This window comes from Syzygium oleosum, unplaced genomic scaffold (genome assembly GCF_021117445.2).
Source record: "Syzygium oleosum isolate NSW1041296 unplaced genomic scaffold, Sole_v2.1 Sole_v2.03, whole genome shotgun sequence".
NCBI lineage: Eukaryota > Viridiplantae > Streptophyta > Magnoliopsida > Myrtales > Myrtaceae > Syzygium > Syzygium oleosum.
The window spans coordinates 1,245,747-1,308,074 of NW_026607487.1; the positions used below are offsets into that span (position 1 = coordinate 1,245,747).

Below are 62,328 nucleotides of genomic sequence, written 5' to 3' on the forward strand. Positions count from 1 at the left end.
TATCCCGCCGGACAAGCCGTGCATTTTTCTTCAAGGAAAGAGCCGTCATTCGACGATAATTACTTTCGATTCTCATGAAGAAACAGATACAAGTGCTACTTTCACTTCCCACCCAGACAACATAGTCGTTCAAGGCATTACTTTTAAGGTCAGTGCTGTGTTCGTGTTCCAAATCGGTATACGACTGGCATTGTTCCTCGCAAACAATTCAGCAGACAGTAGATTGTTTCCTTGTTTCGTGTTCGCAGAATTCGTACAACTGGTACTGGAGCGAAGCCAACGAGCCACCCCTAGTTCAAGCGTTAGCGGCGAGGATATATGGAGATAAGTGCGTGTTCTACGATTGCGGCTTCCTGGGGGTGCAAGATACGTTGTGGGATGCGCTGGGCCGGCATTATTTCTACTCGTGCTACATCGAGGGCGTGGTCGACTTCATCTTCGGCAGCGGCCAATCCTTTTTCGAGGTACGACGCGGTGGTATAGCGTGGTCTTTCAATCGAAAGCCGTCTAGATTAATCAATTTGCCCTCAAATTGATCAAAATATCAGGGATGGTTGGTTATGTTCGATATGCAGATCCAATGTCTAAACAGACGGTTGAAATTTCCACTCATGTAGGACTGTACCATGAACGTTACGGCTGGTTTGCCGCCCTACCGTCTTCAGTACGGTTGGGTCACGGCTCAGGGTCGAGCGTCGCCGGGCGACCCGAGCGGGTTCGTGTTCGAACGGGGCACCGTCGTCGGGGGTGGCCAGTTCCTCCTAGGGAGGGCATATGGTCCTTATTCCAGGGTCATATTCCATAAGACATTGCTGTCGGCCGGTGTGGCTCCTCAAGGTTGGGATCCCTGGAACTTCCGGGGACACGAGTAAGTTCGCTCGACCGGCGATCCCGGTGTTTCGTCCTATTTCTTTGTGCTCCTTCGCCCGATTAATCATGCCGTTTATCGTTTCTTCGGGTGAATTCTAGGGACAACATCATGTATGCCGAGGTGGATTGCGAAGGAGGTGGCTCGGACACTTCCCAGAGAGTTCGGTGGGAGAAGCAGCTCAACAAGACACAGCTTGTATATTTCTCAAGATCGTACTTCCTTGATCGAGAAGGATGGCTTGCCAACACTCCCGTGGGGAAAGAACTTAAGCCCTGATGAAAGTAAATGGGATTTCTTTCATTTTTCCGTTTCTATTACAGCAAGTGATTTGAAATTTTACCTATTTAAGGTGTGCTTTCTCGACACGAAAAGAAATTATATGAAATCATCTTCTTCTTCGTCACATGGATTATCTTTCCCTATATGCCTGTATTGGTACGAAATAGACCTGTCAAAATGGGTCATAAACTCATTTCTTAACCCATATATTAATAAATTGACCATAAATGTGTTAATTATATTTAGTAAATGTGTTATAAATGGGTAGAAGTCTAATATTAATATTAAATGAGTCATAAATGGGTCGTAAATGGATCATAAATGAGTTTATAACTGATTTAAACTCAACTTATCTCTATCGCCCTTACTCAACCTACGCTCACTCACTTCGCGCTCTCATCTCAGTATGGGTATGAATTTTCCTAGATTTAATTAAATATGGAAGTGTTTTAGCAATATGGGTTTGATCGGGTATGGATTGGGTATGGGTCAAGAAAATTGCATTACGCATAAATGGGTTAATGGGTCAATTTGGATCGGACCATTTATGACCCGACCCGACCCACCCATTGACAGGTCTAGTATGAAACGTGTCTTCTCATTATTTGGATTTTCTTACTTCAAATTAGTGTGTATATGCCAATTAATTGCAGGATATATAGGGTAAATAACGTTACTTCTTCCATTTCAGGGAAAATTTCAATTAAGAACCCCAAGTGGGGTCAAACTCTCAAAAGATGGCCCAAAGTGAACATAGTGTCAAATAAGGGTATGAAGTGCCCAAAAAGTCTCAAATAAGGGCCTGGGTCGCCGGCCGGCCAAAATGCCCACCGACCGGCTAGAATTTCACTATTCCGACGGCGGAACAGTAACTTTTTAATTTTTTTATTATTTTTTCCTTTCTGTTTTTTTTTCTTTTCCTTTTCCTTTTCTTTTTTTTTTCTTCTCTTCCTCCGCTAGCCATAGCCGGGCCGGCGGAGGTCGCCGGCCTCAAGCGAGGCCGCCCTCGTCGGCGTTGGGTGAGGGCCGCCCTCGCCTGGGCTGGGCGAGGTCGGCCTCGCCAGTTGCCGGCAAGGTCGAGCCTCGCCAGATCTGGCGAGGGCTCGGCCCCGCCGGCCACCGGGCGAGGCTCGACCTCGCCGGCGTCGGGCGAGGCGGTCTCACCGCAACCGCAAGGCCGGCTCGCGGGACGCCGGCGAGGTCGAGCCTCGCCGGTTCGCGAGGGCTCGACCTCGCCCGACGCCGGCGAGGTCGAGCCTCGCCCGGCCCGGCGAGGCATCGACCTCGCCGGCCGCCGGGCGAGGTCGAGCCCTCGCCGGCGTCGGGCGAGGCCTCTGGCCTCGCCCGCAACGGCAAGGCTAGCCTCGCCCAACACCGGCGAGGGCGAGCCCTCGCCGGCAACTGGAGAGGCCGACCTCGCCCGACGCCGGTGAGGGCGGCCTCGCCTGAGGCCGGCAACCTCCACCGGCCCCGGCTATGGCCGGCGGAGGAAGAGAAGAAAAAAAAAGAAAAGGAAAAACAGAAAGGCAAAAATAATAAAAAAATTAAAAAAGTTACTATTCCGGTGCCTGAACAGTAACATTCTTGCCGGCCGGCAGGCATTTTGGCCGCCCGCCGACCCAGGCCCTTATTTGAAACTTTTTGGGCACTTCGGGTCCTTATTTGCGACTGATTGGGCACTTCAGGCCCTTATTTGACATTATATTTACTTTGAGCCCTCTTTTAAGAATTTGACCCCACTTGGGGTTCTTAATTGAAATTTTCCCTCCATTTCAAATAAGATTATAATCGAACAAACTAAAATTTTAACTTGGTCTCACTATTTTCACTTAATAGAGGAATTCTCTTTAGAGTATATTCTGATTTATCGGAACAAAGCTAATATTTATATTAAGGAATTCTAAATGACCCTAAAAAGGGTAAAATATTGAATCGTTCAAAATGGCTAGCAAATTAAAAGTTTCTGTTTATAAATATACATACCCTATATCTTAAACTAATGAAAGAAAACATCCAAGCCACATTTAAGTTCTAACTCGAAAATCTTTTCAGATCTTTGATATATTCTTCAAGAACTATGTCATGCATCGCGCGAATTCTTACCCTGGCTCGCCTATTCAATTTCTGTTTATCCGAACGCTTCACAAACTTGAACTCAAGCCCACGAGATTGTAGAGCCAGAGCAGAGATTGTAGAGCCAGAGCAAACTTTGTTGGATATCGGCGGCGATGGAGGGGTCGCCAAGCTCGATGGCAGGTAGAATAGAGGGAGGGAGATGACAGGCATCACAGGCGCGGCCGTGAATGGCAAGCGGCGGCTCGATTTCGGGTTGGTGGGTGTTTTGGATAAGTGGATGGAGTTGAAATGGAGGGAGGGGCAAAATTGGACGTCTAATCACAATTTCATGACAGAACCCAATGGGAGCTAAGCCTAGATTTTCAAAATTGATCATGGCAAATGGGTGTCCCCTCCCCCCTCACGAAGCCATCTCAATTTTAAATAAGAATCTGTAATGCGATCAGAGAATCCAAATGTCAACTTATCTTAGATAAGGGTTCGAGCTCATTGGTCTATCTAATCTTCACCAACCCAGCAAGTTGAACCGGGTCAAAGAGCAAGATTTTTTCGGACCGGATTGCCCCCGATTAGGCCGGCCAAAATCAGATCCACACCGGATCCTTATTTAAAATAAGATCCACCGTCACTTTTCTTTTAAGATAACAACGCCGTATATGGATTTTCTTTTCATTTATTGAAGCAAAAAACCCCAATTGCGTTTCATCTTCTTGCCTTTTCCTGGCCAAAGAGAAAAATCCCATTTTTCCCCGACCGATCTGATCCGGTCGGCTTCTCTTTCTGTCTCCTCACCATCTTTTACTTTCGCGGAACATCAGCATGCAAAATGGTCAATTTATCTGGTCACACGAAATTAAAATAAATAAAAATCATTCTCCCTCTACGCTTATTTCGCCCCATAATTAAAAACCCCAAAAAAAAATAAATTGAAAAGAACAAAACAACAAAAAACAAAACATTTCGAGCTTCGTGGACTCGCCATCCACCAAGACTCAGCCACCCTCTCCCCCTCTCTCTCTCTCCACGGCCATTGAAGCGTCCGCCGCTACGCCAAGGCTCGATTTTTCTCCGGCGGTTTCCGTCGAATTCTCGCCGGCGATCCGACCCATTTCCTCCCGCCCTCTCTTCCTCCCTCCCATGAGCCTGATTGTGGCCGCGGCAATCCGTCGTTCGCCAGCGCAGCCTGCATGAGTTTGTGGGTGGGAGGCTCCAGCAGCGGTTGGCCCTTCGAGCTCAGGCACTTGAGGAAGCTGCTGCGGATCGGCGGCCCGCCATGCCCGTCGCCGTCGCCGCCGCCGCCGTCTCCGCCGCGAGCCCGCTCTCGCTCCCCGGGGCCGCCCGTCCTCCGCCGCGGCATTCCCCTCGCCTTCGCCGTCGCCTCGCTTCTTGCCGATGGCTGAACTTCAGCAGCCACCCGCTCGATTCCGGAAGGTATGGTTTTTTTTTTTGCTTGAGGGCTCTCTATGCGGGGGTTTGGTTCTCTTTTTGCAGTGTAGCCGTTTGTCGTTTTTATGATTTGGATAGGATTTCATTTTATGGGCTGTACGAGAGAGCAGGAAAGCCTGGGTTTTTTCTGTGAGTTAATGTCAATTCGAAGTGATTGTGCTTGAAGGGGGGCAGTCACTGCAATCTGCTACGGGGTATTGAGAAATAATGACATGTTTTTGAGGACTGAAAGACGAAGATGAAGTTGTGCTTTCTTGCTTCTCTGTGGTGTTTTGCCCCAGAGACTTTTTAGAGGTTGTTATTTTTTTGAGGGGGGGGGGGGTGGTGTGGGGAGGAATCGTGAGATTAGATTAAGGCTCCATTTTTGGCGGACATTTTCCTTACCAAAATGAATGGATGATAAATATTTTCATCGTTTTTGAAAATATTTAGACGTAAATTATTGTTGATAATGAAAACATTTTTCATTGAGTAATTTTTCAAGCGATCATTTTTAGGAAAATATTTTCTGAATCATTCATTTTCCGCGAAACAAACGGAGCCTAAGAACCCACACTTTGTTATGATTTTCTCTCGTACTGCTAGTTCATCAAGAGAATTTGTATATATTTCTTCTATGTAAAGTACTGTTGTATTTAGGAAATGTAACTCCATTGTAGTTCATCCTTCACCATTATCGTATAGGAAAAGGAAGCGGGTCCAATGACAGTCATTACTTTGCTTCAGTCAAAGGGTCCTGGTTGCGGTGGCATGTTAACGATCATCCATATTCAGATTATTAAAAGGCTGACGTGTGACATAAGTAATCTTTATCCACTCTGTGTTTTTGTTTGCAGGTTTGAGCATTTGAGTTCCAGGTGTTCGATAACGAATACAGATGTACAGTATGATCATGTTGCTACAGATGATGAGGTTTTGAGTGAAAAATCAGTCATAGAAGCCGAATGTCCAGTCCCTATTGTTCACCTTAAACCTGATATCCTTGAGTCCGACTCTTCAAGTTTACTAACTGAAAGAGCTTTTGTGGATAGTCTCTTGACAGCGCTGCCCGTACGTTTCCCATGAATCAGTAGATTCTTTCTTCAAGTGCAGTCTCAAATTGACGTTTTCTTCTATTGTGGACTTACTTTCCTTTTCCCATCACTGTCTGTATTTGAAGGTTTTGTCAGTGGAGGAGCAGAATGCCCTCGCAGCTATTCCAGCCCACCCAGCAGGCTTATATGGTAAGAAAAGAAAAATATAAATCGTATTAGACTCCCTTGCTTCCCTTTTGGTAGTCTGTTATTGTGTCTCTTGTTTGATGCAATATATGGAGCCGAACTGAATAACGGTGTGAACGGCCACTGTCCAACCGTAATGGTAGCCACTACGCCTATTGCATGCCTCTATTCTGATTCTTTTGAAAATGTTACCTGTTACATCTGTCTATTGGCTGTACATTCTCTTCTCTTTTTGTTGAAAAGAATAAGGAAAGATCTGAGTTCTGGTTGAAAAGAATCTGGGTTTTGATTAGGGAAGATGGTTGAAGAAAGTTGTACAAAAGTCTATGGGCTCAAAGATGAAAGATCTGAGTCTGATATCCACCTTTCCCCATGTCTACATCTCTGATAGGTTGCAAGTTATGCTAGGTTTCAAGAATTGAGTTAGCACTCAACGGAGAACCAGAAAACCGTTTCTTTGTTTTTCCTTTTCCTAGTTATTTCTAGGAAGTGTGCATCAGAGAAATGAGCTGGCATGGTCCTTAGTAACTCTCCTCTTTTTGGCTGGAAGTAGAATGAGTTTATTGAATAAAACAATGGACTAAGTATTTTATTGTATCCTTTACGGGTATTATATTTCTTACTTTATGAGTATATGTGAAAATCTCATTTGGCCGCATAAAAGCACGAATTCTACTGAAAGAATTGACAATTTACTAAAAAATATGACATGGAAGGAGTCAATGTTCATTAATATTTATTGGAAAAGATCTATTAGGTTGAGTTCTTGATCAACTATGCTAGAAAATAGTCACAATTAACATTTAATGAGGGAGAACTGCATATTTTATTCCTTTCTATCCATAATTTGCAAGATCTAAAGTTGACATCCGCAGCACCTGTGACCAACGTAATACCCAATGTACTCCATTTCCATGACAACTGCACTATGAGCCTGACGCAACTTGCAAATTCCTTGGTGTTAATAGATGGAGTTGTAGATAGGTTCTCTAATGCAAACTTTAAATAGTTAAATTATTCAATTGACATTGCAATATGCTACCATTGTTCTAATTTGGAGAACCTATGTCTCAGCCTTGTATGCCAGTTGCTTAGCTGGAAATCTGGTGGAACAGTTATGGAATTTTGCCTGGCCATCAGCTATAGCACTGCTTCACCCAAGCCTTCTTCCCGTGGCAGTCATGGGGTTTATTGCAAAGGTATGCTCTAAGACATGTCCTAAGGGTTTGGCACACAACAAGAATCTTCCTAACACTTTTTAAGAACAGCTTGCAATAATTGCTGGAGGCCCTTTAGTTGGAAAGCTTATGGATTCTTTTCCCAGATTGCCGGCATATAACTTTTTAAATACTCTTCAGGTAAAGTATGCTACTATGGCCATACATTCTTGCGAAAGATTATGAGAACTGAAGTTTTCAACATTTTTGTAAATTGACTTTGCTGTTTCTCTCAGGCAGCAGCTCAGTTGTTATCTGCGGCAATGATAATTCGAGCTCATTCAATTCCATCTACTTCTGCATCGGCTGTGATTCTTCGTCCTTGGTTCATCGTGCTTGTATTAGCTGGTGCCGTTGAGCGGCTGTGTGGCATAGCCCTTGGGGTTGCTATGGAGAGGGATTGGGTTGTGCTGGTATCTCCTCTCTCTTAGCTTTTCATGTTCCCGTAAAATGAGCATATGGCTTCTCTTTTTTCTCCTTCTTGAAGCTTAAGGCTTTCTCACCTTGTAGCCTAACTTTATGCAGTTAGCGGGAGTGAATAGGCCGATTGCACTCGCTCAAGCCAATGCTATTCTTAATCGGATTGATCTTCTCTGTGAGGTATTGTCAAGTCTCCTTTACAATAAGTACTTACAATAATCGGGGTGCACTCCTGTATGTCTGGTCTGGTGATCATGTCATTGCAAATTGTTGTGCATGTAGCCCAATTACATGTTTGGAGTCACTTTTTTAGAGAAGTAAAGAAATCATGCTAGCATAAACACGAGAAGAGGTTTGTCAATGTTGGACTTCTCTTCTGAGAATTGTGATCTTAATTAAGTACAGATTGCTGGAGCCTCTCTGTTTGGCATTCTTCTTACCAAATACGATCCGGTGACCTGCTTAAAGTCGGCTGCTGGTTTAATGATATGCTCGTTACCTGTGACGGTAGTTGCTCCAAAACCTCTGCCAAATCATTTTGGATCAAAAAGTGTGAACATGTTTAAGCCTGAACTTCTGAATCAATTTTCAGGTTCTTCTCACATGGTTAACAAACAAGCTTTCAGCTGGTGTTTTGGATCGCCCTAAATCCTTGCATAATTGTTGCAAATCATGCAACAGTGGAACTGTAAATGAGAATGATAGTATAGGTAATCTTTTGAGACGTCACTCATCATAAGGTAATGTTTTGATATCTGATTTGACCTCTTGAATGTCTGGCAGGTGCAGGTGTAGAAGCTATCAAGCTGGGTTGGAAGGAATACATACAGCAACCTGTTTTACCTGCAAGCCTTGCTTATGTGCTTTTGTACTTTAATGTTGTTCTGGCTCCTGGAAGTCTGATGACAGCATTCTTGACACAGCGTGGTACTTATCCATATTTGCTTATATAATCCTTAGTGAAAATCCCAGTTCTGCATAATGTACATATCTTCGATAGACCAGTATTGGCTGACCAGAATTTAAAAGTATGATCTATTTTCAAAAGTGGCTTTTATTGTCATTCATGGTCCATTATTGTGTGTTTTCTTTGCATATCTATTGCCGTCATTATTATCACTCAAGGAGTGAATATACGTTAATCAAAAACCTTGTCTTTTTGGCACAAAATGGGCATTAATGTTCGTGGAATAAGCATAAAGTAAAGTTTCTCGCAACTAAAAGAACTAAGTGCATGGACATCGTCCTGATTTCTGGCTTTCCTAAATCTCTCTGTTAGAACGAGAGAAATCGGTTATTCCTTATATGGGACATCTGTTACTCAACTATATGTTGCACAGAAGCTTTCTCAAGTAAACCTTTCCCCATCTTCTTAGCATGTTTCATGCTACTTTAATAATATTTGGAGGAAATTGATGCAGGTTTGAATCCATCCATAATTGGAGGGTTTAGTGGGTTATGTGCCTTTATGGGTGTTGCAGCGACTTTTGTGTCTGCAAACCTAGTCAAGCACCTTGGAATATTGAAGGTTGGATTTGGATGTTCTTAAATCTGCCACCACTTTCTGATTCCTTTCTCCTCTGAGTATGGTTTTTATTGGAAACACTGTTGCAGGCTGGAGCAGCAGGTTTAATCTTTCAGGCTTCACTTCTTAGCATCGCTGTAGCTGTGTACTGGAGTGGATCTCTTTCTCAGCAGTGCCCTCTTCTCTTTTTCCTCTCGTTGATCGTAAGGATCCTACTTCTCTTCAAATATTTACGCAATGAAATTGAGAGACTATTGTGTCAACTTAAGTCAGGATCTATTAGAGGATGGTGAAAACCTTGGCTTCATCAGTAACTTACTTTTTGAGGTCTATCAAACAGATATCACGATGTGAACCTAAAGGCCTAAATATCCACATGAGAATCATGAATTTAATCAAGCAGTGTAATAAGGTTTGCAATAAAAGCTTCAGATCAATTTCAAAAACGCAACATCTATTAGTCCCCACATTCTCTACATTCACAAGGCTAAAACTTAACATCTATTCTTTTTGTCCCTTCTATTTTCTTTTCCCTGTGAAAGGAATCTCCAAACCTTCGAACTATGAGAAGTAAACAGGTTGAAATGATATCTCAATGCAATGCTCACTGCAGGGGAGCAATAAAGTGTGCATGCATGCATGTGGCTAAACTCATTGTAGTAGAATTATCTATGTTTCCATGTTATTGATGTGGGCTGTTTGTAGGTATTGTCAAGGTTGGGTCACATGTCCTACGACGTGGTTGGGGCACAGATTCTTCAAACCGGGATCCCATCTTCCAAAGCTAATCTTATCGGGACGACGGAGGTATCTGTAGCGAGCTTGGCAGAATCTGTGATGTTAGGAGTAGCAATAGTTGCCAACGATTCTTCGCATTTCGGAGTTTTAGCGATGTTGTCACTTACATCTGTGGTTGGGGCGGCTTGGATGTTCTGTAGGTGGTTGTTGAACCCAACGGACGAGCAAAGGAGTCTTTTTGCTTTTGATTTCCGCTAAGAGCTTGTAAATGTCCGTACACAAGTTGAGTAGCTCTAGAAATTCATTTTTCATTTCATAGTTGTACATTGCTGTTCAGAACCAATTTTTTATAGGATGTAATCCAGGGACTGTTGACATCACATGGACATTGATCTCATCATTTATACCAGAGGCAAACAGGCAATACTCTTCCTGATTGAGTTTACTGAACTATCAAAACTTTCTTAAGAGCTTGATTGAAGCTGAGAAGGAATTGGTATTGGCCATGAATGAGATCAATGAAGCCATTTTATTCATTGACTAGAAATCAATGAGCAGAGGAGGGAAACATTTGGTGGACTAATGAGCATTGAAGGTCCTACTGTACTTGGTGAATATGCGGGTGCCCCCAGCACAGGCTCGGGCCTCGGACCGCTCGGACTCCAGCGCCTGTACCACCACATTTCACTCCTTAATTACGACAAATCGTCCTATATGACGTTTTAAATCAATCTTACGACGTGTTTTAATACGCAAGTACGGTACACTTGGTGTAACCTAGGATTGTTTGCCTGGATATTATTTTTGGATTAGTTGTTATAGTACTTCTTGACCGACAACTTGAACACGTGACTAAAATGACGGGAACAAACTCACTTACCATATTTATTCAACTTTTCACACAAGCATATCGCGCATGACAAAAAGTGTACGTTATGGAAAAAAGACTCTTGTTACAATTATAGATTTATCCAATCTCGAAAATGCATTTTTTAGCACCGTTATATTTTCAAATAATATTGATTTTTTTATTGAAATTGTAATCATTTGGTTCTTGATGTAAATAACATCAAATCTTAAAGAACGTAACAATTCTAACATAAATAACTATTTACCTATCGAAAACATCAATAATCACCTTAACAATAATTAATTATAACATTTGGTAACTTATTAACAATACTTGTAAGAAGTTATATTGGTTACAAACCTCACTAAATATATATTGACATATAAAAAAACTGCTCATCAATAACCAATTAAACATTAGGAGATTCATTATAACATTGTAATTGTTTTGAACGTTGGCAAACTGATCATGGTAAATTGCAAACCATGCTCTTAGAATTTGAAATAAGTTACTAAATTATTTGTTTGGGGGAAAATTACAGCATATTTCATGGTTAATCTCAAAGGGACAAAATTTATTGTAATTCACTTATCACACATAAATTTCAGAAAAGTCAGTGATTAACTAATTCATATGAATGTCGGTAATTTTTTATAGTGCTGATAATTTACTTAGAACAGCCGTAAAATTTCGAATAAATTAGTGGGTGAGTTTGAGAAACTGGTCTAATCGTTCGCACTCTTTATAAGACCGATGCTTTTATTTAGCCTGTAGCTTCTTGATCAAACGGCGAGAGACCAGATCAAGATGAAGATTTCCTCACTGTCAACTACGGTATAACATAATTAGGACAGAATCAGATGAACAGAAGATTCGGTTGCGCTCATATTCATTCCGGTTCCGTGCTATGTCAAGGCGTGCGCACGACCCTTGCTCGAGGCTTGTCATATGCAAACTCTCGGCACACAGATGATCGGAAAAATCCGATATTAACATGGAAACTCGAACGAATCTCTTACAAGAGATAAGGAAAACCCGCATTGGAGAGGATTCTAGTGACTACGCGGTTGGCGCTGTTATAGTAGCACTTATAACGGTAAGTTTAGGCATATTAGCTTAAGGCAGGAGTACGCGAGACAATTGATTCAGAATGGTACCACCGTAACAATTGTCTACGTGAGGTCAAGTAAGAATTTAGCTGGCCCTTTTACAAAGGCACTACCAAGAGAGGTAGTAAAAATGAGCTCAAAAGAAATGGGGCTAAAACCCTTTAACTAAAATCACCAGTAATGGTAACCCGACCAAATACTAGCACATCACTAGTTATATGATTTAATGGGTAAGAACAAATTACTGAAAGTGATTGTATGATACTGACATAGCCCTTGCATGAGAATCAGCATCATCTGTTACGTTTTAGAGGTTGAATTATATTCTTAATGAAGTATAATATATTAATGTATCATGTTCATTAGTAATAGAAACACGTGATAGATACTTCACCTATATGAGCTTAGAAGCGGTGTCGCTTATTACGAAAGTTAGAGTTGTTTCTAGAGAACTCATGAAAAGGTACAAGCACAAGGTCATAACAGTACTAAGTAAATTATAAACTTCTCGTTGAAACAAGAGATTAATATATGTGCAGTATGTTCGGTTTTTTTACTAAAAGTACCAAGTTTAAAGCTAGCAGCTACCTGTGACTTTGATAGGGCTTTGAGATACTTGTACTAAATGAAGGTTTAACTTGAAAGAGACCTTCATGTATGTATATTGATCTCATGGAAATTTGGTTGTATCTTTTTTTTTTATTTTTTTTAAATTATTTGTTTTATAAATAAAGTGGGGGATTGTTGGTGTTTGTTTGTAAAACAAACAAAAAAGGCTTCTTCCTTGTCTCACGTAGGAAAGAAACGAAAGTTTTGGTCTATTTAGAAGTTAAAATATTATCCTTTATTGAAAATGGAGAAAATGGGTAAATGAGTTAGACCTTACAATACCTGCGTGCGAGTGCGCAATTATTACGCGCACTTAATCAACAATTTATTTATTTATTTATTTTTGACTTGTGACTGTTCGGACAAAACTATTCGTTTTAGGACATGACAGTTTTCATGTTTGAAGAGTTGTGTCATGAAGGGTTGTGTCTGAATGGCGATTTTCACACATGAAGGGTTACATTCGAATTGCAATTTTTCAAGCATGAATGTGTGTATCTGTATTGGCAGTTTAGACACCAAGAGGTGTGTTCTATTTGTGTTATATACATTGGACAATTTTGTTCAATTTTACAGATGAACAGAACTCCCTTCATTTTCGTTTTCCTTAAGAAAAAAAAAACGAGACAGCTATTTTCTCAATTGTTTCGCAGAGAGTTTTAGGAGATTTACTGGAATTAGGGGTGAGTATGGTTTGGGTGGGCGGTTCCCACCCCGGAACCGTGGATTGCCCGCTAAGGACCAGTTCCAAAAAATTGGAACCGAGAACCGTCCAACGGTTCAATGGACCCACCCGAGAATCGGACCGCCGGTCCGGTCCGGTTCCCGGGTGGGTCCATGGAACCAGTCCCACTAAGTTTTCCTGGACAAATTAAAAAATGGACCGGTCTAATTCTTGCCCGTTGGTGGGTTGTGTTCATCACATGCTACTTTGACTTATCTTAATGCACATGTGTGACGTATCTTCAGTGTACACAAAATACCCATACTTTGGCATTTGATGTCACTAGTCTGATGCAGAAGTCATGCACTTTCATCTAAAATGGCCTGATGCAGAATTGCCCTCTACAACTTTCCAAGCTTTTATACAACTTGCTCAAGCCTCAAGAGTCAAGAGGCTCTAATTTAAGCTAACAAATTGAATGAGCCTAAAACCCTCAGAAATAATAACAACAAGATTTGCCACAAAGTTCAATTACACATCACAATAAGATTCGTCACAAAGTTTATAATTTCACAAGCTTCACATCAAATACATCCGTAGCCTATATTATATATCACACGTGGGAGTTTGCCACAAGTTCACAATAGTCAGCAAGCAAACAAAACAACAACTCTCCTATTTTCTTTTTTTTTTTTTTAATTTTTTTGGTCAGATTTTTAAATTAAAAATTAAAAAATAAATATATTATTATTATATTACCGGTCCGAGTCCTGGTGGGCGGGTGGGCGGTTCACACCGTGAATCGGGACGGAACAGGACCGTACCCACCGGTTCCAAAAAATTGAACCGGGAACAGGCCGGTTCGGGCTAATCTGAGTGGTGCAGGCGGTTCGGTTCTTTTGCACATCCTAACTAGAATTGTTATCCAAGTAATCTCATTGTGACTTTATTGTATCCCGAAGGGAATTTGCCAGTAACCTATAGCAACTTCATGGGCCAAATTGATCCTAAAAAAGAGTAATTACACGCATCAAAGTCCAACTACATTCCAATTCCATTTCATCCAAATTTTTCCAACAGGCGCCACTTTCGCATTTGATGGAATAACTTATCAGTAATGGGTGTGGTTGTCTGAATCTCTTATGTATCAAGAAGGTTGTGCCTCGATCCAGCCTTCCTTGTTCACAAAGCTGTTCGAGAGAAGGTGCTCCAGTTCTTGCGGCGAAAGGTGCTTCATCCATTTCACGCGCCGGGAATCCCCGGCGCCCTCCCCCTTGCATCCGACTTCGGCGAAAGTGATATCGTCCCTGTATCGAAATTAGAGTTTGAAACAGTACTAGACCGACTTGTAGTTTCTTTGTTTCTCTGTATCCACAGTGGTTAAGCACAAGGGTCTTTTTCTCTGTAACCAAAGTACATTTAGCAAAGAAGACGCAGATCTTAATTCTTACTCATGGCCTTGGAATGTCCAGGAGGACCAACCCTCGGGCACGACGACATTGCTCATGCTCGTCTCGTGAAATAGGACTCTCGAGTACCGCCGCCACGCTCTCCCGAGATACGTGCGGCCTTCTCCGATCACCCGGCCAGATTTGAACACAAACCCGCTCGGCTGGTTCGCTCCTTCTCGGCCTTGCGCCGTGACATAACCGTCCCAGCCAATGTAGTTGGCTATGGTCATCACCAGGCAATCCTGTTGTCCGAACAGCAGGAGGGTCGCGGCTCTCAGAAGAGAAGAAAATTAACATCTGGATGAAATCTCCAATTTAATTTCGATTGGTATGTTGTTCTTCTTTACCTCATACACCGACTGGCCGTGGCCCCAGATGAAATCTATGGCTCCTGAGATGAAGCATTGTTCGAAGTAATGTCGGCCTTTCATGTCGGCGAGAGTGTCCTGAATGCCGTGGAAGGCGCACCTGCGGAACGACACCTTGTCACCCTCGATCAGAGCAGCCGGGGCCCATGTGATGCGAGTCGTGTTTATTTCCCCTTTCTTGATACTGTAGCTGTTCTGCACGTGAATTTCGTATGAACTACTCTAGCTCAGGGACTATAGTAAATCTCAGTACTTATCGTCAAGCGAAACACAAGAGATCGAGAGAGAGATAGAGATCTTATCGAGTCTGTTAACCTGAAAGGTAATGTCGGACGCAGCGAAATTATCTGCGTAAAGCTGGAAAGTGGCGGCCGTGCTGGCATTTCCCGCATCCCAGTGCCGGATGGTGGTCGTTTTGTGACTCTCGCCTTGGAGGAAGATGTACTGTTTTGCGAGAGGAATGTTCACCTTTTCACTGAACCAGCCAGACAATCAATCATTACTGAAGCTATCACTAAACATATGCTTCCATGGAAACAAAAAAAGAGTGATTTCAGCCTGAACTTACTCGTAGGTGCCCGGTTTGACGACGATGCGTATCCACTGATCGTTATTGTCCGGGACGGAGTTGATAGCTTCTTGGACCGAGGAATAGTTTCCCGAACCGGATTTGTCCACATATATGGTGGTCTTTGGAGATTCACGAGCGTCCGATGCATTGGAAATGAACATGAGACCTATCGTCAAGTGAAGGACGAGTTGAAAAGAAGACATCCTGAGAGAAAGAAGACAGATGATGATACAGAAGAAGAATAATGCCCGGACTGCATTGGACAACCTCACTCCCCAACTTCACTTATAGCAGACGAGCAAAAGTTCTGAATGGCGACTTATAGAAAGAATGTTCCTTTGAGGAGAAAGAAAAGACAATATCTGAAGTTGCCATTACAAACAAAATAAGCGTGGACGAGGTAATTGTAATCGAAGATGCTATTCCAGGGCGAGAAGAAGAGAAGGTCACAGTAAGTACACAGATGATGGTGATGATGAAGGGTACAAAAATTCAGTTGATCTGATAATATGCCATCATGTTTCGACGTATAATTGCATACGGAAATTTGACAATGTTACTAAGAGAAACAAATGACATGATTCGACATGACGTGAATATGATTAATTTAAAACTAATACTACTACACGATACGTTTTAGATTCTCTAGGAAAATCTATCCAGTTACGGAAATGTTCGAACATGTCTTTATACGGACGAGTCGTGATTCATAATTTTGTCAATGATATCGAAAGTTACAAAAAGTAAGAAATTTATCAGGTCAAAAGTAGCATTTCTTATCATCATGTGTCTAGCACATGTTTTCATTGTTTTGTGTAGTTCTCCTGTCAAGGAGGCAATTATCACTTTAGTCTTTTACGTATAAACCGAGATTATTTCATCCGGAAATGCGAACAGCTCGTTCGGTCACATAGCCTGCAACCATCAGCTTCCTATTCGTCGTGCAGAGAAGGGATCGGTCAAGTTAGCTACAGTTAGTCGAGAGAAGCTTTCGAAAAAGAAAAAAGAAAAGAACTTGTCGACGAATACAGATCAGTTTTAGTAGCTTCTTCATCGATAGCAGGTGAACTGGTCTGCAGTTTTGAGCTCTCTTAACAACTTAAGAACCATGCTTACTTCAAACCGTTTGCAAAGCCCAACATCTTTGTGCATACGCCGAGGACATCTTTCATAAAAAAAAAAAAATTTTGCCACTTAAAAAAAAATTCATGACCTTAATTAGGAAATCTCTTGAAGTTATTATGCAAATAAGTTGAGACCCGCAACAGTTACGAAATTTTAAAAAATGGAAGACAAAAATAAATGATGTTTCCTCCTCCTCAAATTAGGGTGGACGGTCTTGAGCAAGGCTTCTCATCTTCCTTATAATGTGCCGGGATGTTCGGATCTGGCTTCAACAAACCGTAAAATCTGCACACTAAAAGACATCAAAATGTTCCAGCCCTTCTCTACAATTGACATATGCATGAAACTAATGACCTAAAAGAAGCCCAGATATACATAAGCATTCGCGTTTTAAGGGACTCGAAGAACGGTTGCTCTCTTATCCTCCTTTCGCCGTCAATAAAAACCGGGCCAAGAAGCTTATACAATTCAAGGGTCGTTGAGTTTTTCATCCATCTTACTCGGCCAGATTCATGGCGCCCTTTCTGTTGCACTTCAACTCGGCATAAACGGTCCGGAAAAATCAAGGTCCAACATCAGCACACTAAACTTCGGCCTTTGATTTTAGTTCTTGCCCATTTGGAGTTATCTAAGTCGGAAAAAGTAGATCATACTCATGGCCGCTATAGTCCCACTCATCCCAACATTCGAAGGCACGGCAACATCACTTGCGAACATCTCGTAAAACAGGACTCTTGAGGATGCCCGATACGCCCTCCTGAGGTATGTCTGGCCATTTCCCACCTCCTCTCAAAATTTAAGCACAAAGCCGCTCGTGTCTGGCGTCTCCCTCTCGGCCTGAGCCGTGATATAGCCACAGACATCGCTGCCGAGGACCGCAGATGTGCTGTTCAATATGCAATCCTGCATGACAATAGTGGATCTCAATAATCATATTCAGTACTAACATTAGTTATCTTAGGAGGTTGGTTTGACATTTGATCGGATAATTTTACCTTGTGCACTGACCAGCCAGATGAAATCTGCAGCTCCTGAAGTAATGGCGGCCATGTCAGTCCAAGAGAGTGTCTTGCATGCTATGAAATCCGCACGCATAAAAGGAGGCCTTGTCCCCTGAGATCAGAGCAGTCGGGTCTACCATGATGTGTACGCTGCTGGCGTCTGCTAACAAGTTGTTGTAATTGTTCTATAATAACAAATGCGTATCCAATTTAGTTACTCTGGCTCTACTGTTTCCTGGTAAAAATATGTGCGTAATTTCTCTGAGTCACGGAAATAGAGCTCCTTGTTAACCTTGAAGGTTATGTTCGATGCCGCGAAATTATCTGCAAACAGCTTGAAAGTGGGGCTGTTGCTAGTGCTTCCAGCGTCCATGCCGGATCGCCTTCAAGGTAAACGTATTGATTCACAGACGGGATTAGGACTTTCTCGCTGCACAAGCAATCGAGGCAACCATGTTAGTCAATATATCAGATGCAGAAGCATTGTCTCTGCATCGCGAATCAAAATGGCTCGTGCAGGCTATATATACTTGTAGACGCGACGCCAGGCCTAACATGGATACAAATTCACCATTCGTTATGATCCGGAACAGTGTCAGATCGCTTCTTGAACCTTGGTATGATTCACCGGACCGGACTGGTCGACACGTGGAGTGGTTTTAGGAATCGCGATCTTTGTGCGAAACTTGAGTGCATCTGATGATGAACTAAGAGTCTGTACTGCAACCGAAGGGGTCTAAGCGGCAACTTAAATTGGTCAAGAACTAGACAGTGTTGAAGTTTTCTTGGCATGCCTGATAAGCGTAGAGTCCCCCGTGAAACTTCTTCCGTCTTCCGTCATTCACCGGCAATTCTATACTCGGGAGTATTCAAAAGATGCCTTATACAACGCATGCGCCTTATTCAATGTCATGATGAATTGACAATAAGATTGGTACCTTCGTTTGGACGACGCAATAAAATTTTGGACATTATTTTTTTTGTCACTATGTACGGATTCTTTACCAGAGAACAGATTTTGGTAGATTATTTTCCTATTCTTTCAGAAACTAAAAAAAAATATTTATCCGAAACGGGTCTCGTTAACTAGTGCTCTAGGGCACTCAGTAATCAATACTTAATAAAGAAATTGTTTGATTTTCAACGCATGATTACGCATAACGTGAGAAATATAGTGTATTGGAAATCAAAATCTTTCTTTCTATGAGTATTTAGCAAGTGCGGGGCACTTTTTGGTAAAATTCATTCGAAAATTAGAAAAAGAAAGAACGAAGGATAGAGTTAATTATTACACTACAAGGACAAATAAGGATTTGTGCAAATGTATTTGGAAAATTTCAAATAAGGGTATGATATGGGACCGTTTTTTCAAAAAAGAGCTCAAAATAGACCTTGTCTCAAATCGCCTAGACTAGCGAGGGACGTGCTCGCTTGGGCCGGCATGGGCTGCCATCACCAAATCCGAAGAAAGGAAAACAAAGAAATTTCAAAAATTAAAAAAATTATCCACGCCAGCTACTTCCAGTCAAAACTGACCAGAATAACTAAATTAGCAAATTATTAAAAAGTTTAAAACTAAATTGGCAAATCATCAAAAGTTTTGGAACTAATAGCACAATTAAAAAGTTTATGACTAAATTGGCAAATTGTCCAAAAGTTTAGGACTAAATCGATACAATCGAAAGATTTATGATTGAATTGGCTGCCATACAATAGACTTAGGGTAATTTTTCCTAAAACTCCCATAAACTTTGGAATTAGTATACATTGGCTCTTAAACTCTGAATTGTTACACATTATTTCTCATGATCTTTTATTTTGTTATCACCGTTAAGGGCCCGTTTGGCAACGTGCCAAACAGTGAAAATTTCTGTTCTTTTGTTTAGAAATAGTTTGGGAATAGAAATGCGTTTGGTAAATTTTTTGTTCCCGGCACATTTTTGCAAAAATTTGTGCCGAGAAACAGTTTTGGAAGAGAAACAAGAAGTAAAAAAGTTGCTTCTTGTTTTCAAGACAATTTTGAGAATCAGCTTTTTTTCTTCTTTTTCTTTTCTTATTTTTGTGTTGTTCTTCCCTGGGCCGGCCGCAGCGGCCACTGCCCAGGCCAGCGAGGCGTCACGGCACTCGCCGCGAGGGCGAGGGCCGGACTCGCTCGCCCGGGCGAGGCCGAGCCTCGCCGTCTGGCCGCGACGGCGAGGTCGGCCTCGCCCAGACGGCGAGGCTCGGCCTCGCCCGGATCCGACGAGGCCGAGCCTCGCCGTCGCGACCCACGGCGAAGATCTAGTGAGGCCGAGCCTCGCCGTCGCGACCCACGGCGAGGTCGGCTTCGCCGTGGGTTGCGACGACGAGGCTCGGCCTCGCCAGATCCTGGGCGAGGCCGAGCCTCGCCGTCTCCTGGGAGAGGGCGACCTCGCCGTCGCGACCGAGACGGCGAGCTCGGCTCGCCCGCGGCGAGGGTCCGCCCGCCTCGCCTCGCCTGCTCGCCCTGGCGTGGCGGTTGTCGACCGCGACGCCATGGCCAAAGAAGAAAATGGGTAGAAAGAAAAAAATTAAACAATTCAAAATATTATTAAAATATTATTTGGGAACGAATTTTGTGTAGTTACTAAATTTCTGTTCTTTTCTACTCTAGGAATAGAAATTTTGGACAGTTTATCAAACGCCTTCAAATACTCGAAATTGTTTCCGCATACGAATCAAAAATCTTTTTGTTAAAATATCCTTTGGCGAATGGTATTCTATGCACCTAAGCCTCCATCAAATATTCCGTTAGCATGTGTAATACAAATAACTTCAAGGGGTAAGTAAGTATTTCATCTCATTTTTTTAAGGAGATCTGTTATTTACCACTGATATTTGTAAAAATGAAGAAAGAATATGGAGGAAAATAAATTAAGTAGAATAGATCACAAAAATAGGTTAGTCATTATGCACTTTGAAACGGTTAATTAATGCAAAAAAGATTGATCGATAAAAAATATTTTAGAAAATTGTCTTAAATTTCGGTTGATCATTTTCTTTTATCAGTTGAGGACATCATTTCCTTTTATAATCTTTTTAAATATTGTCATCAATCAACCATTATTAAACAATTTTTTGTCATTTGATCTTTTCATTTTTAGGGACTTTTACTTTTTATCTAATTTGTGTATTTTTTTCTTGAATTAATACCACGAAAAATTCCAAACTGGTACACCTATGATAAATTTATCCCAAAATAATTTCTTTTTTTTTACGTGCAATGCAAGTGTTAACAGAAAAAGTAATGAACTTTTGAGCTGTAATAAAAGGAAAGTTCATGATTACATTGTATAATTAGTTCGAAGAAACTGTGTATGTAAAGATACGAAAATTCATGATGTATATATAGTATAACGGTTCGGGAATAAACGTGTACTACACTTATTTGTCCAATTTCCCCAACAAGATTAATTGTCCCCCACCCTAAAATAAATATAGAAAAGAGATAAGTGCATTAAAAGTTCTAAAACTTCCTAACACTTTCAAAAAGTGCAATTAAGTCCTAAAACTTGTCACCAAAATACAATTAAGTCCTAAAAATTTCAAAAAAATATAATTAAGTCTTAAAATTTGTTAAATTGATCCAATTAACTCCTTTCGTTGATTGCACTTTTGAAAGTTATAGGACTCGATTATACTTTCGTGATAAATTTTAAAATTAATACCACGAAAAATCTCAAACTGGTACACCTATGATAAATTTACCTCAAACTAATTTTTTTGACCACAAAAAACACCAAACTAGTACATCAGTGACAAATTTACCCTCAGTTAGTTTACGTTAAATTGTACCATCAAATTGCTGAGTTAGATGACGCGTGGGCGTTGACAAGTGTACCAGTTTCGGATTTTACTATTCTATTTGTCACAAGTTTACCAATTTGTGATTTTTTATGGGGTTAATACTATGAAAAACCTTAAACTGGTACACATGTGATAAATTTACCCTAAACTAATTTTTTAATCACGAAAAACCCTAAATCGGTACACATGTGACAAATTTACCCCAAACTAATTTTTTTATCACAAAAAACATCAAACTGGTACACCCATGATGCATTTACCACAAACTAATTTTTTTATCACGAAAAACCCCAAACTGGTACATATGTGACAAATTTATCCTAATTCCACGAAAAACCCCAAACTAGTACACATGTAACAAATTTACCCTCCGTTAAATTGGATTAATATCATGAAAAATCACAAATTGATAAACCTATATCAAACGGAGGGGTAAAACCCCAAATTGGTATACCCATCAACTATTTTTTTTTTTGGTAAAGGTTATACCCATCAATTGTTTTTTTTTTTGTAAAGAAATACCCATCAATTGTTTTTTTTTTTTTGGTAACCCAGTGGAATCCCCGCACGGCCGACATGGGAGTAAATCTTGAGGGCGACACGTGCTAGCCACCACACACGTGCCGTTAAGTCACCCGCGGCGCCCGGATTCAAACACTCAACCTTTTGCGAGAGAAAGAGTGCGCGCTCCAAATAGCCACCAGTGGGTGGTAATACCCATCAATTGTTTTTTTTTTTTTTTGGTAAGGAAAAGAAAATATACCCATCAATTGTTACATGTCATCTAACTCAATAATTTGACAGAAAAATTTAACGAAAACTAACATAGGGTAAATTTGTCATAAGTGTACCAGTTTGGGGTTTTTGGTGGTCAAAAAATTAATTTTGGGTAAATTTATCACAGGTGTACCAGTTTGGGGTTTTTCGTGTTCAAAAAATTAGTTTGAGGTAAATTTCTCACTATTTTTTATGGTATTAATCCAATTTAACAAATAGTAAATTTGTTACAAGTGTATCAATTGGGATATTTGGAGGTCAAAATATTAGTTTGGGGTAAATTTATCATAGGTATACCAATTTGGGGTCTCACCCCTCTATTTGTCACAAGTTTGTCAATTTGTGATTTTTCGTAACGAATAGTAAATTTAGTACAAGTGTACCGGTTTGGGATTTATTGTAATTTGAGATAAATTTATAATAGATATATTAGTTTGAGATTTTTGGTGATAAAAAAATTAATTCGTGATAAATTTATCACAAATGTATCGATTTAAGATTTGTCATGGTATTAACTCTAAATTTTAAGATTTAATTGTACTTTTTGAAAGTTTTAGTATTTTATTATATTTTAGTAACAAGTTTTAGAATTGGTTATACTTTTTTGAAAGTTTGGGTATTTAATTGCAAATTCGTGACGAGTTCGTGGACTTGCACTTACCACTATGAAAGAAAATACGGAAAAAAAAAGAGAGAGAGAGAGAGAATCCACGAAACAGTGTCCCAATCTTCGAGGACCTTACAGAACCATTCGAATCTGGTGGAGTTCATCGTTCCAAGTCACTGCACAATTTGCTTAGGATTGACGAACCTAGAACCCCCCAAACGCAGAAACCTAAACGATTGAGGTTCTTGTCTCTTTAACCGAGCTTCAACTCCAGTTTCGCCGGAGACCCAGTTCTGTTTTCGCCCTCCATGGCGGCCTAGAAGTGCTCCTGTCGAGAAGGTAAAAAATCCCAGCTTTTTGGAATATCTTTCAGCCCTTCAAATTCTTGCGGTGTTTAATCTGAGTTGAATGGTTTTTTCATCGCTTGTGGGTCGTGGGTTTTTGCTAGTTTCACGCCTTGTGAAGAATCAGCCTGATTCTTGAAATTCCTGACCTGAGTGGTGCGTTGTTGTTTCGTCTACATGAGGATTTTGGCTTGTATTTTCATTTTATAGGACAATTTCTCCTGTTTTTCGTGTATGATTCTGCAGGGTAGTGTGTTTTTTTTCTGGTTAATGTTGTCATATTCATTTGGTTGTTCATCGGAGTGCTTGTTTATTTTGCAACTTCTTCCGGGTTGTATTGTTTTGTTTGCTGCTGTTGGTATTGTTGTTGGTGTGCTCTGTTTGGTATTTTAGTAATTGGTCGGGCTCATTGAACGTTGCTCCGAGCATACACTAGTTATATCGGATTGATCGCAATTCATGAACTGTGGACTGTGAAATGTCTTTTCCATATTAGGTATTTTTCTTTGGAAAAATTTATTCTTGATTCTTCCCCGAATTTGAAGTGAGGAAAGTAATGTTAGATTTCCGGGCTCCTGTTATTGTTGCGCCGAAATGATTGTGAAGGTTCAGCAGTTTGTTACTGCGAGAGCCAGCTATAGGAAGGTGAAAACTATTTCATGACTTTAAGAAGGTCCATTACTACTCGTTGAAACAAGTAGTGCTGTAATCAAATGAAAAGTTGATACTTTTGAATATCTAGTCGATTAATTAGTTCACCATATTGTACCAAAACCAGACTGCTTCCCAAAGTAGAGATGGTACTGATTGATGTCTGCTGCATTTCTGATCCTACCACATTGTCTAAAATATCATTATGGTGGGGATTGTTTTGTAAGAGGTGAATGTGAGAAGCTTTATCTGTCGGATACTTTGTTTATTGAGAGAAAGATGTTTGATTTTTGTTTTCTTCCTTACACTTTTGAGGAATCCAGTCTCAACTACATTCTCTCGTGGTTTGTTCATGTTGGAAATAAATGGCTACATTAGGACAATCTTGCATCAGCCATGGAGGGAAAAGGAAGTGGCAGGCTTCTTCATTTGGGGAATGGAGCAAGGAAGAAACGAAGCAATGCCTCTCGGCGTCCCTATGATGAGCCGCAACCGGCTTATAATTACATTGACATGGCATCTTCCACACCACCTCCTGACAACTTTAGTGAAGCTTATGTTGACAAGAATGTGGATTATGGTATATATGCTCACAAGGAGATAAATCTGAAGCAATTTGCTTCAAGTGCATCATGCAATAACACGGCAGATGCTGGAGAATCTCAATATGCCTCCACGCATAGTTCTTGCGGAGGAAACGAACAGATGCGCAGTGCTACCGATTCCAATACATCTGGTGAATGTGCTCTTGCCCCTGCTAATTGCGAAGTAGCCAAAGGAGTGGCTCATCATTCACCACCGGTGATTGAGAATAAAGTGAAAAAAGTCAAGCTCAAGGTTGGGGGCATGACTCGAACCATCCACACCAACTCGGATGGTGTCTCAGTCATTGGGTCCTCTTCAACAAAATATTGTGGCACTTCAGATATGACGGGGCTTGATGAAAATGCAATGCTTGAGGTAATAAATTGAGTGGTCTAGATGGACCCTACTTAGAGTATGCAATAGTCTTTTAATGTATTTCGAGTTAAGCTAACTAATCTCTCTCTCTCTCTCTCTCTCTCTCTCTCTCTCTCTCTCTCTCTCTCTCTCTCTCTCTCTCTCTAGGATGGCTCCTCTAGATTTCACTCTCTTTCTTCAGACAGGGCAAGTCGCCTGCAAGGGGTGCCATGGTGGAAGAATTTCTCTGCTAGTGGTTTCAACATGGGGAAGGCGGATTCTTCTAGCGGTAGTGAGTCACTACGCAAGAGCAAGCGAGTTCCTAAAAGACGTACATTCGATGGGGATGATGGAGGTGATGATTATGAGATTCTAGGAAAGGTTAATGTGCCTAGATTGAATGCCGAGGACAATGATGAGTGTGACGAAGATTACGAAGGGGGAAGGAGGAGACAACAGAAACTATCAGAGGTGTTGAAGAGACAGTTTGAGTGCCCGCATAACGTGAACTCTCGGACAAATGTCCTTTCAGCGAAAAAAGCTAGAAAGTCCAAATCTGGCAGGACATTTAAAGATGATGATTATTTGGAAGAGGAAGAACCGACTTCGGATGTCGAACCCAGAATTAAGAGGAAGAAAGACAAGATGGCGCGTCTTGAGTCTTTAGCGGGTTCTGAAAAGGAGAGGACAGTGATTACCCGTCAGCGGGCACTGCAATCGGGCAAAGATACATTCTCTGGTCGCTGTGCAGATATGGTCAATCTTCCAAATGGTTTACCTCCTGCACCACCTAAAAGTGAGTTATCTGACGCCTCTTCTGTGCTTTTTTTCTTTGAAAGATTATTATGCTCAAACATGATTGAGGAAGTTCGTTTGCCATGACCAGAGCAAAAGGATATGCTCTCTGAAGTTGACCGGCAACTGAAGAAAACTGAGGCTGCTGAGAGACGTAGGATGCTGGCTGAGAAAGCAGCTATGGAATCTCAGGTTGGCTTTCTATGTTTTTATTCTCACACTATATTTTAACAGCTTTTCTGCTCACTTGACCATGGATCGTCATAGTTGCTCTCTGGTGTCTCTATATATTTGTAATAATACATCGTGAACTGCATGAATCCTCATGAGGAATTTAAGATTAGCTTTGGCCTGTTTCCAGGCTGAGGCAATCAGGAAAATACTGGGCCAAGATTCAAGTAGGAAGAAACGAGAACAGAAGATCAGGAAACGACAAGAAGAGGAAGCCGAGGTATTTACTAATACCCCGCGACAGTTTTTTTTATTATAGAAGGGACTAATTGTATGCCTCCTTTTATTATGTTTAGGAGAAGGCTGCGAAAGCTATGATTATTAAATCGGACACAGTGAGGTGGGTTATGGGGCCTGCGAGAACGGTAGTCACGTTCCCAGAGGAGATGGGCTTGCCAAGTATATTTGATTCTAGGACTTGCAGGTAACTGCTCCTATCTCATGTTCACAGACCTTAGTACATTCTGCAATTTTGGTGGTATCGCAATTTGCTACATATACTATAAGAGCGCGTAGCTTCTGATGTGATAATTCAATTGCATTTTGATCTGACTAAATCCTTGTGATGTGGATTTTCAGCTACCCGCCGCCCCGTGAAAAATGCGCTGCTCCCTCCTGTATGAACCCATATAGGTACCGGGATTCAAAGTCGAAGTTACCCCTGTGCAGTCTCAACTGCTACAGAGCGATACAACAAAAACCACAGCCGCTGATTGCCTGCTGATGGAGTGGACGTCTTTCTTGTAGTGTCATGAATGACGACATTTCTGGTGCGGATCTTCTCATTTCTGATGGTGATTTAAGGTGGATCATTGGACGTAATTGATTGTAAGATTGATACTTAACCATAAGTCGAATAAGATACTGTCCCCTGGGTGGCAGGGAACCTTATATTTTGAAGCAATTATCTCTCGCGTTTAGTTAGGAGGACAGTTGGGTCGATCTGGGTTGATAAGCTGGTAGTTTGGATCTTTCGAAGGTAGCTTCTTTTTCGCTCCCTTCATTAGATTGTGATGCATTTACTGGGGCTTTGTTGCTAACAGCATCTCTTCACCGATAGACAAGAGTTCCCACAGAAGCCGTGTCCCCAAAAGCGAGTGTAATTTGGTCGAAGGATCGACTTCTCAATGCCATGAGCAATCTTCACTGGCTTCTCTGGACTTGTAGCAACATTTACTCTACCCTCTTTTTCCTTTTTAGGAATTCTTAGTTTCTTCTTACTTCATGATTACAGTGAATTCAATGGTAGCATGATCGGCTTTCGGACGTGAGGAGACGTTCCTTAGTCTTTCAAAATTACTCACATTTGGGCTCAGTTTTTTTGAGAAAAACTCGGACATTGCTGCAGAACAATTTCTAAGAAAGTCATTCGTAGGGAAATCGTTTCGTTCCTGGGAAAATGAGTGAAAGGCAGTGTTTTTAAACCCGATCAAAGAACCAGTTTGGCTTCTGGTTTGCAGGTCTACCGGTTCAAACCGTGTTGAGGGTTCGATCACTCTTGTTGCCGCCTCTGCATACCTTTTCTTCAAAGATCCGATCAAGCCAAACCTGGTGAACGGGGTCTAATCCGGGCTTGACCGGTCTTTAACCACTTTGGTTTTCAAGTAAAACCCGGACAATGGTTCGGTTCTCATTCCGACCATTTGAACCGGCCGGTCTTTATCGGTTTTAAAAATCACTGTTGAAAAGGTTTTCGATGGTTTTCCGTGAAACCAACTGCCCTCAGAGCTTCGATATACAAAGAAAGTCAGGATATATACAACATGCAACCACAAATATGATCAGGCCAGAGTGACCCAAAGATGGAGTGCAGGAAAAAGGTGAAAGCTTCATCATGCAGGTGAGGCTAAAATGAATTGCATTGCTGATGTGCGGAGTAGAAAAACTATTCAACAGAGTGCCTGGGATAAAAAAGACAGGTGACATGGGTATCCCTACCAATAGGACTGGACATATTCTATGCTTGCGATTTTACCATATGTCTTTTTCATTCCATCTAAAATCGATTTTACAGTATAGACACTTATGACCTCCCCCATTTAGCCTGATAATGGCCAAAGGAGGGAAAAAGAAAAGTCTTCTCGAGTTGTTCGGGAAATGAATGATGTCGTTTGGCGATCGATGCATCGGTGGTGCAGCATCATTTAGCTTGGTGATTGAGTCCTTGTAAACGTGCGAGGAACGTTTAGCTTAATAACATAAATTTTGTTACTTTCCGTTACCCTGTTTTACTTGTTATCTTCCCTTCATTAGCATAGCTGATCTGGATAGGATGCAGATACAAAGCTGATACATAAGGATTCATCGATGAAAGTACAGAAGCTTTGGTTCATTTCTTTCCATCGAGACTTACTCTCATTTTTCTCACCATTCTTGCCCTTTCACTCTCATCCTTTGTTTCATTCTCCACGCGGAAATTCACTCACAGACGACGACCGGAGCGTTTCATTTGCTAAAACATTGATTACAAGTTTACAACGGATCACTCGTTGGCATGGATAAGAGAGTTTATGAATGGGAAAACGACACAAATGATTCATGAACTTTGACTCAAAGTGCAATGTAGTCCATAAACTTTTAATTTATTCAATGTACTCCTTGAATTTGAACCAAATGTGCAACGTAGTTCGTGAACTTTTAATTTGTTCAATGCAGTCCCTGGACTTCGGGTACATGTTCAATTTAGTCCATGGTCTATAAAAATATTCAATGTTGGCCTTCCATTAGTTCAACTTTAGGAACACTATTGAATACTTTCATGTAATTTATGGACTATATTGAACAGGCATCAAAAGTTCGAGGACCGCATTGAACACACTAAAAGTTCAGGGATGACATGGCACATTGAATCAAAGCTCGGGAATCAAATTGAGCAAATTAAAAATTTAGGGACTACATTGCAAAATTGGGCCACGGGAGGCTTCTGTTTCTCGTAGGCCCGAAGCGGGTTTCAGCTCGGCCCAGTTCAAATTTCGTCAATTTTCCAGAGAAATCGATTTGACGGCGACGACGCGCCTCCGTTGTCTGCGACGGTCACTCTCTCTCTCTCTCTCTCTCTCGCCTCGCCGTGCTCAGCTCCGTCGGCGTCGGGGCGTCGCCATGGCTCGGGCTCCGACCAAGCACGGCCGCGATCAAGCTCTGGTTCGTGCTCTCTTTCGCTCTCTTTCCATGATGCGCTCGGCATACTGTGAAGTGAAGGGCTTGCGTTTTGTAGCTCGCGATCGAGTGTGTTCTCGACGCGCGCTGCCGTTTCGGCTTTCCGGCTTTTGGGTTGCTCTCTGGGGCGGCGATTGTAGTGAATGGTGAATGATGATGGAGTCCAGTTTCCGGTTTCGTTTCGAGTTAGCTAGATTTTCCCGCTTGATTTTGGCGTGTGCTGCAATTTCGAGCGATTGAACTGGGAGGGCAAGTTCGTAGAGTTTAGGAATTTCGCCTCTGTGATGTTGGGGCAGCGTTCCTGTGCTACTTGCGACCTCGTGAGGACGTCCCCTTTTTTTTTTTTCTTGGAGCCTTGGTTTCGTTGCACTTTAGAGAAAGATCGTTGCTTTGGTAGGTCTCATTGTGAGTTTTTTTTGTGAAATTGGTATGCTGAAGTAGCTGGGGATCATGGGTAGCTGCCATTTTTTTTGCGTGTGCTTTGCTGGTGTAGTTTTTGTTGAGTTGATTTCTCTTTGCCGTGTTCTTTGGCCATTCCACCAGGATTTCCAGGGATTTTTGAATGACTTGCAGGATTGGGAAGTTTCACTCAAGGACAAGGACAAGAAGAAAAGACCCGACAAGGTAAAGTGTTACAGTGATATATATGTATCGACATGCTCATAGACCGTATGCTTGAGTGATAGTATATGCACTCATTTCCCCCCCTTTTGAACTTCCCAAAAGTTATGCAGAGTTTTGGGTCCCAGATATATATGCAACAGATGGGTAGTACTTAAATTGCTTTTAGGCACTAATCTGATGTCATCTGCTTGGGTTATCAAGTGATCGACATGTTAAAATGTGTTCTTTTTGTCTTCTTCTACGTTTGGAGGACAGACAAGACATTCTCTTGCATTTTGTATTGGGGAGGAAACTGATCTGTACCAGCTTTGGTCTCATTTGGAAAGATCAAGAGGCATAGCCAGCATTTGCTTGATCTATTTTATACAGTCCAAAGTTATGTCACTGAAGTCTGTGTGTGAACATGTATGGAAAAGCTTTGAGAGTGTATAACTTTGGTCAAGTCTTTCATCGGCTTTTGCAGGAATCACTGTCATCGGCGAGAGGATATCCTAGTGTGGATAAAAAATCAGGAATCAATCTCGGTAATAGCACAAAGAGTCTGGGAGGTAGATTCTCAATGGAAGAGTCTGTTCCAGATGCTGCTTCAGAAAAAGAACTGGTGGGGATTTTCCTCTTATCATGCTTGAAAAATCAAAAGTTGTTGTCTCTTGCTATGTGAAATCAGCCGCACATGCTATTTGTTTGATCTATGCCTTCAATGACAGGGCAATGAGTTCTTCAAGCAGAAGAAATTTAATGAAGCTATTGATTGCTATTCAAGAAGCATTGCATTTTCACCAACTGCAGTAGCTTATGCAAATAGGGCGATGGCCTATCTCAAGATCAGAAGGTATGGAATGAGGTCGTCGGTGTATGTGATAATATCTGTATTTAATAGCTATACATATTTGAAAAGGACTTCAGCGAAAATGACATGTATTTTCTTCTGTTCACAGTGCATGCTTGATCTGTTGGTAGAACAGCTGGTGCTAGTATCCTCCCCACCCCCCTTCTCTCTTTCGTTTTTTTTTTTTTCAGTTTGGGGGGGGGGGGGGGGGGAAGACTCCCCCCTTTGAGCTCTAACTTTCTCTATCACGAGAGACATGTACTTATACTGCAGGAAGGAGAAATGCTCTGATTAGTTATAACGTAGAAAATCTGAGAAGGAACATATTAGTTGGTTTTTCTTTCCTGTCATTATTTCCTTGGTGCCTTAGGTTCAAAGAGGCTGAGGATGACTGCACAGAGGCCTTAAATTTAGATGATCGATACATAAAAGCATACTCACGCCGAGCAACAGCAAGGAAAGAACTTGCAAAATATAAAGAATCGCTTGAGGGTATGTAAGCCAATAAAATGTCATGTCCATTTACTTAGAAAGATTGTGGACTGGTGACTTTAGTAGAAAACATAATTTGTGCTTATGATGTTCCTGTTATATCTTCTTGAATCTTGACAACTTATCTGCCAGGCCAGGTATATTGATCATAGCTAACTGCAGATGCTGAGTTTGCTCTTCGGTTGGAGCCACAGAATGAAGAAATCAAGAAACAGTATTCAGATGCAAAATCTTTGTATGAGAAAGTACGCACTTGGCCCTGTATTTTATGTTTTCGGCATGTAACTTCTGCCTCGTTTACCAGTATAACTAGATAAAAATCATAGAAGATTGTCGAGAGCTTCATGAAGTAAATTATGCATTTGAAAGTGCACCTTGATATCATACCCAGAAAAAAAAAAAAAAGCAATTTTGGGTTCTACTGGCACTGAGGCATGGAAGGTTTTCTCTTTTGTTAAGTTTGTTTTGTAAAACTGTTTCCAATTCAGCATTAAAATTCGTTGGATGGCCCCTTCTAGGAGATTCTAAAGAAGGCAACCGGGGCATTGAGAAGCTCTCTTCAAGGTCCTCAGAAATCAGGGAAATCAGAAAATGGACGTCACATCCACTCATCCTCTGTCAGTAACCAGCGGACTGAAGCTGCTACAGTTCAAGATCATAGCAAGGTCCGAACTTTGTTTATCTACCAGTGGAGTTGCAATTATTTTGTGAACTTTGTGTGATTGCAAGAATTTAGTAAAATCAGTTATCTTTTGCGAGGGGGATTATGTGAACATTGAGAGGCTTTTGGAGTAGATTCCTAAGGAACATGGTTGCATCAGTTCACGTCTCTGACATCAGTTGAACTGATTTTCTAGTTTTTTCTGAAAAAGAAGTGGTTTCTTGCTGGGAGCAGGGGTAGGAAACCAGAAACAAATTGAGCAAGCTAGGCAGGTATCTTCATTATGTAAAATGACTAATCCATTTCTGCAATTCTAGAATGCCTCCAACAAAAGATTGCACAGGAACTCAGGATGTGGGAAATGACCTTCCATTTTTACCTTTAATTTGTGGGGTGGGGAAAGGGGCGGTTCATCTTCTGCTTTTTGACTTTTCAAAGTTTAAAAGAAGAGGGTTCTGTTTCTTTTTTTGCCCTGATGAAACTCTCAAACTGGTAGTAGAGGGCAAAGAGTACCATTTTTGTCGGTTGCTCTGGGCATAAAACAATTGTGCATAAAGACATGGAATCACTGCTTAGCTTAAACTGTTTGACAGCTTATTGTCTGTCAAGCAGAATTGCAAGAACAAGAGCATGCCAAGAATTATGAGTAGTTGGATTTTCTACTGATTGTTGAGCAGAATATAATTGGGTTTTAAATCTGACATCATATCTTTATACCTCAAAATTTCATATTCTTCAAATTGCATATTTGATCGTTGGGATATCCAATGACATTGATGGCATATTTGAGAATCTAGTATAGTCTTCAGACTATAGATGGTTGTGAATTTGCTTCTTTTGTGAAAATATCAAGCGGTCTTTTTTAAGCATCATGAGTTGCTGGATTGTTAGTAAGAAATAATATAAAAGGGGAGAGAGACACTGGGTCGTAAATTCTGATTATTTCTACACCTTTGGCAGGAGAACAATGGGCCAGTGTCCTTGAAGTCTTCCGTCCACATTGAGGAAATAAAAAGCAAAAGCATTAGAGCTAGAAGTGAAGATGACTCCAAGAAGACTTTTAAGGATGTCAATGATTCTGTTGCAGAGAAATCTAAGGTCCTACTATGAGCTCTCTTGCTTTTTGTTTGTCCTGGAACGTTCATAAAAATCTTCTATGGTGCTTTTGCTTTTTTTAAATTTCTTTTTCCAAAAATGCCTTGTATTATGTCTAGCTTGTGCATAGCTTAAACTGAAATTTTACGTACTTGAATTATTGACTTAGTTTTGTATTCTCTCTCTCTCGGGGCGAATCTTCAGGGACACGAGAGAACTGGAAAGCAGGAGCTGAAGGCATCAGTGCAAGATCTTGCAACTAGAGCAGCTTCTCGAGCTATGTCTGAAGCAGCTAAAAAAATCACCCGACCAAATTCAGCCTATCAGTTTGAGGTTTCTTGGCGAGGGTTCTCTGGCGATCGTTCTCTACAAGCTCGTCTATTAAAGGTTTTTGTTATCATTTAGCTTCGTTATTATATCCATTAACTAATTGTTCTCATAGTATCTTGAGATGCTATAAGTTAAAAGTTTGGTTTGCTCAACTAATTTGTCCCTTCTGTGACGCTCACTACTTGGTCCATGCTAAGAGTATGGTCTTTAACGTTCACTCCCTTTCGTTGGGTAAGAGAATGGACAGGAGATTATTTTCTGGATAAGTATGCGACTTTAATGAACTTTCGGAAAGAGAAGATGGTCCTTCCATCTCTGTAATAATTATTTAACTGGTCAGCGTAAGATTAGTTTATCCAACTTTTAGCATTGCTAGATCCTCCAGAATTTTTGCCTGAAAAGTGGTAACGTGATAGCTTTACTAGTAAGCATATGGTTGTTCGATTTTTGTGCTATAGATCTAAGGATTGCTTTATGCTCTGTTCCTTTAGTCAATCATATTAACAACTGTCTCGCGTTGTCTCAACTCCTTTCTGTTTGTTATTTGCAGGTTACTTCTCCAGGTTCTTTGCCACAGATATTCAAGAATGCACTCTCTGCTCCTTTACTGGTTGATATCATCAAGTGTATAGCCACATTTTTCACGTAAGTGGAGGATTCCATTATTATGTTTGTCCAGGATGTCTTTGGACTTTGTTTGAGTTTAATGCTATTTGCTTTGATTAACTTTCTACCTTTTGACAGCGCGGACGTAGATTTGGCTGCTAATTACTTGGATAATTTGACGAAGGTCCCAAGATTCGATATGATAGTCATGTGTCTTTCGTCTGAAGATAAAGCTGGTATGCTCACTTCTGAAATATAGTTTACCTACTAATTTCACTTCTTTTCGATCTCTTTAAAAGACACGTACACGCACTACAAGGCTCGATGTCTTGATGTAATTCAACTGTATGGTGCTGCTTGCCAAGGCACACTTTCATAAACTGTCTCAGGAGCCGATGCTTGGGTAACATCTACCATGGGCATGCATATTTCTTCTGATGACTCTTGAGCATTTGCTTCCTGCAATTCCAGCGATTGCTCCTTCTGCTTCTTTATTATGTTAGAAAATCACTGAAAAAATTTTGTTGCTAGGTACATTATATGTCTTTCTTGACACCTAATTCATCTACGGTGTACGAGGGGTTACTTTGATCCTGGGAGTAGGAGTCGACATGTGGGTGTCTGTACATGCATGTGTAGTCACAACGTTTATATATGACCTTAGCAATCACAGAGCAGATGTTTATAGGATTTTCAAATCACAATCCATGCAATTGGCATCTCTTTGCATCTACAAGTCAACACCGATGCCAATCGCCAAGAAGGCAACATAGAACAGATTAGGCCTAGTTATTGCCATCATGATGTCATCTTTGAAAACTTTGGATATGAGAGATTTTACACATCTTCTAATGTGGAAGCTGAATGAATGGTGTATTTTTTAGAGGGTGAAAGCATAGATGACACTTTGGAGTCACAGTCATTTTCCACCTATTTCTTGTCGATTGATGAGTGTGCAAAAATCTGGCGACATTGGCAATGGGAAAATGGAAAGATTTGAGATAGGAACTTCTTAACATTGTCGCGTGGACTGAGATTCTGACCATAGTTTCCTTTTGGAGCAGATCTTCTCAGACTATGGAAGGAAGTATTCTGTAGCGAGGCTACTCCTATCGAGCATGCAGAGACTCTTGATAATCTCCGCGCCAAATACTGCCTTAAGCAGTGAGATATATTCTAAGACATTTTGGAGCTGAGAAGTTTTTCCTTTTGAAGCTTCCCCCCACTTGTTTGTAATCTCTAGAGAAATCTTCTTTTTCCTTTGCTTTGTTCTTTTTGCCCAAGAAGCTTCAGAAGATCGATGTAAGTTGTGAGATTCAACATGTAAAGATGGTACCTTTGCCGTTACGCCGTGTAGAGGTGATTGTTAGTATATGATTTCGTATTGACTCGACATGCTGGCTGGGTTCGTATATACGTATGGAAATGTGTGCATGGATCTTAATACCACGAGGCGTGAGTGGATTTGAGAGGCGTCGAATATATCTTCTTCATCCCTAGGCCGATTTCAACAAATTGTCAGGACTTCAATGCTCGGGACTTCTCGCGCGTCTTGTGTTGAAGTTTCTGCTGCACCTGATCTCGAAGTCGGCAGCGAAAATGACGAATTCAGCCCTTGTTCTGGCAGGTGAAGCCTTTTTTTGGCACCAGATTTTTAACAGCTTGAATGCAAGTCTTGAGATATGTCAATTATCGATCGAATTGCTGCTAATGATCATTTTGAGTCACGATTGGTCGCTACAAGCATGCGCATGGCACGGACATGACTTGATCATACGAGCAAATGTTACCCAAAAATGATAATCAACATTTTTGCGGCACTTTTTTATGTTTTTGGTATGTGTTATTACTAATTTTCCTCGTTCTCTAACTTTTGTTCTGCTTCTTGTAGAACGTGAGAGTTGAATTTCACGTCTAAGATACTAGCGTCTCCGTTTCTCCAATCTCTTTACGCATGCCTGTTGCTACATTTTCACAACCCTCGCCTGCCACAAATAGTTGACATTTTTGCAGCACATCACGTCAGTTGATAGTGCTAAAAATTCATATAAGCATTTGCCTTATGTATTTTATTGAAAAACCCAAGAAAAACCCTAGATGGACAAACAACAGATTATAATCTAAATTGAATATTCAATAAAAGTTCATAGATCGAAATATTTTCTCGAAAAACAAATGCAAAAAAAAGCTACCCCTCGGTCAAATCATGCATCTAATCCTCTGTGGCCTCGCCACAAATCTCGAAAAAGATAAAGATAAAGGTGCTTTATCCCCCCATGTTTTCATCTGGCAAACTTAGGTCCAATCAAAACGAGAAGAAAACAAAAATTCGGAAAAGGCCCTTGAATTCAATCATGCACAGCACCAATCAATTGGGGGCAACCTTCAAGGAAGTGTCCATTTCCATTGCCAAACAACAGATGCAAACGAAGGCACCCATCACCTTCGGTTCATCAAACTCTCTCTCTCTCTCTCTCTCTCTCTCTCTCTCTCTGGGCAATTTGCATTGAAACGACACGACATGATAGCAAGATACAAACAAAACAGCATTGCTACAGCAGCAGCAACATCACTCAACAAATCAATCAAAATGGTCTCTCTTTCTCCTATTATCTCATCCCTCCCTCCACTCACTGTCGCATCTCATCATCTAGATATAGTCCCCACATGAATAACCACAACAACATAATTTTCAAGAAGATGAATCAAATCATTGCACCAGCTAGTTCGGTTGGTCTGTCAAATATAGCTGCTCTTACATCACACTTCCATGCATTTGATGTTTCTACTTTTTTCCCCAAACTAGTACAGTATACTCTTGGGCTTGAATACAAAGCACAAGTCTTTAAAATGGACTTTACCTACAGACTTCCATATTGTGAAAATCGACAATCTTGTTATCTGCCATAGAAAAGGACAATTCACTAATATTAGATAATTCTCAAAACATTTGATGACCGATTGGTCATTACATGAGATTACATAGAGGAACAACATAACATCCGCAAACCACCTGGAAAGCAGAAAAATAAAAAAGACAAAGGTCCGGAACTTTCACGAATATAGATCGCAACTTTCACATGAAAATGCAAAAGACGACGCACAAACCCTACATCGCCGAGGCGACAAGTTAAAAACACTTGCGTGAAAAAAGACGCTTGTAGCCGAACCTAGAGATAGAGAGAGAATAGAACGGAGCGTCTTTAGGATGATTTCTCCTCAATGGTCAACTCCTCCACAATACTCCCATGGTTGAGAGGATTGAAGACCTGGTGGATCTCACAGCACTTGTTAGGCATTATGATGGGTCCGAGCAACGATCCCTTTTCATGATTGAGTGCCGAGCACTTGCGGGCGATGATGACCGAGTTGATCACCTCATCCGTGGGATGAAACACCGAGAGAACCTGGAACCCTCTTAGGTCACTGGCCTCGACCACAGGATACAGAAAAGCCCTGGCCCCATGTGCACTCCTAAGCATCAAGATCGAGCCATTGGCCATATACTTGGCCAGATGCTCGATAACCCTGATTTTTGGCTCCTTCTCCATACCCACCAAAGCTGCCAAGAAGATGACATCATAGTCCCTCAAGGCACATGTGACATCCATAATATCTGTGGTGTGAAAAAACATTCTCTTGGACAGGTCAGGGTCAGGCGAGACCAATTGGAGTGCCATGGAATTGGCTGAGGGGTCAATGTCATAGTTGTGGAAATGAGTATTGGTCAGGTGGTTAGAGGCTAGGACAATCGAGGTTAGTGGGAGGGGCCCGGAGCCCACGAAGGCGACGCGGTTCAGCTCGCGCCCAGAGTGGTGCTGGCTCAAGATATTGAACTCAAGTTTGCTTAGCTTGAGGTAGTTGGTGAAGTAAGGGAAGATGTCAAGGTGGTCAATCGGGTTGTCATATGAGGCCAAGATGGAGGCGTAGTGGCTCTCTAGGAGACCCTCAGCTTCGCCACAAAGCTTGATGAGGTTGGACCTCGTTTCTTGCACCTTTTTGCATAGTTTTGTGACATCAATTGGATAGTTTGGTGGCATGCACGTGAGGACAAGCTGAGTGAAGAGCATGTTGACATCCTTGCATGGTTTGAGAGACTCGAGGCCCGAGATCTTCTCGTACAGTTCGCAGACTCTTTGGACAAGAGGGTCTTGTTGGCATCCCATGTCGACACTATGAGGTTATGGAGGCAGGAGTTTACACAGGAGATGAAGAAGGAAATGTTTGAAAATTCAGAGAGAGAGAGAGAGCGATGTGATCCTCCTCACAAGAGCAGCTCTATTGTGACAACATCTGGGTTCCCATGGTTGACTATTTATGGAAGGCTTGTGGGGCCACGTTGTGTGGAGGGCTGTGCTATTTTCCCCGTATTATATAATTTGTGTTGGAGACTTTATTGTGGTTTTTCATTTTTTTTCTCTGTAGTTGAAGTTCATATGTTTAGATGGGTTCGATCCACTCGTAGTATCGTTTACGCTACGTCTTACTTCGTTAATTTTATTATCATCGTGTGTCATTGACATTATTCCGTGACATTATTTATTTCTGAAGATCAAGTTGACAAAATCACTGAAGTTTGAGATTTCAAACTGTGAATCACATGTGTACGAAAGAACGAGTGCTGGTTGAAAACTAGCAATGCTCTATGTAGAAAACTTGACCCTCGCAATGGGTGCATGTACATCTCCCGAAAGGCAACAAAAAAGTTGAAATTGACTGGAATATGATTCTAAACACGTCTTAGTTTAGTGCTCAGAATGACTGGAAGCTAATGGCGCGTGGCATGATGCTATTGTATCTCGCAATCTAACATACACTGATTTCCACCCCACCCCACCCCACCCCACCCACCAACCCCCCCCCTCCCCACCCTTTTTCTTTTGGTTCTTTTTCTGCAAATGAATGGAAAATTCATGTGGAAAAAGGCTAATATCTCCCGCTCCCATCCAAACGAGATGCATAACGATACATATATTCAAAGATCAAGAAACAGGATGAACGAAAACTGACATAGACGAAGCAGGCAGAAGTTGACATTTAGGTCCTTCGATACGAAGTTAAAAGGTTTCCAACCCCAAGATTACAAACATATCTTTGTCTGACGTTTCCAAAGCTGTCCGCGTGAAAACTGACATAGACGAAGCAGGCAGAAGTTGACATTTAGGCCCCCTTCGATATGAAGTTAAGAGGTTTCCAACCCCAGGATGAGTTACGACAACGCTAAGCATGTCTTTTGGGTGACGTTTCTAAACATGTCTCTCGGGGCGGTGTGTAGATTCTCTCTGGCGGTTCTTTTCACGCGGCTCCCGTTCTCACTCCCGCAAGACACACCAGGCGAACGAAGACGCAGTGAGATGCTTCAGCTTACAAAATGAATAAAGTCTCCTGGAGGGCATCCCAATCTCTGGGAAGACAGCATCACGCACAGTTCACACACGGACGGGCAATAGAATAATACGATGATTACATGAAGAACAAGGTCGTCAGGTATTAAGTAATCATTCTTCTTGATCAATCCATCTCAGAAATTTGCTTTATGGGACACGAGTAGTTTTCCGTACGTAGGATTTGCAGAGCCTATTTATTGCAGGGACTGCAGCGTGCGTGTTCTACGTGTGAACGCAAAGATTCTCACAACGAAGATCATTTTTCTCTGTGTAAACCCTAATCTAGCGAAAGCGTGCACGTCAATTTCCTTCAGCATCGTTGTCGTGTGGATCAGCTCATAACCCAAGGGTGTTCTGCGACTCTGACTGACTTTTCTTTTGCGTTTTATTCTACATCCTTTGCTTTTAAGTGTGCCGATCATGATTTCTTATTTAACTGGGACTTTATTTATTTCGCAAAAAATGAATGAATAAAAAATATTTTTGTCATCTATGAAAAGGTTTAGACATAAACTATTATTGATAATGAGAAAATTTTTCATTGGCTAATTATTTTAAGCGATACGAGCAATCATTTTTAGGAAAATGTTTTCCAACTCATTTATTTTTCACAAAACAAACGGAGCTGAGTATCTCAAATTTTTCAGTAAACATTAATTATTGACATTGGATAATGAGAATTCGATTTTTAACCAATTCTATTAATATAAAATGACCCTTTTGTTTTGATGGGAAATTTAGAGATAATCTTAATTGACTTTCATAAGCCGAAACAAGTTAACAAAATCTTGATCAACATCGGCGCGCTTTGATATCTTAATCTTACTCAGAAAAAATCATATGATGCTCTTCTTCTTATGGAATTGCATTAAATAGGTATATATGTTCCTTCATTTTCAAAAGAATTACATAGATTCTCTTGTTAGAGCTAGTAGATCTATTTAACCTTAATTTGGAATAAGAAATATATAAATGTCTATGATTTTCGAATATAAAATGCTAAAATACTAAGCTAAAAAAATATTTTAAAATATTTTGTAAGTCTATGGTCGTTAATCTTTAGCATTGCTCTATGTGAGGTGGTCACTTTTCACTATTCACCTTACTATAATTAGCTGCAACTTTTGTGGTCACAATGGGATAATTACATTTGATCCCTGCGCTAATACTTAACTTACTCCTAATCGATCCAAGTTATAATTATTAGTGAAATTTTCGATAGATCAATATCGTGGTTCTTACGTGGCATCGGTGCAAACATGTGGAGCTGACGTGGCGTCCATTTGTCACCACGATAGCCCTAAATCCCCAACAAAAAGGAGAGAGAGAGGGATGCCACCTCAATCACATCGAGGACAAAACGACATGGAGGCACAATCTAATTCTAATTCGCGCCTCCATGTTCAAAACTTTACCGTCCTTGGCAACAAATCCTCTTTCTCTTCCTTTTGATGTTTTTTCTTTTCGAGAAAGTGCACCCGAAACCCTAAATCTATCGCAGAAGTGTAGTCAAATCTCAAAACTCTTAAATAGTGCGCTCAAGCCCTAAAACCATGTTCAGTTAGTGCAATTAACTACTTCCGTTAACTCCATCCGATTTAAACTACAACAAAGAGTGTTAATGTGATTTTTTTATTACTTTTTCGAGACACGTGGCAAAAATTTACCACGAATATTTCCTATACAATAAGGAGCTATGCTTGCATCGTTCACTAAAAGTATATGAGTCGTTAAACAAATTCAAAATCTTGCATGAATTGAAAGATTTAGAACTCTTCTTGTACAGATGGAGAAAATTACCAAAAAAAGTCATAAACCTATTATGCGGATGCTTTCGATCCTAAACTTTTCAATTTGACCAATTTAGTCATAAAACTTCTAACGATTTACCCAAATAGTCATTCTGGCCAATTTTCGCTGGAAATCCTTGACATAAATGTTGGGCGGCACTGAACATGGATAATTTTTGTATTTTTTCTAAATAAAAGAAAAATAAAAATGGAAAAAAAGAAAAAAATTCAGAATTTTTTTAAAAAAAGTTGCATAAATTGTCAACATTATCGCCGGTCATGTCACATCAGACGGCCGACGTCCACGTCAACGATTTCTTGTCTAAATTGGCTAGAAGTACTATATTGACAAATTGTCGAAAGGTTTAGAACTAAATTGATCAAATTGAAAAGTTTAATACTTTATTGGCATCTATGTAATAGGTTTGTGATTTTTTTTTTTGTAATTATCTCCGTACAAACGGTTCGGGACTTTTTTTGTATATCACTCGCTAAAAAGTAGCGATTTTAAATTAAAGGCCCCATTGAGCCATATTTTCACTTTTACATATTCTCCTTGTTGGTGCCATCATAGATTTTACTTCTTGATCAGTTTTTTGGCAATTTTAAATTATACCATCTGTCGGATCATACCTAAAAAAGTGGTGGCTCTAGATACCTTTGGATGGCCACCCTCTAAAAAGCTTCATTGTGTTGACATATCAATGTCATCGAAGCTTCTTTTATTTTCATTTAATCTTAATTTTCTTTTCCAAAGGGGAAAAAGAAGAGAAGCCCATAGTAAGTACAAATTAAATATTTAAAGAAAATATGGCGTTAGTGCTGTTTTTATCCTCAATCATTCTTTTATTCTTGCACTTTCCCCCTCAATTTCAGCGGTGCAAGTAATAGATGAGCCACCCCTTTTGTAGTGCGCCGGTCATCGATTGGATTCGTTGTACCTTTGGAGATGTCCTCATGTTTTGACATGATCTTGGATGCTTTTATTTTTCTAATTTTCAAATTTCCGCCCTTTAATTGATTTAAATTGCGATAGACTTGATTGGTGCGACATTATTTCGAACGGTTATTATTGATAGGAAACTCCCATGTTCGAAGTCAAAAACCCCCAAAAAAAATAAAGAATAAGAAAAGAAGAAATTACTAAGAGGAAGTCGTTTTCTGAATCTAGACATATGTGCTTCCACGAAATAGATTAATCGAAATAATATGAATTGTGGACCGGCATGAAAAGTGCCACTTTGAATAGTAAAAGTCCACATTATTATTGCCTAGTCGCCTGTGGAGTCGCTTTCACGAATTAACAAATTGCAACTACGCAATGCGACTACTCGACATTGAATTCGAAACGAGAGGACATCTTTGAAAGAGCCATTGTCCTTGAGACAATCGGGAGAATAGAAGATAAAAAGATAATAATAGTAAGGTCCACTTTGTATTGGGGATAAAAAAAATCATAATTTCTCCCACGTACCATTCATCGAACGACACACTTACTTTTAGGGAAAAATAAATTAACTAAAACAAAATTACCGGATTGGAAAATCAATTGGACATGCCGCTAAGTTGGATATGATCTTTAAATATACTTGATAACCTTTTTTTTGTCACGTCAAATGGTATCCTGGGTCAGCTTTATTATCACACCAGGCTGTCCCTTAACTTTTAGGTTAGAGATATTTAGTGAGCTCAAAATATATCAGAATAGTATTTAATTATCTTTTCTTATATAGTATATGACATTTTTAACAAGGCAAAAGTATCAGAAAAGTCATAAAGTTATTACATTTATGTTAATTAGTCCTAAAATTTTTAATTGTGTTAATTTAATACTAAATATTTTGACCTAGAGCCAATTCAATCCTTTCGATTGATATTACTGACGTGGACGTCGGCCAACCTACGTGGCATAACCGGCTGACTTGGATTTTTTTAAATATTTTTTTTATTTTTTATTTTTTCCTTTCTTTTTTTCCTCCTCTTTTCTCTGGTGGCTGACAAGGCCATGGCCATCAATGGTGAGCACCGACGAGGCCGCCTTCATCATATTTGGTGAGCCCAAGCGTGGCCTGAACGAGGGTTGGCCTCGCCCTAGCCCAGGTGATGCCCGGCGAGGCCACCCTCAACTAGGCCACGCTTGGGCTTACCAGATCTAGCAAAGGCGTCCTCGCCGGTGCTTGCTCTTGCCGGCCTCTGGAAGGAGGAGGAAAAAAAAAAGAGAGAAAAAGGAAAGGAAAAAAAGAGAGAAAAAAAAAATTCAAAAATTATTAAAAAAAATGTCTACGTCAGTGCTGGTCAGCATCCACTTTAGCAATATCCAACCAAACTAGAGTGGGTCGCTTCCCGGCGTAAAACTGGGAACTGGCTCTATGACCCTCGATTCCAAAAGACCGAAATCGGAAACCGAATTGGTCGGCTGGAACCTCCGGTTTCTACACCAACTGATTTTGGTGCAGATCTATTTGGGAATCGGTTTTATGTATTAAACAAAAAACCAAACTCTTGTAATAAAATATAAAAGTCCCGCCATTTTACTATAATACACATTTTTTGGTTAAGTGATTATATTGATGTTTGTTCATGTTCAAGGCCTTTTGGCTAGGTAAAAGTATTTCTTTTTTTTCTACAAGATATTTCAAAATCGGTTTAGAACCGGTTCAACCTGGGAGCTGGACTGGTTAAGTCGGTTCCACGTAGAATTGGTTGTTCCGATCTTAGAACCGAGAATTGGACCGATCCAAAATCGATTCTAGGTTCGTGAAACCAAGAATCGTACTGATTCTCCCTTGAATCAGCCTTGAATCGATCGGTCCAAGCCGGTTTGGTCCGATTCTCGGTTTGGGCCGGTTCTCGGTTTGAATGAGACTTGCTACCATTTTGCTTCTTATTTGGTAAGATAAGGTAACTTATCATCTTACAACATGTATGGCCTTTTCGTGAAGTTTCTTTGAATTTGAGGCTGACAGATATTGAAAGTCAAGATACCTAACACGAGTGGCAACTAATCACGAGATTAACACTATGTTTGTGAAAGAGGGATTGTGAGAGAAGAGAGAGGGCTCTAAAAGCATGATCGTGTTTGGATGGAGGGAAAAAAGACGGAAAAAAAAGATTAGGAGGGATTAGGAAAAATTATGAGGATGGTCCTGTCAATTTATTGTATATTGGATTAATGAGACAAATTAAGTCTTCTATCTCGCTTCATCATTCTATTTTTATTCATAAGCACATAAAAGGATTTGAGTAATAATGCAGTTTTTTTCTTTTTCGTGGAGTAACTCGTATCGATCGAACCACGTAAATTTGATATCTAATTTACTTTCCTTGTTCTATTTATTTTATTATTCAATCGCTAGTTTTTACAATAACATTAAGGGTTAATATCACGAAAAACCTCAAACTAGTACACATATGATAAATTTACCTTGAACTAATTTTTTGACAACCAAAAATCCTAAACTGGTATACCTGTGACAAATTTTTTTCCGTTAGTTTCTGTTAAATTTTACCGTCAAATTGTTGAGTTGGATGACACGTGGCAGTTGACGGGTGTACCGGTTTAGGGTTTTACCATTCTGTTTGTCATAGGTTTATCAATTTATGATTTTTCGTGATATTAATCCAATTTAACAAAGGGTAAATTTGTTACGAGTATACCGATTTACGGTTTTTTATGGTCAAAAAATTAGTTCGAGGTAAATTTGTTACAAGTGTACCGGTTTGGGATTTTTCATGATATTAATCCTAACAATAAAAGGTTTCAACCCCAAAATAAGTAATTAAAAACTCCTTACATAGGTAAGCAAGCGATAACATTGAACATGTCCTTGCCCGATGTTTCCAGAAATGTTTGTGGTGACATTTAGATTCTCTTTGGCTGGTCTTTTCACACTGCTCTCCTTCTCACTCCATAAGATAACCCAGATGAACCAAACATAGTGTGGTTCTTCAGCTATAAAATGAATATATTTCTTCGCGGGTATATTAATCTCAAGTAAACAGCATCATCCGCAGTTCACACTAGTTGGGTAATACAATATTATGATGTCATAATTAAGCACTCTCTTAATCAATAATTATACTTTGATGATTGCTAATTTTCACTCCCCAACTTCAATTTCTTTTTCAATCTCATATCCAAGGGAAATGTTTCGATCGTACTTTCAATCCACCTTCATAAAGCTCTCTCGTCTAATCCGCACATACCTAACGACAATGACCGAATTATTGTAACCTACGTACCTGAGGCGTAGTTATGCATTGACCCTGCCATCCAAGTTATGGAGGTGACCTCGTAACTATCTATTCTATCAACCGGCCACGCAATACTCAACGAAAAGAGGAGGAAAAAAAGGATCAATAAATGCATTTTAGGAAGATGTGGAGGATAAAACCAATTATAACGCGAAACGTTATACGGGCGTTTATGTTTAGGTTTTTGGATGAGATATAGCATGATTGAGATTTGACGTGGGGAACCAAATTGAGGCGGTATGATCTTCTTCCCTAGCGTGTGGTGAGGGGTGATAGTTGACCAATCTTGGCGCATCCTGTCATGGAGGCAAATGCAACTGTGTGTGCCTGCACCGCATGGACCAGTGAACAGAAGAAAGACTTGTCCCGATCAGCATTCAGCACCAGCGTAACTCATCCGGCACATGGCTTCGTGTGCTCGACACGCTCCCGTGCGTTGATTCTTCACGTCCAACCAAAACTGCGACTTTGGCTCCCACTTTGGATTCACTTTTCCATCTTTGATTATTGCAGACAGCGACGTCTAGTGGACGCTTTCTCGAATTCTCCATCCAATCGGTTGCCAAAGGCAGCTGCAAAATGCTGCAACACCAGAACTGAAAAGAGTTCTCATGTGCAGGCACAGGAACGCAGATTCGAGCGCGGCGCGTACTCGCCGATGAACACCACCGAATATAACAAGACGCGTGTCTGCCACTTCAAACCGACACGACTCGACACTTATCAGTTAGAAGAAATGTAACTCAAGACTTATAACTCTAGAGAGCTTAAAAGATATTTACGCACTTAATTTCAAGTTATGCAGATCTCTCGAATTTGGTTCCTCGCACGTCCCTTTTACCCCTTTACCCAAGGACCGAACAAATCAGAGTCGTATGTTTTAGGCTTCCTCGGCATCATATTAGATTTTGCAAAAGGGGCGATATTAAAAGCTACAATGAGGACTAATGACATATAGTTAGAAATACTTGTTAAAAAGGGAAAAGTGTCAGAAAAGTCATAAATATATTGTATATTGATGCCGATCTAGTCCTAAACATTTTAATGGTACCAACTTAATCCTAAACCTTTTGACCTAAAGCTAATTTAGTGATTCATCCCTAGTTTTTTTTTTTTATCGTGAGTTCATCCCTAGTTTAAGCGTTCATTTTTTTGTCTGTCCTATCTTTAACTCTCCTCGCTTTCTGATTTTTGCTTTGCCTCATGCAAAGCGTGGGAGTCCAACCCTGCACTTGTAATACTAGCGTCCCTACCCTCCCAATCTCTTTACCTGCAGGTCCGCATGCCTATTGGCACCCCTAGTTTAAGTTTAAGCACCGTATGTTTTCCACAAATTAATGTTCCTTATTCAGCAACTGTTCAGAAACGATTTCCTAAAACAACTCAAGTTTCATTATTGATGGGGAGAGAGACCTTTTCTTTGTGGAGTGAGAACTCTTCTTGTCTTTTGCTTCTTTGTGATCGAGTCTTTCTTGGATTGAATCGTGTGGGCAATTTGCGTCTCATTTTTTACTTTTGCCATATGTCAAAGGACATGAGTCTTTTTCGATATTGAATTACGATTATTATAGGAAGAAAGCATCTAAAAAGGTTCAATAGAAATGTCCAAATGTTGTCACAATGCGATCGGGATCCTCTAAAGAGGAGAGCTTGAGCAATATATCTCAGGATATGATGTTAGGCATTGGCTAAGGGCCCGGTAACTTTATAAGGATTATTCCATTGATCAATGTCTTTTAATGGCTTTGATAACAATGGAATGTTCGAATCGAACCGATTAGTCTAATTGAATCCCGACAGTCCTGCTATCTCTTAGTAATAAAATGGAATAACCGATGACTTGGATGAGACGGAATTGGACTGGACCCTATCAAATCTTTTTTTTTTTGTGAAAGTCTTGTTAATGAGTATTTTATAGTGCACCGGGGTTAATCACACACTACAGTGCTTTGAAAATGACAAAAAATATTGATATAGAAAATTTTTCATTTCAATGTATTGATTGTCCATAACACGACGGTACTTTGAAAATGACAAAATTTCTTGATGTGGATGTTTAACTACTATTTCGGAGCATTCGTTTACAAAATATCAATTCTTTAACTACACTGAATATCAAAACTTTTCGACTCAACTAATCTCATAATGTGCGCAAATCCCATCGTTTACATGTAATGGGTAAGATTCTCCTTGTAGGGTAATGTTAATGGTGGTAGATGCTCGGATTTAAATGCTGAATGTGCCATAAAAATTATAAACTCAACAATCTATCATTTCTAGACCAAAATAGAGGTTTGCTTTTCCTCAGAGATGCAAACAAAGTACAAACCCTACCTATCGTTCTGTAATTTCCGTAGTTTTCTTCCCTTTTTTGATGGCCGATAACCCTCGAGACACAGCTCTTTACTCATTCGCGACTGTTAAATTAGACCACTTGGCTAGGGCTAATCTATTCAAAGCACTGTCGTGTGACGCACAATCTTTACATAAAAAATGAAAGCTTTTCTTTATTGAGTGTGATTAATCGGTGTCTTAAGAATACTCATTAACAGGACTCTTAGAAAAATTATCCGTTAGGGTCAAAACCAAGACCATCTTATCCAAGTCATCGCTAATCCCATCCTATTACTAAGAGAAGGTAGGACTGCTGGGATTTGATTAGACTAATCGGTTCAATTCGAACATCCCATTGTTGTGAAAGAGAGCTAAAAGATATGATCAATGGACTAACCCTTCTAAATTTTACTGGGCTCTTTGGCCGGGGAAGGCTGAGCCAAGCCTAACATCAAAGCCCGGGGGACATTGCTCAAGCTCTTCTCTTACACGTTCAATCTTTTGAATGGGCCTAAATACATTGAATTAGACATTATAAGAAAGTGACTTAGCCCAATCTGTCCGGCAGATGTTCTTGAACTTTGGGTTGGTCCGTGTGCCCCTAGCGGCCTGGATGAATGCCTGTCCCCAAAGCCCGGAATTGGGCATGTCCATGCATCGGATCCATCATCATGTCTACTCAAAATATCTTTAATTACGTGTCAATTGCCTAACACAACATAAGACTATTTAATGTGAGATGGGACATATTGGGACGTGTTGCAGAAGCCCAAATGGGGAGATCACCAAGAGGAAGTCCGAGCTCGAGCCCGAGCCTCTCAACATATCTAGTTGAATCTATATTCACTCAAAAACTTAAATCAACGACTTTTGGGCCAACTGGATATATTAATTACTTCATATTACACAAATTCTTTGATGTAAGACTTTTTTAACATGATAAATGGAGGGAGTAGCGCAAATTGCCCACACGACTCAATCACGAGATAGCTAGACTTTACCCTCCTTTATACTCACAAAAATGGCACACCACTAAAGAAAAGGTCTCTTACGATCAAAAATGAAATTTGAGTTGTTTGAGGAAATCGTTTTGAATATTTGCGAAATGAGGAAGATTAATCCATGAAGGATATATGGAAAACACAATTGCATTGCTCTTTAATTTAACTAACCACTTAGCTTATCATTTGGTAAGATATGGTTATTGTTTGTCTTAAGGAAATATAGATAAGTGCATTAGAAGTCCCAAAACATATTTTTGTGATTGAGTCTTAAAACTCATAAAATGCGCAATCAAGTCCTAAAACTTATCAAATTAGTGCAATCAAGCTCTTTTGTTTAACTCTGTCAATTTGACTAACACTAAATGCTAGCGTTGTAATTTTTTTTTTTTTTCTCTCTATTACGTGACAATAACTTTAACTAAAGCTTGAAGTATAAGACTAAAATAGAGTCATTTTAGTCCAAACCTTAGTTTTTTACCAAAATATTACTTAAATTAGATTAATAAATAAAAGGCTAAAAGTAAAATAAAAAGAAAGAGGCAAAGGGCCCTCGCGTGTGGCCACGAAGAGCTTGGGTGGCGCCGCCCCACCATTGCTAGCAAGGCCGACGAGGCTCACTGGGGCCTTAATAATGGCTGGTGAGCCTTGCCTAGATTTGGATGAGGGTCGCCAACCCTCACACGTGGTTGGCATTGGGGCGATGGCCTTGCCCCATCCATGCCCTTCACGAGCACACACAAGGGTTCTGTGGCTCCCTTTTTAAGAAAAAAACTTTCAGTCTTTAAGATAAGTAATATTTGGATAAAAACTAAGATTTGCACCAAAATGATGTCGTTTTTGTAACGACCCGGTCCGACGAGGACGGAAGCCTTAACTTGCAAGAGGCCTTTTCTGGGGGTAGTATGGGCTGCCCTCGGAGGAACAAAACTGTGAGGGTCAGTGGGCCCAAAGCGGATAATATTACACAGTGTAGACCCCGGGTCTTTACAAATGGTATCAGAGCCGACTCCCGACCGCGTGTGGGGCCACAGCGAGGACGCTGTGCTCGAAGGAGGGGAGAATGTAACAACCCGGTCCGACGAGAGCGGGGAGTGGTCGCCGGGGCTAGAGGGCATGGACAAGGAGCGGCTCCTGGCAGGCTTCTAGGATGGCAAGGGGGGGCATGTCTCTTGTCCCACATCGCTTAGGGGGAGAGTCCTGGGCTAGTTTATAAGGGCTTGGGAAGCTTTAACTTGCAAGAGGCCTTTTCTGGGGCTAGTATGGGCTGCCCTCGGAGGAACAAAACCGTGAGGACTTAGTGTCCAAAGCGGACAATATCTTGCGAGTGGGACCTAGGTCGTTACAAATTGAGCCGGTCCACAGCAAGGACGCTGTGCTCGAAGGAGGGGAGAATGTAACGACCCGGGTCCTTACAAATGGTATCAGAGCCGACTCCCGACCACGTGTGGGTCCACAGCGAGGACGCTGTGCTCAAAGGAGGGGAGAATGTAACGAGGGCGGGGAAAGGTTTGGGTTCTCTATTCTGTGTAACGCGTTTTAAAGCCGTGAGGGTCAGTGGGCCCAAAGCGGATAATAATACACAGTGTAGACCCCGGGTCCTTACAGTTTTAGTCTTATACTTCATGCTTTATTTAAAGTTATTGCCATAAAGAAGAGAGAAAATAATAAAAAATGTCATGTCAGCTTTTTTCATGAGTCAAATGAACATCGGAATGATTGCATCAATTTGATAAGTTTTATGATTTAATTGAACTTTTTGAAAGTTTTAGAACTTAATCGCACTTTCACAACAAATTTTAGGATTTTCGATACACTTATCCCTAAAAAATACGGCCTTTCCATGGAATTTTTGGAGTTTGATTTGTTTTCTTTTACCTCATAACCTGTTATGCTAACAATCAAAACACCTAAATCGTGTATTGACTAATCTTAAGGCTAACACTATGTTTGTTAAGGGATAAAAATAGGAGGAGTGGTATAACTTTCATATGGTGCTTACTTGAGCGTCATAAATCTTTTTTTTAAGCTCACTTAAGTGCCACATTAGAGTAAAATCGATCACTCGAGTGCCACTTCTAACATATCTTCCAACATGAATTTTTTTATTTAAAAAAATTGATTTTTTATTATTGTACACCGATTGCAAAGGCCCTGCCCTCAACCGATGGGGCTCTGAAGGCCCTAGGCGAGGCCATTGCTAGCCGCGGGTGAGAGCCTTTGCGGCGAGGCCGCCTCGTCTGCGACCTATGAGCGTGCGAAGGCCCTCACCAGATCTGAGCGAGGCCGCCTCACTTGCGGCCGGGGCTGTGAAGGCCCTCGCTAGATCTGGGCGAGGCCAGCGGCGGATTTTTTATAATGAGGCAAATTGCCGATGGCACTTAAGTAATCGGTTTTTCAAATTTGTGGCATTTAAGTAATCGATTTTTCAAATTTGTGGTACTTAAGTGAGTGAAAAAATTACAAAAATGGTCCACATCGGCGTCGATAGTGTCACGTAGGACGACCGGCGTCTATATCGGATATTCCAGCGAGACAAGTAGTTGATAACACTTAAATAATCGATTTTCCAAATTTGTGGCATTTAAGTGAATGAAAAAAGGTTATGACACTCAAGTAAATGCCGTATGAAGCTAGGGCACTCTTGCTGTTGTTATCCGATTTGTTAAGGAGAGATTAGAGGGGAAAATGAAGGATTCCAAAAGCACAACTATATTTGGATGGAGGGAAAAAAGATGGAGACAAAAGGGAATTAAGACAAATTTTAAAGATGGTCCGGTAACTTTTTTTTTTGTATTTTATCAATAAACAAATTCATTCTTCTCTCTAGCTTGTACCCTCATTTTATATTTATCCATAAATACCTAAAAAGATATTTTTATAATAAAGTATTTTTTTTTCTCTTTTTTCCTCTTCGCTTGCATCCAAACAAATTTTATCACTCAATTCCTTCAAATCTTATAGGATGACATTTTTTATAATTCGGAAGATATTAAAAAATTTCTAATCTCACTTTATTTTATCCAATCTTTTGATCTGGATTCGGAATTTTTTTCCTATTTAATCACTAATGCTTGCACGTGTGCCTTCGTCTTGGGGTTTTGTGAGAACGAGCACCAGACAGCCGCATGAGCGACGTCCATGTGAGGCATGTTCTTGTCGGTCGCCACCATTGCTAGAAACCTCCTTTGGCAAGTTTTCTTGCCGAAAAAGAAAAGAGAAAACCTCACTCCAAAAATTAACAAGAAAATTCCGAAATACCCCTTCGAAATGACAAGATTGCCCCCGCCACGGGAGGCGCTTTTCGGAACGCTAGCAGTGCTAGACACGATCGGATTGCACCTCCCGAGATAAGACACGAATTATACAGACACGATCACGACACGTCGATGCGGATTGCCAGCCCTTTTCTCTTGGTGCTTCCACCATAAAGAATTTGTTGGGATCATGGTTGATTGGTCAACCGGTGATGTGAAGACACTGAGAAAGAATAAAAATGTTGCCAAACTATATGGAGATCTGGTTGCTCAAGAAATCTTTGTTGCCGGAAAGCATTGGCTGAGTTGACAAGCATTGGCAAGGGATCTTCAGAAGGTTTTGTGTGTAGGGTTGGTGGATTCTGGTTCCTTATGCTTACTTCTCTCACCCTGAGACTGGCCAGTATGTTAAAATCAAGATGTATAGTTAGATTCTATATTGTAAATAACATATATTATGCACAAAGACAAGGGTTGTGGGTTTCTAAAGGATTGGTTCATATATGAGTTCACAGCCCAATTGAATGTAATGTAAGTTAGTTTAAAAGTTCACATATTATTGTTGAAAAACACACCATCCTCTTATATGCAAGACAATATCCATTCATATGAAATGACCATAACGTTGTGAAGTAATTTTAGTACGACTTGCCGGTCGAAATATGGTTGAAAGTGACTGAACCCTTTTCGAGTTTGTGATCCTTCCCACCTATACGGTTGAAAATCAACTCGGTGATTAGATAAACTCGACTGTATGGCCATTTTTATCAAGGAATTTTATGAAATTTTTCGCAAACGACTTGCATGATGCGATCTAATTAATAAATTCAAATCTCAGTAAAAAAAGGATTCCAATGTATCTTTTCAATTAGGAGAAGTGCATTGAAAGTCCTAAAACTTGTAACGAAATTATAATTGAGTCATAAAACTTTCAAAAAAGTGCGATCAACGAAAGGACTTGATTTAATAAATTTGACAAAATTTAAGACTTGATTGTATTTTTTGAAAGTTTTAAAACTCCATTACACTTTCGTGAAAAGTTTTAAGATTTAATTACACATTTTGAAAATTTTATGATTCAATTGCACTTTCGCGATGAGTATAACGACTTCCAATGTACTTCTCCTCTTTTTTATTATACGAAAAACACACCATGAAGACAATTTCAAGGTGGGCAAAGAATATTTTGGCCAAACACCACTCCCTTGAAATAAAATTTTTTTTGGTCCCTTGCAAAAACACTCTCAGCAAAAAACTCAAGCCAAAGCCAGGGGCATTTTGGTCACCTGAAAACCCTCTCTCTCTCTACCCCCACCCCACCCCTCTCTCTCTCTCCCTCTCTCTCTCTCCTCAAAAGCAAGGGTTTATGCAGGGCTTAACTGCAATACTACCCAAAATCCCTCCTCTCCTTCTTCTTCCTCCTCCGCAGAGCCCCTCCAATGGCGTCCCCTCGCGCCGCCCGGAGCTAGGGCTCCCGGCCCCCAAGATCCGATTTTGCGCCCCCCCCGGGACCACCGCCTCCCCTCGTCCTCCGCCGATGCTGAAGCTCCTGTCTTCGTCGGCGTGCCGGCGCGCCGCGGTCCATCCCCTCTCGCCGGGCTGCCCCCGGGCCGGGGCCGAGCCGAGCGGCCCGTTGTTGCTCAGGGCGTTGAGAGGGTTGGGCGGGAGAAGCCCCAATTCGGGGCGAAGGGCGTTCTTCTGCTCGGACTCGAACGGCGGCGAGGATGGCTCCGAGGCCGCGGCGCAGGCGGAGGGCAAAGCCGCCGCCGCCGATTCCGAGACTGACACCGCGGAGAAGTCCGTGTCCGCCATCATTCCCACCAATCCGAGACTCGATGATTACCTGACGGTGGGGCGTTCTCTCGCGTTTTTTTTTGTGCGGAATTGATGCATCCTTCGGTTTCTAACCTTTTAGAATTCCGCGTGTTTTCAAGTCCTCTGTTGTTCGAATGTGAGAAAGTTAGTGCAATGTGGATGGGAGATGATGTCTTTTCTTCAGCAAGTTAAGAAACGTGTAATTGGGAAGCAATTGCATCTTGCTTTACCATGAAGTTTAAGCTTTTGTGTTTCGAAGTTGATTTGATAAAAAAGCTTGGTTTCAGCTTTCATTTTTGGTGGTAGCAAGAGAGATTTGGTCGATATCACGGAGAATGAGGGCGAGAGATATTTGCCAATCGACCAATTATGTTATAGAGAGTGCTGCTTTTGTCCTGGCAAGTCCTGTTGCTGTAATGATTTTGGCGGAATGCATTTTCTGTTGCATTTGCTGTTGACAGTGGGGATTCAGAAGTTGAGTTGTTATTTATGGTGGCAAGTCATGTTTCAAGGAAGCTCAACTTTTTTTTTTTTCCCTACGATTAGCTTGAGCGCTCGTGTGGATAGATTGGCATTAGAGGTCCCATCATAGCCGTGATTTCATGTGGTTTTGATGTTTGTTTAGTTAGGACTTCCTTCAAAGAAAATCTTCATCATATAGTTTTCGTCTTGCTGTTTAGAGTACTCTGTTGTGCCGCTGGTTTGATTTTTCTTTTGAGTCAGTTACAGGCATGTGCTGGAATTCTAAGTAGATTATGAAATAACTCTGAATTGCTGCTGTAAACATGAACGTGTGTTCAACTTAAACTCATCATGTATTATAATTTTCCTTTGTGTTGCAGGTTTTGGCATTACCATTGCCTCATCGGCCTTTATTTCCTGGATTTTACATGCCGATATATGTAAAGGTAGAGCAGACTAAAATGTCTCATCATCTCCTTTTCTTATTTTGCAGAGTACATCTATATAATACTTGGTAGCAGTTGTTTTTGCAATTTATCTTACAAGTTATGCTTTGCTTAGATTTGGTGCTATATGTCAATGACACACCATTGGTATGCTATGACCTTATGCCACTATATGTGCTCTCGAAAGAAAGAGGTCATTTACTACCCCACCCCCCAGCCTTCACTTATATATGAAGGAACCAGAAAGCATTTTGGATTTCCAGCATTTTTTGGGTTGAACACTGGTTAATTAAAACAGTTAGATAGTTCAACATGCATCAACTTTTGAGTAAGATTTTTTTGTCCACGAAATTTCATATTTTTCAAGGTGAAGATCTTCTTTTTTGTTGATGATCTTGTTTAATATTTTCATCAGATGAATGATCTTGACAGAATAACAAAATTATGCAGGATCCCAAGTTATTGGCAGCTCTGCAGGAGTGCCGGAAAAGGCAAGCCCCATACTGCGGTGCTTTCCTCCTGAAAGATGAACCTGGTGTTGATCCTAGTTTGGGTCCTGCCTCAGATTCAGACAAAAGCATTCATGACCTCAAAGGAAAAGAGTTATATGATCGGCTTCATGAAGTTGGTACGCTTGCCCAGGTGCTCGATCTCATTATCACACATAATGCTATTTAGCTGTTGTATTACCGTAAGTTGATTTACTTTATTGTTCTCCTGTCTTATAACTTAATATTCCAGATATCAAGAATCATAGGAGACGAAGTGACTCTTATTGGTCATAGACGACTACAAAAGACTGAGATGGTGAGTTTTTTCATCAAAATTTCACCAATATTCTTTCCTGCATGTTTTCAAATGATATTTCCTATATCACTTTGCAACTTATATAAGCTGCTGGTTTTTTATTTTTTTGTTAAATGATTCTCTGTCACAGTTAAATAATCTTTCTGGAATCTGGTGTAGGTTGGCGAGGATCCGCTCACTGTCAAAGTCGACCATCTCAAGGCATGTTTTAACTTTTTTATCTTCTAATTTTAGTTGGGTCAACAAGTCCCAGTGAGAAACATTGGTAGATAAATATCTGACTATGTCCAATCTTTCTTTCCCGTTCCATTGCAGGAATTACCATTCGACAAGGAGGATGATGTAATAAAAGCTACATCTTTTGAGGTTATATCAACCCTCAGAGATGTCCTGAAAACAAGCAATCTCTGGAGAGATCATGTTCAAACATATCAGCAGGTTCATTTTCTTCATCCTGCTTGTACTTTTTCCCTTCCTTCTCTTAGTTTATTTGTCCGTGTGCCATTTTCTGCATTACTGCTCTTTTACCTTTCCTTTGGATCCTTCACCTGCTTAGAAGTGGATTTGAACCACTGCCACAAGGATTTTCAGTCCTTTGCTCTAACCAGCAAAGTATGCTTGTCGGGGAAGGCGAATCCATGACCAGTTTTCTTGTTGCGCTTATTCTTCCCTTTTTTCCCTCGAGTGATTATGACTTTGGTACCATAGAGTACTTAATTTTGATCCTATGCGCTTCTGTATTCCATCAAAGTAACATCCTTTTCCCCCATTTGTATCTGCAGCATATAGGCGAATTTAATTATGCAAGATTAGCAGACTTTGGAGCCGCTATATCCGGGGCCAACAAATTACAATGCTTGGCGGTGCTTGAAGAGCTAGATGTATGTAGGCTTTATCGTATTTATTCCTTTATGGTTTTGTGATCTTTTATTGATTTATTTGTCTGGAATATGTTGCAATACCAGGTATATAAACGTTTAAAACTTACCCTGGAGCTTGTGAAGAAAGAACTGGAAATTAGCAGAATCCAGGTACTTTTTTTTTTTTTTTTCAGTTTTAGTGGTAATTCTCTAAATAGCCTAAATGACAACGCAAAGTTCAGTCACTTGTGTTGAGAATTGAAACTTCATCCTATTATCTGTTCGATTAGGAGTCAGATGACTCATAGTAAGGGGTCAGAGAGATCACCGACATTAATGTTGCTAGTTGGGCCCTTCAAGCAGACGCAAAATCCCTTATCAGAAAAAAATAGTAAATTTAAGTACATATTATAACATCTTTCATTTGCTTGGCACATTAATAGGAATCGATTGCAAAGGCTATAGAGGAAAAGATAAGTGGTGAGCAGCGACGTTATTTGTTGAATGAGCAGCTAAAGGCTATAAAAAAGGTAACTTCATCTTAAACCTGTTTATCTTCGTATAACCAGGCTCCTTACTGTTCTAATGAAGGATACCTGCGTTGAGGGCCTGAGGCAATCAGCAGCATGTGAGCCTGGTTTAGTTGTGTTTTATTTTTTCCTTCTTTTTTTTTTTTTTTTGGTTTTTGATACTGAATCTACCATCCCTGGTTCAGGAGCTTGGTCTGGAGACAGATGACAAAACAGCTCTTTCAGGTTTGTCCTGTCTCAAATTACATACAGAAGATCTATTAGAGGAGGATTTTTTTTACGTGGGTTGAAAAGTATATTGGTTCTTGTAATACCATCAAGTTGAACTTGTGTTGTACTCACATTTTCATGCCATGAGGTGGATTTTAGCAAGCCCAAATTTATTGCATACGACAGGGTTGACGTTTCAAATGTTTTTAGTATTTCTTTCTGGGAATGAGTTTGCAAGAATTTGAGAAAGTCTAACCACGCACAACGGATTCTGTCTTTTGTGAGATTAACTAAGATTCACTTGCAAGGAAAAACATGGATAAAAAGGACCTTTATGGTTAATGTTTGGGCAATTCTATGCTTGATACTCAGACCATCAGTTATAATGAGGATCGCCTTATTAATTGAGAACCATGATGGTCCCATGGACCGCCCAGATTCCGAATATATTTTTCAATAGCTGGTTCCTCATGTAGAACTTCCAATTTTATACCGGCTAGAGATGCTGTGTAGGTTGCACTTGTTCTTTAAATATACTGGAATCAGGTCTATTTGAAGCCTTCTTGTTTGGAGTTGGATAAGAGGAAGACTTTGTCCTTTTTTCCCTTTGTTTCCAGAAGATACGCAGTCTATCATTAGTTTCTGTTCACTTGCTGCAGCAAAATTTCGTGAGAGAATTGAACCCAACAAGGATAAAATCCCAGCTCATGTTTTGCAAGTTATTGAGGAAGAGCTTACAAAATTGCAGCTACTAGAGGCTAGTTCAAGTGAATTTAATGTGACTCGGAATTATCTGGATTGGTTGACTGCACTGCCATGGGGGAATTACAGGTCTGTGAGTTTATCCACATTTTTGAAATTGATCTGAGATGATTCTGTTAATTTGCTTTTTAACTAGGTTGCCCTGTTTATAAATATTATGTAATGCAAATTATTGTGGTGGGGGATTGCGAATCGATACATATCAGGAATTTGGTTTCTAAATTAGAACCATAGATATACATACCATGGTATAGCTATCACGGGTGATTATTGCTTAATTACTGGTATCTGGCTTTCAAAGGATTGACAAACTCGATCTCTTCAGTGTCTTATGTTTTATCCTATTCCTGTTTCCTGTTGGCTTTTTCAACAAGGACGGATATTATATTGGATGAGGGTGCATTCTTTAATGCTTGTCTACTTTCATGAGGATTCCATTGGTACTTCTATCTGGTGGCTCATGTGTATTAGTTTCGTGCTGTATGATAAGAAAAATTTACTGATGGTTTGATAAACAAATTTTTTTTTCCTGTTGGTTTTTGTTCTGGCTGCCAGATTGGCCATGTACTGCTTATTTTTTGGATTTGTTGATTCTTTTCAAACGTTTCTGTAATTTTCATGTTCAACCAGTGACGAGAATTTTGATGTACTTCGAGCACAAAAGATTCTTGATGAAGACCATTATGGATTGACTGATGTCAAGGAAAGGATATTGGAGTTCATCGCTGTTGGAAAACTCAGAGGAACCTCCCAAGGTGTGTAAAACTTGCTTGTTCCTCCATTTGACTTGCACATGCACAGATATTGAGTTGATATTACATTGTTGATCAATTATTGCGTGGTGTATATGATATTTTTTGAAGTGAATGCGCTCATTGACCCATTACATGGTGGAAATATCCGTCCTTGTTGGAAATACCTATGTTTGTTATATAGGGGATCCATCGTTAAGTTTTCTGATCTCAGAGGTTTGGAAATATCCGTTATTAGTGGAAGTACCTGTTTATTATATAGGGGATCCACTGTTAAGTGCTCTGTGATCTCAAAGGTTTTACTGACGAAAATTACTCTTTCTACAAGGGCTACAATGTAGCTGCTCTGACATTTATTTGGTTTTTTGATCATCTATTAATAGACTAGACTTTTTGCTGATCATCCATTATCATGCTAATCACATGCCTGCTAAGCACTTTATGCTGGTGAAAAATGCTGGAAATTGCATGTTGACTGTTAATTCAAATTATCTTTATTCAGTAATTTGTGTATACATAAACAAGTGGGTATCAGTCCACTACTAATTAGGAGAAGATTCTAGATGATATGCAAATGGAAGCATTAATAATTCATGTACGCAACTATGTGTCTCTGCCTGCATGCATGCCTTATGCCTTGGACCTTTTCTTCAAGTGTAAATTTTGGCATGTCTGCTGCATTCATTGTGAAAACCTTCTGAATGATTGGACTTGTCAAACATAAATAGACAATCTGCTGTGATTTTGTATCTTCACGCTTGCATCTCTGCCTTGGCTATGTATGCTTTACGTGGCACTCCTATTTGCCTGGTGACTTCGTTCTTGTTTTACTTCTCTGATTTCTGGGCTTTAAATGGCTGGAGGGCACTATTCCTGATATCTGGTTCTAAACCCAGGTAAAATAATTTGTCTATCTGGTCCACCGGGAGTGGGTAAAACTAGTATAGGTCGCTCTATTGCACGTGCCTTGGATAGAAAGTTCTTCCGCTTTTCTGTTGGAGGACTAGCTGATGTCGCTGAAATCAAGGTAATTTTTATTGTACAGTGTTATTTGAAGCATCATCTCTTATAACAGGACTAGTGCAAAGGTACACCTAAATATGTTTCCTGAGTTGGCTTTCAGGGGCATCGTCGAACATATATTGGTGCAATGCCCGGGAAGATGGTGCAGTGTCTCAAGAATGTTGGAACAGCCAATCCTCTCGTCCTTATTGATGAGATTGACAAGGTACGGGCAATAACTTCTCTGGCCACCGTACATTCCTAGTAGAGAGCTTAACCTAGACCTTATATCCTCCCTTTCCAACTGTCGGCTGATGTCCAAGGCACCTTCTTGACCTTCGGTCTTGATCGTCATGAATCTTAGGAAATCAATTCTGGGATCAAATTTCAGCTTTGGTACCATTTTGTGGTTCCTGGAATGAGACACAAGATGGTTATTACAATATTGCAGTAGATGACTTCAGAATGTTGAAGGACTTTGTGGTTCATTGCAGCTGGGAAGAGGACATGCTGGAGATCCAGCCAGTGCCTTGTTGGAACTTCTTGACCCAGAGCAGAATGCTAATTTTCTCGACCACTATCTTGATGTCCCAATCGACCTTTCAAAGGTTAGTTCTCATGCTGCTAAAAATACTAGTTTGTTGTCTACCTTCTGAGTTTTTCCAGACTGAAGATGTTTATGAATAACTTGGCTGCTCTGGGACTTTGAATAACTAACTTTTCGATCATATCTTAATAATTTGGCTCCTATTTGATGAGAATGCAAGGAGTACTGGAACTTCTTACCTATTGTTTACCAAAAAGACGGTTTATTTACATAATTTTGCATTGTTTAGTTGGAGCATGCATTATTCTGTGTTTATTTTTTTAGGACTTTAAAAGGTGACGTGGATTTTAGCTTTTCTGACTTTTTCATGCTTTTGTTGTTCACAGATGATAATAGCTGCTTATGCTTTTGTGTTATTCCTTTATTTGAGCCTCCTTGTGGGTCATTCTTATTTGTGTATGCAGGTGTTGTTTGTTTGTACCGCCAATGTGGTGGAAATGATACCCAACCCTCTCTTGGACCGGATGGAGGTCATAGCCATTGCTGGATACATTACAGATGAGAAGGTGCATATTGCCAGAGATTATTTGGAGAAGAGTACTCGAGAAGCATGTGGCATCAAGCCTGAGCAGGTTGGTTCTCTGCATGGGTACCTATGCACTGGAATGGAGAAAATGTGTATTACAATATGAATATGCTTTAAAATCAAGGATATAAGGTTTTTATAATTCTTGTTTTCTGAATGATTGTACTTGAGTTGGGAGATTAAAGTTGCTCTATATGTATGATTAATGATTCTAGATAGGTTTTCACTAGGGCTATCTTGAAACTCACCGAGTATTAATGTTCTAGGTGTCTAAGTATCTTGAACATTGAATTAAGGTGTTGTGAATAATTTGAAAGCCTATTCTCTTCCAGGTTGAAGTGACTGATGCGGCTCTTCTTGCTCTAATAGAAAACTACTGTCGAGAAGCAGGGGTTCGAAATCTGCAGAAACAAATAGAGAAGATCTATCGGAAGGTGTGTTCTAGTTTTTCGTTTGACAATTTGATCTTCTCAAAACTATTATCAGATAGCTGTCCTCACTCGTAAGTTAAGCAGAAAGCTAGACAGTTGCTTTAGAGTTCTGTTACTCAAAATGTTGCCAAGTGTGATGTTTTTGTTTATTGGGCAATTGACTTCACTACATTAGTTCCGTGACCACAAGAACTTAATCTGCCAGATTGCTCTGCAACTTGTACGGCGAGGAGAGCTCGTGGAACCTGTCCAGGCTGCAGCACAGGTGGTGGAACCCAGTGTAGCAAATGTAGAATGCATTGATGAATCAGGTAAACAGGAAATTGAGAATAATGCTCACACTGGAGCCCAGTCAGATGAAAGAAGTGGTCATGAACAAGCTCCGGATATTCCTAATGAAGTGGATGTTGCTGCTGACCACATTCAGCAGCCAGCTGATCAACTTACAGAGACAAAGGTACCTAATATGCTCTATTATATGCATAAGAATTATCTGTTGATCCAGAAAATTGGTTTTGCGGTGTTTCTCAGACCAGAACCAACTGAATTTTGACCAAAATGACACTAAACACATAAAAAATAGATCTCAGCAAAACCAATGTTTCAGTTTGATTTGATTTAGCTTCTGTTTAAATTGTTTTGTCCAAAGGTACAAATTTTGTTGTCCAAAGGTACAAATGTTGTTATCCAATTTAAAAGGCTCAGGACCAAACAAGAAAAATAAAAAATAAAAAATTAAAAGGCTTAACATATAATTGCAGGTTCTAGCTTTCGCTCACAGCAGTAATCAGTAATAGTACGGTTGGTAATTGTAGAGCAGAATTATTTAAAATAGACATATGATGCACAAAAATAGATCAGAAAATTTTTTAAGCCATAAGGAAAAAGTCAAACCAAAAGCAAAGTAAATTTATTGGTTTCAATTTTTTTAGCCTAAAACCAAAACGAACCAAGTAATAGGAAATTTTATTTTCTTTCATTATCAGTTCTTTGATCTCGAATTCCCTAGTTCACACAGGTAGACATGCATGCAAAAAAAGTGGTTGGACCATTTCTTATTTGAAGGAAAAATTTTCGGACCAATATTGATGTCACTTGCATGATTGTAGCATTCACTTGAGTGTAATTGAATCTTACTTTTCAGCTGGTGATTTTTCTTAAAGTTCGTCTGTATTTGATTTCTTTTCAACCCTGTATTCATAATGCACATGTTACTTCGTTAAATGATCCTTGACAGGGCCACACTGATGCCGAGAAAAACCAAGAAAGTGAAGGAATAGAGAATTTAGAAAAGATTCAGGTGGACACATCAAATTTATCAGATTTCGTTGGTAAACCTGTTTTCCATGCGGAACGGATCTATGACCGGACACCAGTAGGAGTTGTAATGGGTCTTGCATGGACTGCAATGGGTGGTTCCACCTTATATATAGAAACTACTCAGGTCGAGCAGGGTGATGGAAAAGGGGCCCTCCATGTCACTGGACAGCTTGGGGATGTCATGAAAGAAAGTGCCCAGATTGCTCACACCGTTGCGAGGGCTATTTTGCTCGAGAAAGAACCGGACAACCCCTTCTTTGCCAATTCCAAGCT

At 40.4% G+C, this 62,328-nt stretch overlaps 7 protein-coding genes across 8 annotated transcripts in view; 5 read left to right on the forward strand and 2 right to left on the reverse strand.

The window, feature by feature from the left end:
- Positions 1 to 626: 626 nt before the first annotated feature.
- Positions 627 to 1,147, forward strand: LOC130137595 (putative pectinesterase 52). The gene is made up of 2 exons (XM_056309237.1): positions 627 to 868; positions 970 to 1,147. Exons 1-2 carry the CDS (start codon positions 627 to 629, stop codon positions 1,145 to 1,147), a joined length of 420 nt encoding a protein of 139 aa, XP_056165212.1.
- Positions 1,148 to 4,178: 3,031 nt separating this feature from the next.
- LOC115693677 (solute carrier family 40 member 3, chloroplastic) lies at positions 4,179 to 10,237 on the forward strand. Its single transcript, XM_056310173.1, has 13 exons — positions 4,179 to 4,657; positions 5,509 to 5,722; positions 5,832 to 5,895; positions 6,967 to 7,091; positions 7,161 to 7,250; positions 7,346 to 7,522; positions 7,635 to 7,709; positions 7,935 to 8,036; positions 8,122 to 8,239; positions 8,313 to 8,456; positions 8,951 to 9,057; positions 9,144 to 9,257; positions 9,760 to 10,237. The coding sequence occupies exons 1-13, from the start codon at positions 4,500 to 4,502 to the stop codon at positions 10,048 to 10,050; spliced, it is 1,779 nt and encodes a 592-aa protein (XP_056166148.1). The 5' UTR covers positions 4,179 to 4,499; the 3' UTR covers positions 10,051 to 10,237.
- Positions 10,238 to 14,171: 3,934 nt separating this feature from the next.
- On the reverse strand, positions 14,172 to 17,589 carry LOC115693676 (probable pectinesterase 55). Its single transcript, XM_030620715.2, has 8 exons — positions 17,548 to 17,589; positions 17,344 to 17,442; positions 16,817 to 16,893; positions 15,412 to 15,618; positions 15,159 to 15,318; positions 14,823 to 15,038; positions 14,476 to 14,717; positions 14,172 to 14,331 (listed from the first exon to the last, which is right to left on the reverse strand). Exons 1-8 carry the CDS (start codon positions 17,587 to 17,589, stop codon positions 14,172 to 14,174), a joined length of 1,203 nt encoding a protein of 400 aa, XP_030476575.2.
- A 5,271-nt stretch (positions 17,590 to 22,860) lies between these two features.
- On the forward strand, positions 22,861 to 26,613 carry LOC115693684 (uncharacterized). The gene is made up of 7 exons (XM_030620727.2): positions 22,861 to 23,088; positions 24,123 to 24,704; positions 24,852 to 25,479; positions 25,570 to 25,670; positions 25,840 to 25,929; positions 26,006 to 26,133; positions 26,289 to 26,613. Exons 2-7 carry the CDS (start codon positions 24,141 to 24,143, stop codon positions 26,431 to 26,433), a joined length of 1,656 nt encoding a protein of 551 aa, XP_030476587.1. The 5' UTR covers positions 22,861 to 23,088; positions 24,123 to 24,140; the 3' UTR covers positions 26,434 to 26,613.
- Positions 26,614 to 28,688: 2,075 nt separating this feature from the next.
- LOC115693682 (uncharacterized) lies at positions 28,689 to 34,951 on the forward strand. Of its 2 annotated transcripts, none has more exons than XM_030620724.2 (12): positions 28,689 to 28,850; positions 29,409 to 29,489; positions 29,953 to 30,090; positions 30,197 to 30,321; positions 30,689 to 30,810; positions 30,973 to 31,055; positions 31,329 to 31,475; positions 32,432 to 32,569; positions 32,771 to 32,953; positions 33,447 to 33,541; positions 33,641 to 33,738; positions 34,567 to 34,951. In XM_030620724.2, the coding sequence occupies exons 1-12, from the start codon at positions 28,809 to 28,811 to the stop codon at positions 34,668 to 34,670; spliced, it is 1,356 nt and encodes a 451-aa protein (XP_030476584.1). In that variant the 5' UTR covers positions 28,689 to 28,808; the 3' UTR covers positions 34,671 to 34,951. The 2 variants fall into 2 exon arrangements, with proteins under 2 accessions (XP_030476584.1, XP_056166212.1); XM_056310237.1 differs by having other exon boundaries at positions 28,703 to 28,850; positions 29,439 to 29,489.
- A 1,427-nt stretch (positions 34,952 to 36,378) lies between these two features.
- On the reverse strand, positions 36,379 to 37,802 carry LOC115693683 (nicotianamine synthase). Its single transcript, XM_030620725.2, has one exon. The coding sequence runs from the start codon at positions 37,666 to 37,668 to the stop codon at positions 36,706 to 36,708; it is 963 nt and encodes a 320-aa protein (XP_030476585.1). The 5' UTR covers positions 37,669 to 37,802; the 3' UTR covers positions 36,379 to 36,705.
- Positions 37,803 to 52,853: 15,051 nt separating this feature from the next.
- LOC115693681 (lon protease homolog 1, mitochondrial) overlaps positions 52,854 to 62,328 on the forward strand; it is a 10,199-nt gene continuing 724 nt past the window's right edge. The window contains exons 1-19 of the mRNA XM_030620722.2: positions 52,854 to 53,374; positions 54,183 to 54,248; positions 54,699 to 54,890; positions 54,990 to 55,055; positions 55,215 to 55,256; positions 55,371 to 55,493; positions 55,838 to 55,936; positions 56,021 to 56,086; positions 56,359 to 56,445; positions 56,631 to 56,670; positions 57,315 to 57,486; positions 58,048 to 58,172; positions 59,066 to 59,196; positions 59,293 to 59,397; positions 59,666 to 59,779; positions 60,183 to 60,350; positions 60,637 to 60,738; positions 60,941 to 61,192; positions 61,973 to 62,328. The exon at positions 61,973 to 62,328 is cut by the window's right edge and continues 163 nt beyond it. Coding sequence (XP_030476582.2) covers positions 52,892 to 53,374; positions 54,183 to 54,248; positions 54,699 to 54,890; positions 54,990 to 55,055; positions 55,215 to 55,256; positions 55,371 to 55,493; positions 55,838 to 55,936; positions 56,021 to 56,086; positions 56,359 to 56,445; positions 56,631 to 56,670; positions 57,315 to 57,486; positions 58,048 to 58,172; positions 59,066 to 59,196; positions 59,293 to 59,397; positions 59,666 to 59,779; positions 60,183 to 60,350; positions 60,637 to 60,738; positions 60,941 to 61,192; positions 61,973 to 62,328 — 2,789 coding nt within the window. The 5' untranslated portion in view covers positions 52,854 to 52,891. The remainder of the gene's footprint in view (positions 53,375 to 54,182; positions 54,249 to 54,698; positions 54,891 to 54,989; positions 55,056 to 55,214; positions 55,257 to 55,370; positions 55,494 to 55,837; positions 55,937 to 56,020; positions 56,087 to 56,358; positions 56,446 to 56,630; positions 56,671 to 57,314; positions 57,487 to 58,047; positions 58,173 to 59,065; positions 59,197 to 59,292; positions 59,398 to 59,665; positions 59,780 to 60,182; positions 60,351 to 60,636; positions 60,739 to 60,940; positions 61,193 to 61,972) is intronic.

Bases quoted from the DNA above. Each gene is read 5' to 3' on its own strand.
- LOC115693683 (XM_030620725.2), bottom strand. From the start codon at position 37,668: ATGGGATGCCAACAAGACCCTCTTGTCCAAAGAGTCTGCGAACTGTAC.
- LOC115693684 (XM_030620727.2), top strand. From the start codon at position 24,141: ATGGAGGGAAAAGGAAGTGGCAGGCTTCTTCATTTGGGGAATGGAGCA. The intron at 25,671-25,839 runs GTTGGCTTTCTA...GCCTGTTTCCAG, and splicing joins AAGCAGCTATGGAATCTCAG to GCTGAGGCAATCAGGAAAAT. The intron at 25,930-26,005 runs GTATTTACTAAT...TATTATGTTTAG, and splicing joins GACAAGAAGAGGAAGCCGAG to GAGAAGGCTGCGAAAGCTAT.
- LOC115693676 (XM_030620715.2), bottom strand. From the start codon at position 17,589: ATGGCCGCCATTACTTCAGGAGCTGCAGATTTCATCTGGCTG. The intron at 15,619-16,816 runs GTTTGTTGAAGC...TCTTTCTCTCAG, and splicing joins TTTAGTGTGCAGATTTTACG to GATGTCTTCTTTTCAACTCG. The intron at 14,332-14,475 runs GTAAGAATTAAG...ATTTCGATACAG, and splicing joins TGGACATTCCAAGGCCATGA to GGACGATATCACTTTCGCCG.
- LOC130137595 (XM_056309237.1), top strand. From the start codon at position 627: ATGAACGTTACGGCTGGTTTGCCGCCCTACCGTCTTCAGTACGGTTGG. The intron at 869-969 runs GTAAGTTCGCTC...GGTGAATTCTAG, and splicing joins TGGAACTTCCGGGGACACGA to GGACAACATCATGTATGCCG.
- LOC115693682 (XM_030620724.2), top strand. From the start codon at position 28,809: ATGGCTCGGGCTCCGACCAAGCACGGCCGCGATCAAGCTCTG. The intron at 29,490-29,952 runs GTAAAGTGTTAC...CGGCTTTTGCAG, and splicing joins AGAAGAAAAGACCCGACAAG to GAATCACTGTCATCGGCGAG. The intron at 30,811-30,972 runs GTATGTAAGCCA...AGCTAACTGCAG, and splicing joins ATATAAAGAATCGCTTGAGG to ATGCTGAGTTTGCTCTTCGG.
- LOC115693677 (XM_056310173.1), top strand. From the start codon at position 4,500: ATGCCCGTCGCCGTCGCCGCCGCCGCCGTCTCCGCCGCGAGCCCGCTC. The intron at 7,251-7,345 runs GTAAAGTATGCT...TGTTTCTCTCAG, and splicing joins ACTTTTTAAATACTCTTCAG to GCAGCAGCTCAGTTGTTATC. The intron at 9,258-9,759 runs GTAAGGATCCTA...GGCTGTTTGTAG, and splicing joins TCTTTTTCCTCTCGTTGATC to GTATTGTCAAGGTTGGGTCA.